At 35.1% G+C, this 72,089-nt stretch overlaps 2 protein-coding genes across 8 annotated transcripts; one reads left to right on the plus strand and one right to left on the minus strand.

The window, feature by feature from the left end:
* Nucleotides 1–14,878: 14,878 nt before the first annotated feature.
* On the plus strand, nucleotides 14,879–48,508 carry LOC105042729 (uncharacterized). Of its 4 annotated transcripts, none has more exons than XR_002164424.3 (9): nucleotides 14,879–15,116; nucleotides 18,405–18,451; nucleotides 40,840–40,996; nucleotides 41,161–41,359; nucleotides 45,352–45,481; nucleotides 46,317–46,493; nucleotides 46,888–47,100; nucleotides 47,208–47,335; nucleotides 48,267–48,508. XR_002164424.3 is itself a non-coding variant. In XM_010920029.2 (8 exons), the coding sequence occupies exons 1-7, from the start codon at nucleotides 14,915–14,917 to the stop codon at nucleotides 47,053–47,055; spliced, it is 1,080 nt and encodes a 359-aa protein (XP_010918331.1). In that variant the 5' UTR covers nucleotides 14,879–14,914; the 3' UTR covers nucleotides 47,056–47,100; nucleotides 47,208–47,463. The 4 variants fall into 4 exon arrangements, 1 of the variants encoding a protein (XP_010918331.1); XR_002164425.2 differs by lacking the exon at nucleotides 48,267–48,508 and adding an exon at nucleotides 47,516–47,928; XR_012141029.1 differs by lacking the exon at nucleotides 48,267–48,508 and adding an exon at nucleotides 47,569–47,928.
* Nucleotides 48,509–65,467: 16,959 nt separating this feature from the next.
* LOC105042728 (myb family transcription factor MOF1) lies at nucleotides 65,468–69,330 on the minus strand. 4 transcript variants are annotated; one of them, XM_073256752.1, is made up of 7 exons: nucleotides 68,900–69,327; nucleotides 68,649–68,805; nucleotides 68,437–68,513; nucleotides 68,275–68,311; nucleotides 67,318–67,465; nucleotides 66,929–67,169; nucleotides 65,469–65,833 (listed from the first exon to the last, which is right to left on the minus strand). In XM_073256752.1, the coding sequence occupies exons 2-7, from the start codon at nucleotides 68,773–68,775 to the stop codon at nucleotides 65,531–65,533; spliced, it is 933 nt and encodes a 310-aa protein (XP_073112853.1). In that variant the 5' UTR covers nucleotides 68,776–68,805; nucleotides 68,900–69,327; the 3' UTR covers nucleotides 65,469–65,530. The 4 variants fall into 4 exon arrangements, with proteins under 4 accessions (XP_010918329.2, XP_073112854.1, XP_073112853.1 ...); XM_010920027.4 differs by having other exon boundaries at nucleotides 65,468–65,833; nucleotides 67,318–67,459; nucleotides 68,649–69,330; XM_073256753.1 differs by having other exon boundaries at nucleotides 65,468–65,833; nucleotides 67,318–67,459; nucleotides 68,645–69,330.
* Nucleotides 69,331–72,089: the final 2,759 nt, after the last annotated feature.

Here is a 72,089-nt window from a genome sequence, read left to right on the forward strand (position 1 = left end):
CCAAGGGTTCACAGCCTCATACGGAGGATCTGAACTATTATAGGATTGTGAAGAAGATAGTTATCTTGGACTACTATTCTAAAGGGGAGATTGCATTGATGAAATACGATTAGTTTGACATCTTGTCTCAGTCAGAGATGAAGACTGATGAGTGCATTTTACTCTCATCAACATACAACGTTATCTCCGCATTGAAGAATTGTATATACTTGCTCCCAAGTTAGTCAAGTCTTCTACGTTAATGATTCCTTAGAGCCTCAATGGGATGTTGTTGTGAGGATGGTGCTTAGGTATATCTTTGATGATACCGAGATTGATGATGATGTTGGATCATGCATACAAAGTGTTCCTTTAGGACAACTTATCTGGTGTTGTTGAGGTCTCAAATACATTTGTCAGGAGTGATGGTGATGTCCATACTGTAGATGCCACTAGGCGATGAGTTCAACATCCTGATATAAATATTAGTATTTATTTATTAATATTCTACTAATATTATTATTCAACAACATATTATATTGGTTAATATTCATTAACATTGTAGGTCACGATGGCACCGAAATACCATCTAGCTTTCACCTCCGCCCCTCGACGGGCTATGCGAGCTCTGCATCTGAGCCGCTGTCAAAGTATACTCCATCCACCCCCGCATCGGCTTCAGCTTCGCAGGCACCACCGATATCTGAGCCTCCACCGACAGTCATATCTCCAGCACATACTCCACCCATCGATGAGGCTCCACCGATATCTACGTCGCACGATCTCAGTGAGAGTAGGTTTTCATTGTGTCAATCATTTATTTATTTATTTATTTTTGTATAGTTATTACATACTCTTATATATTCATAATATATTTTCATTGTAGGTGCATCATCCAGTAGGACATTTCACGGTCCTACATGCATGCCGCATATATAGAACCGCCAACATCAGGTTATGGTGGAGTACGATCAGGAGGGGAGGCTAGTAGGGGAGACTGCATGGGAGATGCATTTTTTTTTTGGAGTGCTTGTGAGGCGGTCCGACATCATTTTCGTACTGTCCGTAGATTAATGATTAATGGATGATGGTATCAAGGATCAAGTATGGAAGGAGATTTGGATAAGTATATCTTAATTATATATATGCATATGATATATTTACACTATGTTTGATTAGAATAATTTTGCAACTGATTTTTTATAACTTTGTGCTGAGAAGATATGACTTTTTAGATAATGAGAGAGCTCGAGATATCCTCATAAGGACACTGAGGAGGAGCTTGTTCCTTGGATCCAGGACTGTCCCCCGAGTCAGTAGGAGGGGATGGTCAGGCATTGAAGGAGCTAGAAGTTTCAGGTTTAATTTGTAACTTATGAATTTTTTATTACACTGATAATTATATTTGATTTTAACTTATATGATTTAAATACTTTTTAGACTGCCTCTCATCTAAACAAGGAGAACCAGACTGCTCAGGAGTACACACACTCTCAGTCGTGAGTCTATGGCCAATCATGTGCATAGAGAGCTAATGAATTCTGACCTTTAGTTTATAAGTTATTGAATTATTATTTTTTTACATATTTCTAACAAGCATATTGATTGTTATAACTGACGAAAGAGGGGGTGATACCCACCTGTAGCGTTATCTTTCGATTCAGTCATACAGACAAGAAGGGCAGGTCGATGAACACTGCGATCGAAAAGATTTTTGTAAGTAATAACTAGAGTATGATTAGTATTATAGTATTTTTTGTAATATTTTATTTGAATTTATAATTACAGGAGTAGTTAGACCCGCTTGCAAGCGAGAGCCCGAAACATCTGGCCCCTATGACCATCTGTCTCAGGTCTTGCGACATCAGCACTCTGAGAGAATTCATTGTAGATCCAGACATACGTCGATGAGCTATTGGTCTGAGGTGAGCGTCTCCTCATATACTTTCAAGGTTGTCAGCCAGGAGCAGCTTGATGAGGCCTTGGCGCAGGTAGCTCAGACTCAAGAGCGTGCATCTCAGGCTGAGGAAAACGCATCTTAACTACAGAGCATTATATCCACTATGGTGACATAGCTCTCCACTCATCTTGGAGCTGATTTTTTGAGCATCCAGAATATGTTGGCCAGTATTTTAGCTCCAGCCCCTCTAGCTCCTACACCAGCTCCTCCAGCTCCTGCTCCAGCCCCTTCCGGTGATGACAAGATGCTTGGAGAGAAAGATTTAGATTTAGCAAATTTTTGATATATTTTATTTTTATTTAAAAAATATTATAATATAATTTGATCAGTAATAAAATTTGAGTATTTAAGATATATTTCTGCATTATTATTGAGTTTTATGTGAAATTTTTGATTATTTCAAGTTTTAATTTGAGCAATTATATATTGAACTGTATTTATCAGGTAAAAAAGAGATAAAAAAGGGTAAATTTATTATTTTTTTACTGTCCAATAGTCTATAATAGCGATTGTGCAACCGCTGTCGTATCTGTATCAACTGCTGTCATATATCTGTGCCGACTGCTGTCACAATCTATGACAGTGGTTCAATAACCACTGCCATAATATATAGCAGCAGTTACAAAACCACTGTCGTAGAAGATATAGTGGCGATTTTCTAACTGCTGCTAGAGAAGCTATAGCAGCAGTTTACTAACCGCTGCTATAGAAGCTATAGCAGCGGTTAAGAACCACTGCTATAGAGACTATAGCAGTGATTTACCAACCACTTCTATATATCACTATGATAGATTCAATTTTAGCAGTGATTTAATAATCGCTGCTATACCCTTACACGGCAGCAGTTGCAGTAACCACTGCAACAACCGCTGTCATAGATCTACGACGATGGTGACAGTGGCAATAGTTGTGAAACCACTATCGTAGACTATGGCAATGATTTTTTGGACATGACAGTGGTTCCGAACCACTGCCGTAGCCCTATCCTGTAGTAGTGTTTGAATAGCTTATAAGAAGTTATTCATAAAGAAAAATATAAAGTGCTTAAATAAAGAGTTTCATATATTGTAATACATGGAAGGGAATATTTAATTTATAGGATATAACCATCATGATTCATGTATTAAAATTTTTTATTTAAGTAAAAGTTTTGACTTAAGTTGGTTTACGACCATATTATAGTTTTATTTATCACCTATTTGGTATCTTCATTGTGACACTTCAACCAAGTGGACGAATATTATACTCATCCCAAATATTAGAGACTTGATGTGGCCCACTTATAACCTCATCATTAAAAATAATTTAAGAAAATTAAGATGATAATGAATAATTAAAATTCTTTCGTGATAATGATAAACTCAAGTCAAAATAAGGACTCCACTATAGTTATGCTTTCCTGATATACAGAAGAAGTTATGTTAATCTAAAAGAGTCTCTAGTCTAGCCTATAAATATAGCCTGTGACTCTCTATCAACTATAGACATCGAGATCCTCTAGCATAGATTAGAAGTACTCTTTTGCAGTATTTCTTTGCAGGATAGAAACAGGCAGATTCATCTTTTGTAGTATTCTTTTACAAGATGGGAGCAAGGCAGATTCATCTTTTGATACTTCTTGCAACTTTCTTGATCATTATTTTGAATGGGCTTAAACAATAATGACTAGAGGTAAGATTATTTTCATATTCAGATTAATTTTTTTACAAAATAAATCAAGCCCAAGATGGGCGGGATTATCATAAAAGAAAAACTAGAAACTTGACTTAGGTTAAATATATCAAAGATTAAAATTAAATAGTATTAGTTAATGAGGATGTAATCAATGCAAGATGGAGAAGTTATTTTGATAAGATATTCAATAAAAATCATACGAATAATTTAGGACATCTTACTAGCTCTGTTGAGAATAGAAATATTAATTATACACATATAATTTGATATTTAAGGTAAAGATGATATGAGAAAGATAGAAATAGGGAAAAGATCGCATCTAATGGAATTTGTATTTGAGGTTTGGAAGTATTTAGGTGACATGGAAGTAATTTGGTTGGTTAATTTATTTAATAAAAGTTTAAAAATCAAGAAGATGCATATGAATGGAGGAAGAGCACTTTAGTATGAATATATAAAAATAAAGACGACACTTAAAATTATTCCTAAACTCATGAAGTATGCTATAAAACTTTAGAAGTGTGATAGAGCACAAACTCAGGTGTGACACAAAAATATCAGAGAACTAATTTGGTTTCATATCAAAAATATCCATAATGAAAGTTATTTTTCTCCTTTGCCTACTAATAGATAAGTGAAAAAAGAAATAAGGTTTTCATATAGTTTTTACTGATTTAAAGAAAACAAATGATAGAATGCCTAGAGAAGTCTTATGGTAGGTATTAGAAAAGAAAAGAGTTTTTATTAGATATATTATTATGATTAAGGGCACATCTGATGAAATAGTCACTTTCTTTTTGTCTATCTTCTTTCTATTATGGTATGTGAATTTTCTAGTTCTCTTAAATATTATCAATTTCTTTTCCGTTTCATTGTATGAGTGTGTATATGAGTTGAATTTTAGTTTTTTTAGGATCGAAATTTTGTTTGGGTCTTTAGTAATTGTCACCATTGTGCAAATATCTATATGTATTTTATATGTTTTAGTCTTCTATATTTTATTCCTTATCATTGTATTAGCTAGGGACTCGATCATGGATAGGTGTTGGATTCTTGCACCAAATATTTGAACAAATATAAGGATTGTGGTCCTCCATTCAATTTGAAAGAGATTATATGGGTTGAATATGATATTCATTGTTTGTGTTGAGATTGTTTAAATATGTATATTTGAAAGTAGGATAATATATATGATCATCTATTAATAAATGATATAATAGAGAGCCACTCTAGGTGGATGTGCCATGGAGAATCTAAGTTGAGAATTCATGATAGTATTAATGTAAACAATGATAATGACGAAGTTAACAGTGATGAAGTTATGATAGAAAATGAAGAGCTGTATAATATTAGAAGATGCATTTCATAGAAGTTTCATTAATACTTATCCAAGAGAGATATCTAATGTTCATAGTCCTAACAAAATGGCTGATGGAGAGTAGGAGATTTCAATAGATTGTTAAAGGATGCACAACGTAAACTATAGCCAGACTACAAAATGTTCTCAACATTTTCTCTTCTTGTGATATTGCTCTACTTGAAGGCTTACAATTATTTGAGAAATAAATCATTCAATATATCTCTAGAGTTGTTGAAGGAGGCTTTTCCTAATGGGGAGAATCTTCTAAAGTCACATTATGAAGGAAAAAAAATCTTGCTAGACCTTAGAGTGGAGCTCATGTTTATAAATATGATTGTGCATTATATTGGAAAGAGTTTCGAGATAGAAAATAGTATCTAAAATGTGGCAATTCTAGGTGAAAACTTAATGACGAAAAGTAAAAGCAAATTTCTTATAACATTCCATAGTGCTTTTCATTGAAATCTAGGTTTTAAGGATTTTTATATCAAGAAAAACTACTATAGATATAAGATGGCATGAAAAAAAGCATTATGTTGATGAGATTTTAATGAGACATTTAGTAAATTATAAAGCTTGTAAGGAATTTGATAAAGAGCATGAGTGGTTTGCTAGGACCCTTGTAATGTGAAGCTTGGCCTAGCAATAGAAGTTTTCAACCCCTTTGACAACATGAGCAACTCTTATTTCATATGGCTGGTAATCTGCAATATAATTTCTCATCTTAGTAATATGTGAAGCCTTGCTTCATGATATTATTGCTCACATTTGGACTTAAGGTACCTTGGAAGGACATTGATGTGTATATGCGACCATGATAGATGAATTGAAAAAGCTATGAGAGAATTGTGTGCCGATGTATGATGTTTCAATTGAATGAAGAATTTAGATGATGCGTTAGTTTTATGGACCATAAATGACCTTCTAATCGTATGCTATTTTTTTGGATAGAGCTGTAAAGGCTATATAATATACTTTATTTGCAATGAGGAAATATTTTTATGCAAGTTTTCAAGTAAGATATATTACATGGGCCATTATTGATCCCTACAGCACAATCACAGTTGACAAAAAGATAACAAACTTAATGAAAAATCAAAATATTAGTAAGAACTTAAGATATTATCGAGGATTATATTATAAAATAATTGGATAATCTTAAAAATATAAAACATAGAAAGCAAATGAACAATAGAAAGAAAAATAAGCAATTGAAAAGTTAGATTAAAAAAAAGCAATCTTTTGAACTGCCTTATTAGGAAAATCTCAAGCTATGATATAATCTTGATGTTATGCATATTAAGAAGGAAACATATGTGTATATATTGGAATATTATTGAACATTGATAGAAAAATGAAGAATGTATATATAGGATAAGATACAAACTTAACCATCCCTACTAGAGAATTTCTCGACGTAGATGACCACTATATTAGCTTGCTTAGATAAGTATGATCATATGTTTGTATCTATGTATTAGATGTATATCCTGAAAGTCAATCACACTGATACATTAGTTCTTTCTGAGACATAATTTCGTACTTGTTCCAATTAATTAGAATAGTTAATTTTCATTCATATAGTATATATGTCCATAAATTATCTAAAAAATTAATAAGATAATGACACATACTCTCAAGAATTAAAAATTTAAGGTATGTGTCATTGGTAGTTAATTTTTAAATTATTTTCAATCGATGGATCATCATGGAGATGATGATTGATCTAGTTAGATTGGTGTACAGATCGTTTCTCTTTGGATAGACGAGTCTCGAGTCTACAGTGTGGGGACACTGAAGTGAGAGTGTAGATATTTATTAGAAAATAAAAGTATCGAGCGTAACCAACACGAAAAGTCACTTGGATGTCTACTCACTCATTAGTGACTTTTTCAATACTGTAGTGGTGTACTAATTTTTTGACTTATAGTGTCTCGATTATTCACAATTAGATTGCTACAGTTTAACCGTATATATATTTAGTTCCTAGCCATTCGAATCCTTACGATACAGATTGGCTACAGTAGGTTCGTTATAGGAGTACGATGTGCACCTAGATGGGATCTATCAATTTTGATAGATAATGAGTAATCTTTTGTGATTTATGAGACTGAGTTCAAAAGATCTTGACCAGAGCAGAGTGAATGATGAAAAAATATTTTCATAATTTTTACATAAGAACTCAAGTCAAATAAATTTTACATATGACAGATGATAGAGTTTGATGAATTTTTTATAACCTCCATCTTATCAGGACTCATGATAGAAGAGATGTATTACATGGTAACTATATTTAGAGATTAATTCTTTGTGTTCTGTTGGGTTGCTACTACATGCTATTAGGTGTCACTGGTGGATTGTGAGATCATAAAAAATTATTTTGATGGTTAATAATTCTCAATTAGTGAGTTGAAATTATTCCAATCCATTGAAAGAAGTTTCAATTATATTTTGATGAAGATCAAAATATATCTCACTATCAGATAGAATAGAACCTATAGAATCACACACAAAAGAGATCTTGATTGATCGGATAGTTGAATCATGATTTCAAATCATAAAAGAATTTAATTATCAATATGATTGATGATTAGACTAATTTATAAAAGTTACATGGAGGACTTGCTAAGAGTTAGTGAGTTATAGGAGGACTTATTTATAATTGTTACTAGATTATTTGATTTGATCAAATAATAGGGTTGAGTCCTAATCAAATTAAATTCAGACTTAATTTGATTAGACTTGGTCTGATTTTGAATCAGATTGGGTTTCATTGGTCTAAAGGATTTAGACTAGATCAATTGTTGACTTATTGTGAAATCTAATTAGATTGGGATCTTATCTATAAAAGATGTTTTACTAACAGAAGGACTCTCTCCTTTAAGATGGTGCCTCATATCAGACTCATGCCTAAAGAGTTTTACCATGGATTTTCATATTTTGGCATGGAAGTGGAGCGCACAAAAGGGGGTGGCACCTCATGAGATGAGGCGTGGCTTATCTCCAAGAGTCCAAGTTCCCATGGACTCTACCTAAAACCCTAAAGGAGTTTGAGTTGGATTAGGATTTAAAAGGGAGATAAGATCAGCACCTCCTAATTCAATCTCAACATGAGATTAATGAAGAAAATAAAGGAGGGCGTGCATAAGGAAACAATGAAGAGGGAAATCAGATTGGTGTGAAGTTGGTTCATGCACAAAGAGAAGGGTGTGTGTAAGTTTTAAGATGGCACACAAAAGAAAGAAAAGAGAAGGGGGTGCTCCAAAAGTTGGATGCCTCTCCCTTCCTATAGTTTTCTTCTTGACATCCATGGGATGGATGCCTTGCTTTTCTCCACCTTTGGTCCAAGAGTTGGATGAATCTTCCTCTCCTTCTTCTCTAAATTCAATCCAAAAGCTGGACGAAAGAAAAGAAAAGAGATTTGATCTCTTATCTCCTTTTCTAGATCTTTTTCTTTCTCTTGAAAAGAGAAAAAGGACAAAGAAATCAGATTAGATTTGATTTCTTACTCCTCCTATAGATCTCTTTAATTTTTTTGAGAAGAGAATCAAAAGAAAGAAAAGATTTGATAGTTCAAAGAGCGATTTTTGTAAGAGAGCTAGTACCCCGGTGAGATCGAAATATCCTGATCAGATCAATCTTGGATGGATATCTGTAGAGGTCAGACACATGTACATCTTTAACAAATCTTAAAGACATCCATAGATCATTAGATCGCAGCTTCAATAGACCTTGAAGATATCCATAGATCATCAGATCGCGATGAAGATCTACATGCACAAAGATAAAAATCAAATTTTTATTTCTATGTAAATCTTAATCTTGTATATATAATAATTTCTGATTTTATGTTGAGATATAATCTTTATGCATGCTAGATTAGATTAAATCTAATTAAAAATTAATTTTAACATCATTCTGATATAAGATTGTCCTGGCATAATAGTGAAATATTATATTGTATGATTGTTCTAGAACGATGTGAAAAATAATTTTTAAAATTTTTTTCATTATATTTTAATTTTTAAAATTTCTACATGTATCACGAAAAGCCATGTGATAGATTTTTTAACACTATGGCTACTCATGCATTCTCTTCAAGTGCCCCTCCTAGTTCATCATAAGACTCAGGTAATATACTAATTTTAAACCATTATCTAATAGTAAATTCACCATTCTCCCTTTGGTAATTAAGGTATACTAATATATTCTTTGTCTAACTCCTCTAGTATGGACTGCTAACTCCTTTTTGATGATGAGGATAATTATGCTTGTTACATTATAATGATTGTGGGGCTTCTTGTAATTATGACTCAAAGTGTTATCTTTTTTACTTTTATTTATATGCATAGGATATTTTGTATGGAACATTATTTTCTTATTTATGCATGATAGTAATTAGGATTATTATGAATGCTATGACCTTGACACATATGGATGATGAATAATTTTTGAAATATTTTATATTTTTAAAATTGATATCTTAATGGTGGATGAGATATTGTGAATTGTATTGGTTATATTGTCAATTATATTTATAGAAAAAATTAGTCATGTGGGATTTTTTTCAAAAAAAATTATACCAAATTGATGATGAAATTATGTTTATCACAAATGCAATATTTTGGTGATGAAATTTGTTTGTCCAAAAATTTAATATTTGATGAAAAAGTTTGATTCATCTCAAAAGTGTCTTTATATTTATGGTAAAATATTTTCATCACCATATTTTTGTCAAAGATGCCACACTTTTGGTGATAAAATTTGACTTGTCATAACCATTATATTCAATGATAAATACTTTTATGACCCTACATTTGTCAAAAATGCAAAGATAAAATTTGTTCATCTATGATGCGACATTAGGTGATAGAATTTGACCTGTCATAAGTTTCGAAGATGAAATATTTTTGTTCCCAAATCTAAGCCATTTCATCATATAAGCTTTACACATGATGCATCAATAAATCATTTGATGATGAAGATCTATTCTTTATTGATGAATTTTTTTTATTTTTAATGATGAATAATATTATCATAAAAAAATAACATCCTTGGTGATGAGTTCATTTACATTGCTCAATATTAATATTTGATGATGAAAAATATATTATATCATGATGAAATTATTTATTTTTTGTGACAACAAAATATATTCACAAATATTTTACCTTTAGTGATGGATATATTTTCATCATTATAGGTATATATTTAGTCAGTAAATACCTGTTTTGTCATCGTATACCTTTAGCAACACAATATTTGTGATAAGCATTGTAATATTTTTTAAACATTAAAAATATTTTTGATAAAATTATTTTTTATGATAAATTTTATTATCATGAATAATTATTGCTATTATAGAGATCAACAAATTGCTATAGTATTGATCTTGTTGCTTTAACTCAAAATATCCATCACCAAGTCTTCAAGAATTGGATCTACCATAGTTGAGATAATTTCCTAAGAGTATAGTATTTCTACAAATGATACCACTCGTTTGGAACCTTCAAAAGATGAATCTTTGGATTTCAATAGATTTTTTAGAATATGACCTAGTATTACATCACTTTATTTTGGATTATCCTCCTGATCAAAGAGATGAAAAATAACAAGCTTACATCAAATTTAGATCATATCAATACATATTGCCAGAATATCTACTTTTTAAGCTAGTAAACCATCCTCATCAACTCTAGTCTTCATGATTTAAACTATTCTCAAGATGGATGGAATATTCTCTTTCTAAGGTATAGCCTTTTGCCTGCTATATTGCCTTTTCAATAACAATCCAACTATGTGTCCTAAATTAGTTGCATGTTGTTCAAGAACTTTAAAATTTGGAAGAAGGTTAACTATGGAAAGATCCTTATAGTCCATATGATACTTTTGAAAAAGCTTGCAAACATTTGATGAAGTTGTGAGGATTTATAAAAGTATGTTTTCAGTCCCACATCGACAACACACTTGCTATATCTTATCATATGGGGCTAAGAAACCTAAATAATATCTTTCGACTAATCTTTTTAGATAATATCCTAAGTTGTTATGCATGGTATTAAAATAGACCTAGCCTAAGACATATGTGAACTAGGAAACACTAAAACATGGATCTATTTAGGTTAATCACAAGCTGATTATAATGCATGTAATTAGACTTTTTATGGTACTTGTGATTAGATTTGAATAAATTTGGCCCTTAGTCTAACAAAAATGCTAGGCCTTAAATAGGGGGAGTATGTGAGGATCTGTATAGGCATTTATTCAGTCATATATCAGCTATTCATTGGGTAGATCTTGGATGTGTATATATACCAAGAAATCCAAATAATACTTTTTAGCTAAATATTTTACGTAAGGTTGTTGTTATCGAAGTAATCTCAGAATATTGAAGAGGTAATTCAAAAAAAAATTTCATCCAAATCACAAAGAATAGGTTGCATTACTTGCACATGAGAGGGTTATGAGACGTCATGTTCAAAGAATCATTATAATTTCATTGAGATGATAAAACTTTTGGCACCTTATAATGAGGAGGTCAATGAAGTTATTCTAAATAGTGCTCCTAGAAATACAAAATGTACATCTTCAAAAAAATGAAAGTAAATTTTGCATGTCTTCTCAAAAAGAATGCAAATGCAATCCATGAGAAAATTGATAATCCAAAATTTTGTATTATTGTTGATGAAGCTTAGGATGAGTTTAAAAGAGAGCAAATGGCTCTTGCTTTGAGTTTTATTGACAAAGATGGTTTTGTACATGAGTAAATTATCAGTCTTATTTATGTTTGAGAAACTATATCATTAACCATAAAAAACTCTAATATCTACATTCTTGCTATAATCTTATCTTTGAGAAAGGATATGATGGTGCTAGTAACACAAAGGTGAATATAAAGGATTGCAAGCTCTGCTTTTGAGCGAATGTCCGTATGCTTGTGGAATGGATTGCAAGCTCTATTTTTGAGCAAATGTCCCTATGCTTATTATATACGTTGTCTAGATATTAACTCGAACTTACACTAATTGCAATATCTAGAGAAGTCATCCTTGTTCATCATGTTCAGAATTTTCTATAGTCACAATTAGAATTGATGCTTCTTGTAAATGAATGAAGACTTATAAGTTGCTCAAGCTATTGAAATTGCATGTATCTGTGCAATTGATGAAATTGAGGCTGGCAAATGGCTAAGCCAGATTGGTACCTTATCATGAGTAGAAGTTGCATAGTATGCTTCACATTTTAATTCAATCATATTTTATTGAACATGTTCAATGCAACTTGTATTGTTTTGAAGAATATCATTAATGATAGATCAAGATAGATGCAAAGAGAGGATGTAGATGCTGCCTTTGATTGAAAAACCTCTTTTGAATTTGTTTTCATATTACATCTCATGAGAGAAATCATGAGCATCACTAGTAATCATTACCAACCCTTAAGCATCAATCTCAAGATATTTTTAGTGGTATAAACTTGGTCTTTATAATTAAAAAATATTTGAGTTGAGAGAAAATTATTGGACTTCTTTATATGAAAAGGTTCTTTCTACAAGAAGCATGCCGTAGACATTCCTGATTAAGGTTGCAAATGGATTAGGTTGACTCATGGCTCGACTTACTTAAATCTTATCTGACTCACTTTAAAGGATCCATGAGGCTAGGTTGGGTTCTAAATTGGATCCATTCTATTTTCTAGATCGGATTTGGATTTATTGAATTCTAACCTGATCCGACCCATATGATTTCTGATCAATTCTAAATCTTCTACTCTATGCCTCGATCCAACCGAAAGTTGATTATCATTAGGATTTAAAATCATTGAGCTTCTAGATTGTGATTTAAAACTTATATGAGAAATAATTTTAACATAAAGATAGATTTAAAATTATTTTTATATCCTAATTTATTTTGAAAGTAATATTGTTGATTATCTATTTTGTGAGATTAATAGTGGTTCACTTCATGGTAATTAAAATATTGTTAGCTACATTTGATCCAGACCTAACTAAGACTGATTCGGATTTGAATTCTTCAAGTTGGGACTAGATTACATATGGATCCGATCGGACTCGAATGACCCATTGGGCCAAAAATTTTGGTTGTGGAGCCGATCTGACTTGACTCGATCTTCTATTAGGTTAGGTCTAGATCCAACATCAGGACCTGATCAAAGAACCATGTTGGGTCGGGTTCACTCGTAACTTGATCTGACTCAATCCATTTATACTCCTATTCCTAGTATAAATGTTCACTACACTATTAGTCAAGATTAGATATAGAGTCAACAAGATCAAGTCACTCTAAAGAATCATTTTCAACTAGATATAGTTGCTACTATAGTTGACCGATGATTGCTATAATTAAATAATAAATTTAGTAGAAAAACACAATGGAACTTCTTATCTGAACTTGGCTTTTGATCCTATAGATGGTTACAGAATGTTTAAATTGATGATATTTATAGATTGGCAGAAAAATCTTTATCCTAAAGACTTCACTAAGTAAGAAAAAATTCATCAAAGATTTTCATTATAACACTGAACATAATGTGTCATAATATTTAGAATTGAAAAAAGTATCATCTATTAGTGAATTCGATCATGGATCAATAAAGTCAAAAGAATTAGAGATTTACTCACTCATATATCCTTTATATAGACTTATACTGACTCTTCCAATTTCAACATTAACTACAAAGCATGCATTGTTAATCATGACTACACAAAAACAAGTCGTTGAAATAAAATGGATATATCTCTTAAGTGTTTGATTATATATACAGAGAAGAAAATTGCTGAAACCTTTAGTATATAGTTTCTTATAAATGACTTTTTTTATTATACTGAAGAATATTGAGCACAGCTTAAATATTTCTTTCTTATCTACAAAATTTGTTATTTCTTTTAATTTTCAATAATATATTCGGTCTCCAATAAAAAATCTTAGTTTTGCACCTCTCTATAATGTTCTCTCTCTCAATCTTGTTGACATTGAAAATTCACTAAACACTTGGTGCGATCCCTAAAATTTTATTTCTAATTTTGTTCCCCCTCTTCACTTCGATACATCCTCTTTACATTCTTGTTTGATGGACCCCTCAATTAGGCTTCATCAAGGTGAATTTTGATGGTTCGATTTAGGACTATGAAGGGGGTGTAGGATTTACTATAAGAGAGCATAGAGTCCTTGTCCAAAACTCTTCTATAGAGCTTTGTGGAGCTTAGGAGGGAATCCTAATTATTGCGAACTACTTAGGAGCAACAAGGGTCTTAACTAAAAGACAATCATTTACTCTTATAATATAGGATGAGATGCAATAGATCATCCTTGCCTCTGTAGTATTGGAATAATTCTTCTCTCCTTTCACCATTCATATTTAAAGATTTATTTTTAAATGATATCAATATGTTGATGGATCGGCAAATTTGATAATTCATTTTTTTTTTTACTTGTTATTGGATATCTCTTACCTTTGATGCAGCTCTTTTTTGTACCATTAATATTTTATATTTTTTATTAAGATCGCAAAGGATTTACCATGCATACCCAAAAGAAATGCTCCTAACTGTGCAACAAATTTTATAATTTAATAATATTTAAGATCAAAATGAAAAATTAAGATTTACATAATTTTTTTTAGTGAACGATAAATAAGTAAACAAATATATTTGGAAATTGGAAGGCATCAATGCAAAAATTCACAATAGATAAGAAAAAAAAAAGGAAATTCTTTTGGGGGAAGCACGTGTATTGCACATGATAGAATATAAACCAATAACCATGGATGTTTTCCTTAAAATAATAATAATAATAATAATAATAATAATAATAATAATAATAATAATAATAATAATAATAATAATAATAATAATAATAATAATAAACAGGGGATGGTCTTGCCCCTCTAGGGTTTTACGCTTGAAGAAGTACGAGGGGGCAATGGCGGAAGAGAAGGAACAACGAGGCTTATGTCCATTAAAGGAGGAGGAGGAGGACGATAAAGGGCATAGAGAGAAGGGAGAGGGCCTGACGCCATGGGAGCAGCACTCGGCGGTGATCAGCCTCCCCCGCTACGACTACGCGGCCCCCTCTGCGCTTCTCGAGAGCTCCCATTCCGGGTTTCTCATCACCTGCCCCATCAGTTAAACCTCCCTCTTTATCTCTCTCTCGATTATCGTCTGGAAATCTATGGATGAAATGCTAAGGAGATCTCGTTTCTGCCCATGGATTATTCTACATTACTATGATTGTTTGAATTCGGAAATTTTGTATTTTCTACTTATTTACATGAACTGGGTTTTTTTTTGTTTTTTAATGGAATGTTCGTTGGACTGTAGAGCTCAGTGTAGTTTAATTATGCTGCTGTGGTAGTGAGTTGGTTATCCATAGTCATCTAAAATAACAAAAATTCGAAACCAAGACTTCCGGTCATATTAAAAATGAAAGATATAGGAAGATGATGAATGGAGATACATAGACGACAATCATAATATATTTTCTCTTGAGTTGCACTCTCTGCCTGTACAATCACATGACTACTTATGTTGATCTAATGACATTCTCCACCAAGACTTTGTCGATAAACTCTGGGTTTTGTTGGCCAAACATGACATCTAGAATTACTTTTGATTTTCTTGTCATGTTTGGTCAAGCCTATTCAGTTTTTTTGGGCTCATACAAGATCATTAGCCAAGTTGGAGAGCAGGATTGAGGTTTATGACCCAGAGCTGTCAAGCATATCTATTTTTAGGGGATAGATTTGGTTAAGATTGAGTAATGTTGGCCTTTTCTTAAAATATGGCTTAAAATATGATCATAGATATATGGCTTTCATGTAAATTTAGTGCATTAGATCTCTCACCTCTGAGATAAACGGGAACAAGCCTTAAGTTTAATTATTATACTAAAGAGCTGCCACTCTCTGGTCATCCTCTCCTAAACACATCAATGTCATCTATCCTCATCTCCTGTTTCTCCAACCCCTTCTACTCATCTTCAGTATTCTAAACTCTCCTATTGTTTCTTGCCATCCCCCTCATCCTTGGTATCCTCAACTACTCCTCTCCTCTCCCTATCCTCTCATTTTTCTTCCTCCAATCCTTTTTCTTCCCGCGTTATCTGTTCGGCATTGGGAGACCTCTTGCACCTAATCATCCAGTGGCTGTTGGCCATTGCTGCCCGGCCATCACAGCACATTCAACACACCTGGGAGCAACCATGCCCCTCCATGGAATACTTGGTTGGAGCCTCACTAATCGGATGGACCATAATTACTGCCACTTGACCATTGGGATGCCCTATCATTGGGTTGCACATTGACTGCATCAATAAGCTTTACCAACTCTTTCCCATTCAAGTTGTTCAATCCTCAATCATCTTTGGGGAAAAAGAAGTTAATTTTTTTGACCCTTCAACTAGTTTGCGTCAGTCTTGTCTGATCCACTTGCTGGTCAAGCTTGTGTTCAGGTCAAGATCTCTTTGACTTGATGCCAGAGCCTGACACAACTTGAACTTAACATGACCCAATCTGTTATTGCCCCTATTGTGGATTTATTTTGAGAGGAATTCAATGGTCTCAAATCACTTGTAAAAGTTATGTTAGCACGAAGACATGTATTTCTTTATCAGTTGCATGAATTTACACCTTTTCAGATTTTTGAGTCTTTCCATAATTCTACAAGGGAAAACACATTAAGTAGGAGGAATGAAGAAAGGACAAAAGTGGAAGGGCTGATTTTTTTTTTCCTTGTGCAAAAGGTGGGAATCTTGATTTGACATCAGGCATTGTCTTCCTTGAAAAATCCTTAATGGGAGATTATCTTCCATAAAGTGGCTGGCCTTTCTGTTTCTCCCCCTTTTCATATAATTTCCTTTTTGCTCCCTGAGAAACTATCTCAGCCATTGAACAAGATTTGAATATCTGCTTTTGTGACTTTCTTCCATCAAAGAGTTAAGGTGCTGCCATGTGCTAATTTATTAAATTTGCAAAATGCTCAACCAATATATTCATTATAATCAGGAACTCAGGTTACTTAAACGAATCTTGGTAGGTGGGAGCCTCGTGGGCTGCCTTTTTTAGAAAATCTAGAGAATTGTGTGATCCATCAAACTCTAGAAATGCTGAAGATGCACCTGTTGTCAGTCTGCTGTGATTAGGGCTGTGGACATTTCTTTCTATGCCTAGTGTAAGCATAAAGGGCCTCCTGATGATCATTGTATCCTTGTCTATTTGACAATGATGTGGAATGATGCTATGATTGCAAACTATTATGAATAGAGAGGCAATGTAACTTTGATAATCGAAGTTTATGAATTAATCTGGTCAAAATGATTAGGAGTAAAATCGTTGAATTTACAAATAAGCACATTGAGATATGCAAGATAAATGACAAATTTTGTTTTGGAAAATGGATGATTCTCGGCCTTGAGATATTCTTTTAATGCCAACGTCTGATTTAAAGGTTAGAGTTTTGGTATGTATTGCTATCACAAGGGAGATGATCACCTTTGGACTAGCTTGTGAATTGCTTGTATAGGGAAGATGAACAATTTATGCCAAACTTTGAAATTGAGGGTGGCTGCTTCCTCTTGGATGCATTTTTGTGAACAAAGAGGAGTTATGAAATCATCAATTTCTATGTTGCAGCTTCTCATGGGAGTTCTAGATTGATTGTACTTGTGATGTGGTTCTTGTTGTGTCATGCTAGTTCTTGAGTTTAGTAATATGATCATACAGGTTTTTGGTGTTGTTATAGTGGAGGAAAACTATGAAAGAACATGATTTAGTAAAATAACAGTATTTTGATTAATAATTTAGCAAAGACTAGAAAATTTGGAAACTTTCTTATATTTTGCAAATATCTTGAATTATTTTTAAAACTCACAAAAGTTTTAAAATTAATTTTTAGTTGGTCACATTAAGTCATGTAAATCTAAAGAAAAAAATTTAGGTAAAACTTTAAGAGTAATTTGTGAGGTTTGGGAATAAGTTATTAGTTCACTGCTGAAAGAATCTTGTTGCTAGATTTTGGGATTGCTAAAAGCTGGGCAATGGGAGGTTGTAGAACTGAGGATTAATGTTGTGTAGAATGACACCAATAGAATTTGTGGGTTAATTGTTCTCATAGGAAAAAATCAATTTCATAAGTCATAGTATGTCTTTATTGGATGTTGAACTCATGCTTTCTCTCCATTTTCATACATGTAAAATTAAGATGTTCTTTTTTTCGTAGATATGTGCCTGCAAATATGTATTGCAAACTCTTATTTATCCTTTGGGATTTTTGGCTTTTAATATGCTTGCATGCTTTTCTTATTTTAATCTCCCTGAGTTATGGGCCCCTTTTGATGAACAAATTATTCTATTGTTTATTATCACTTTTCTTCTGCTTAGTATTTTAAGAAGATAATCTATTTCTTTTCTTTCTAGAACGTGAGAAAAGTGCAACAAAGGAAGCTATCTCCCTTCTTGAAGAGGTTATAACTAAAACTCCTTACCTCTTTCATGCATTAGATTAGTGCATATGCTTGTTGTACAATGGATCAGTGATGGTATGCTATACATGCAGAAAATAAGCAAAGTGCCCAAATTGATAACTGATTTATAATATTTTGTGATCACTAGCATTTATTGATGAAAGGTTTAATTCTACAGTTAGAGCAAAATCTGCTGAAAAGTTAAAGGGATGTTTTGTGTTTACAAAATAAAGCTACTACCAAAATATATGAAGTTCATGATATTTTAATTTTGAATCAGATTGCCTATACAAAGGCTCCCTGGTAGCGTGACTGCTGTTACATTCATCCTTTGTTTGAACCATTGAATCTATTAATGTCATGTGAAGTAGTTTTTAGCTCACCAATCTATAGAGATTTCTAATGCATTTAGTTTATTATCAGGGATATCCTTTTGTAACATGTACTCAACTAATGTTTGTGAACCCTATCAATTGATAACCAAGTATAACAAATAAATCCTCTCATGTCCTGAATTTAATTCAAATATAGTAAACTTTCTCATGCTTAAGATGCAGATATTTGGCAAGAACATTTTCTATTGTTCACATCATGTTTCTTACAAAAGCCAATGAGATTATATTGCTTGAATCTTTTTTCTTGCTATCAAGGCATTATGTTTTTGAAATGAACAGAGAATGGACCATGCTCTTGCAATTAATAAATAAGAAAGTGAGGAGCAAAGAGGCAGAAAGGAGGTTGAACCTTGCAAAAGAATTTGCGTCAGATGCATATGAAATTGATAATACTGCACTTTACTTTAGATATGGTCCAATGCATGAGATTAATCCAAGATTCATATCTGGTCAAGGGTCAGAATTATTCTACTACGTGCTACCTCGGTTAAAATAAGAATTTGCACGGGTGATGGAGGTTCTGAACTGATTAATATCTTTTATGTTTTATGATGTAAGATCCTTTAACAATCTGAAGAAAAGATCATCATCATTCCAAGTATTACTGTTTGGAATAGTAACACTAAGAACCATGGTTGGGACCCTGTTGACCATAGATTTGGTTATATGTTAGCAATGTGGCAGCAAACATATTTTGCCTTTAGATAGCAAAAACACACTTGCTGTTCAGCAGTATCTAGCATAATCATCACCTTTTTTATAGAAAAATCTTTGTACCCTTTTTGGTTACTTAAGATATTTGGTCAATTGAAACAAATGCGATCTTAAAAGAATAATAGGGATTGCAAAAGTTATAATGTGAAAAATGGGTTAAGTTTTAAAGCAAAAGGTAAATGAGTTTGGGCATGAGGTGCTTCAAGTTTAGGATTTTGTTGAGAATAAGTTGGTGGATGTGGCTAAGTGGGAGAAAGGGGAGTGGCAATGGGGGTGGTTTTTTGGAAAGACAATTTTGGAACTATCATAATGTAGGTGAAGGCAAGTAGTAGAGAAGGTCGAGTATGTTGCATGTAATATTCGGTAAAGATTTCTAAATGAATTAGGAGTTTTAAGGATAAAGATGTTCATGGAAAATGGGCAATGACGAGAGTCATGTGGTGATTTGAGTTCTTGCTTGCAATAGGTCAATAGGCATTTTGTATTTGCTTTATGCATGGCACATTTTGCTTCCTTTAAAAGTGATCGTATTGCTTATCATGATGTGGAGTAAAGGTTCGAGAGATGAACTCAAGAAGGTTATTTTTTTTGTTTGTCAATGCCATCATTTTCTTCATCATCACACTTTGAGAAAAGCTCCTTTATTTGAAACACTTTTTTTTAATGCTTAAGGCTTAAACTTTTGCATGATAATGACTTAAGACAATACTCCTTGTAATTGTCTTTAGACATCAGGATGGTACTATTGGCATCACCCCTTGTTTTTGCTTTGCATGAAGGATTAATCTATTCAAGGAACATTTACTTTCCTCTTTGGTGTTTATTGGTTGATTCTTTAAAACTAGGTATCTGGGATTTCTAGGGGTGTGGGTTCTCTCAAATAAGATTGGAGGGTTGTGCACTAATATTCAATGAGCTCATATGACAAAGGAAACTTCTTAAAGAATTAATGACAAAAACTTTTTAAAAGCTATAGAAGGAAAGCGGTGGGAGCTAAAAAAAGATTTAATGGAAGGAATCATGAAATTATGCTGCTTATAGTTTAAAACAAGGTTTGAAATCTTGTGGGACAAAGGTGTCTTGGTATCTCTATGCAACAGAATGCCCCATTATCCTGTCCTATCTCGGCAGCTGTCCCGATCATGCATCCCGGTAGATATCCTCCATATCTCTTCTTTTTTTTTTTTCTTTTTTTTCTTTCTTTCTTTTGCTTTCCTTCTTTTCTTTCTTTTTCCTCGACCTTTCTTTCTTTCTTTTCTTTTTTCTTTCTTTTTCTTATCCTTTCCTTTTTTCTTTCTTTTTCTTATCCTTTCCTTTTTTCTTTTTTCCTTTTTCTTCTTCTTCTTCCTCTTTCCTTGCTTCCTTCTTTCCTTTCTTGCCTTTTCTTCTCAACTCCTCTCTCTTTCATTTTTATTCTTCTTCTTTCCTTTTATTTTTTACCTTTCATCTTCCTTTCTTGCTTTTCTTTTTCTTCTTTTCTCCCTACATAGATGGGTTTCAGAGTCTTGATCTTGTTTCGGTCTCATTTTTTCTCATAGGAATGGAATGGGACAATCGGGATGGCCCCTATCCCGTTGGGACGTAAAATCTTGGTTCCAAATGATCAGGAGTTCGGAGTGAGGGATAGAGCTTTGGTGTGACAATTTTACTCGATACTTCAATTTCTGAAAATTCTGGATGGCTGATCTCCAAGTAAATGTTGTGGGAAACTAGGACTAGTCTATTTAACAATCAATTATGAAGTTTATAAAAAAGACCATAATCAAGCATTATGGGTGAATCATTATATTGGCTGATTGCCTAGACTTATAAGAGTGTGGCTCTCCCTATTTTCTAACTAGGGACTTTAAAGAGATGAAGATAGAAAGGTAGCATTTAAAGGTTTGTTGAACCAGTGCAAGGGGTTGTACCAGTTGGCGACTAGTTCGGTATGGTACATTCATACCTAACTATGCTAGAGCTTATCGAAACGAGGAGAGGGAAGAGAGAGAGAGGAGAGGAAGAGGGAAAAGGGGGAGGGGAAGAAAGAGAGGGAGGGGGAGAGGGAGGGAGAGAAGAGGAGAGAGAGGGGGGAGAGAGATTAGCTGGATCCATCGATCGATAGTTTTGAGAGCTTTGGATCCGATGATATAGGGATGAGAGAGAGAGAGGGGACTCACTGAATCTTTCTTTGAATTGAGAAGATAGCTTTGATAGGACAAGGGCTTTGAACAAGGGAGAGAGAGATGCCACTTTTAATGCCATTCAATGGGGAGAAGGCTTATCGGCGAGGGCTTCGTGACATAAATGAGGGGGGAGCTACGGTTGTTTGATGAAGAGAGATATGGAGTGGGGGGAGGCTTACCTGTGAGGGTTTTTTGTTTAGAAGAGAGTGGGATCATCGGGCAGGAAGAGAGAGAGTGTGAAGGAGAGAGCCTCAAACTCTCTTGAATCATTGAACTGCAAGGGGGAGGGTTATTAAGCGAACCAAGTGAGAGTGTTGAATTTGCACCATTCTGACTTGGTGTCAGTTCAATTCATTATGGGCCCAAACTATCTAGTTTGGGTCGGTATGGCAATCACTTGGTAGAATGATTTGGTAAATGGTGAGAAAGATAAGTGTCAATACTAATAAGACTTTTTGTCTATCTCATCTTATCGCCTTGATAGGTTAGTCTTAGTCAAAACATAGATACTGTCTACCAACAACAAAATATAAAATGATGTTTAACTATTGTTAGGTCCCCGAAAGTGAGAGAATAATTTAAATTTCTCTTTCCCTCATGATATTTATTTGCAGTTTATCGCCTTCTTTTTTATCCCCAAATGGTCCTTAGGTTGATTAGTCAATGTATAAACCTTAGCCCCTATGATTTGCAGCCGTGAGGACACTAAATCACATGATGATACTATTACAAAAAAAAATTTTATATCCAAGGACTTTCACAAATGATTCATATATAATAAATGTGAGTATTGTATTTGAAAACATGATAAAATAAATTAATGATACCTAGATCCATGTTTTACACCTCTAATCATGTTTGTATCCTCATTCAGAAATGTCTCACGTGAATTCCTTGTAATGCAACCTAACCTTGATTGTAGTCAGTCTCTATGACCAAGCATGTTCCCGACTATGGTACTATGGGATATATAAGAGTTTAGTCCTGAAATATTTTCCTTTAATCGGCATTTCTCATTCTAATGATGGTTCTGTATGATGGATTCAAAATTTGACTAGTTAAACATGAAACATACCTATGTCTTGGTACAAAATCTCCACTAAAATGGTTGGAGAAATAACCATTTAAGTTTTAGCAGACACTCTACATTGTGGAAGCCATGTGAGTGCAATGCCCATGTTTACGTATGGCCGTGAATAAGTTTAACATGTTTGGAATAATGCCATCTTCTCATATGTTAAACCTAAAATGAACAATTGGATATTCTATAAGAGATATTTATGGATTCTATTCAAACTCAATGTCCAAAACTTATGAGCTTCTAAAAGAAGAAATGTTTCTGAAATATGTCATATAATCTTGTCCAAAAACATCATATAGCTTTATGGCATGCACAAACTTCAACGAGAGTGCCAACACTTATGGAAAGTTGGACATGGTGCAAAGTTTGTGGCGCTTTCCAACTTAGATAAGCCATAAGTATCAGCATTTAGCATGAATTTTTGGAGTGTCAGAGAATACCTTATTGCATGGGATGGACTATAGTTCCCAGTTGTTTTAAGGGTTATGCAATATCAATGTAAGCTGTCCAAACTCTTCTAGTGAAGTGCTACACCTTTTTTTTCATTTATGTTATAAATTATTGTGGCATGACTAGAGGCTTTTTTTTTTCTTTCGAAAATGTGCTGTTTGTTGACTTAGCTTAGTTGTGAATGTATTTTGAAATATTCTCACCTTTTGGCTGAACGCTAATCCCTTCAATCCTTTAAACTGTTATTAAAGCCAGATATGTGTGGCTGCACATCTGGGAATATGGATTTGTAGAACATTGTCTCTCAATTGGAAGTGAAAAAATGTCCACATCTAGTCTAGACCTTCATCAATAAGTGGTTTGATTCCTTGACTTACAATTGGTATAAACTAAGGCATAGGCCCTCCACTCCATCACTTAAAAATTGACTAATTCTAATGGACCATCCAAGGTCTTCAATGAGGATCCTCCACCTTAGACCCTCTAAAACAGGAAAAAAAAAAAAACTTACTGCCATTCTGAAAACAGCAATCTGACCTCAATCTTGTCTCCTGCCAATGTTGGATTATTGACCTCCTTCTCCTCTACTTGTGTAATTTTTTTCTGGTACAACACCACAAGGTTTGAGGCAATGTTGCATGGACACATGACGCAGTTCTCAAGTGTCCAAGTGTCATGGAAATCTCCTAAAATCAGACAATGAAACATGTGTATATTTTATATATGTGTAAATATATATTGGCGTATGAAAGGTTTTAAAAAAGCGATTCATATCAGCTCATATGGGACATATACTAATGACCCAGTATAGCACCATTTTTGTACAGGGCCTCAGTACACCCAACATACTGACATGATACAGTATGATGCTGACTCCAACAATGTGCATGTGTTGGTATGGGAGTGTGCTGTTATCATACCAATTCATACTGGTAAGGTATTGGTATAGGATTTGGTGCCAAGACTTAAAACATTGGATGCATGCATATAATGAATACCAAGCTAGACCTATGCACCTTCTTCTCATAAAATTTGACAAAATGGCTGCTAATTGTTATGTTAGAATTAGGCATTGCCCTAAAAGTAGGTGCATAATGGTGATGGCATCATATTTTTATAGTACAATGTCAAGCTGTGTCATTAAGCTTGTCTAGTGTCCAACATGTTAGAAAACCCAAACTTTGGAGTATCCATGTACCACTAGTCTAAGGGCCACTTTGATAATCTTGTCCTTTATAAAAGGCAAAGCTTTCATCCTTCTACTTTCTATCCTTGATGTTCTTTCATCCTGTTTTATCTAAATTACTACCTCTCATCTCTTCATCATAAAGAACTTCAAAGGTTCAATAACTTTAATGATGTTGAACTTGAATCTACCCTTCCAAAAGTCCTTTTTTATTTCTACAAGATTGTAAAGAACTAAAGATCCTTTCTGTAATGTCAATATCTTTAGCCCTTGATATGTTGTGGTGTGGTAGTTGGGGCTCTAATAGATTTGCGGTCGAGTTAGGCCTGCATGTTTAAAACTTGATGGGTTAAGGGGATGTTTAAGTTCAACTACATTCATATTTGCATGCATAAATTTGAGGTGGTGTTGTTGGGGTAAATATTGGGTAATCATGTACTTATTATCTAGGTTTTAAATTTCATTGGATGAAGGTGTCTCAGTTTCTCCATGGAATGGGATGCTGCATTATCTTGTCTCATCCCGACTGCAGTCCCGGTCATGCATCTCGGTAGATATCCTCTATTTTTCTTCCCTTCTTCTTTCCTTTTTTTTTCTTTTTTCTTTTTTCCTTTCTTCCTTTTTTCTTTCTTTTGCTCTACCTTCCTTTCTTTTCTTTTTTTTCTTTCTTTTTCCTTTCCCTTCCTTTCTTTTTCGATTCATTTTTTCCTTCTTTCTCCGTTCATTTTTTCCTTGCTTCATCCTTCCTTCCTTTCCTTTTTTTTTCTCTTTCTTCTCTCCCTACATGGATGGGTTTCGGAGTCCCGAACCCATCCTGGTCCTATTTTCTCACAAAAATGGGATGGGATAGATGGGACACCCTCCGTCCCATTGACATGTAAAACCTTGTTTGCTATCTTAAGCCTCTCCTTATATTTCTTATGGTATCTGTTCATAAAAATTATTTTGAACCAGACAAAACTATGGATAGTGAAACCAAAGATACCATAATGAGGATAGTATGATCCTAGAAACCAGCTCAGCTCAAATAGATTCACATACCTACTCTTCATATATCTTTATTTGTTTCGATAAAACTGTGAATAAGTATGTTTGCTGATACTTTGCTTTCTAATTCTAATGCAACTTTATAAAACCATGGGACCAAAAGATGAATAAAGATATCATACATTGAAGGTACACCACCAATATCTTATTAGAATCATTATAAGCATCATTAGATTATGGTTAGTGTTGGAAATACATGTAAGTAGATTATGTAGTCCTTTATTTTAAGCTCTAAGTTTTGCTTCTTGTAGGGTTACATGGGTTTTTATTCAAGGTAGGCTTATGGATTTGCCATCTGTGATAAAACACATTTGCAACATGATTCACTTGGTTCAGAAACAACAGATCTTATCAAACCAAAAAACTGCTTGAGATTAAATTTGCTAGAAGCAAAAGAATTGCTTAATTAAAAGACAAAGCCTAAACATTGGGATAAAACACCATATGAGTTTCCCATAACATTCACATAAACTTATCTAATTTTTATGCAATACATGATCTATGCTTACAACTATAACATTTGTCTTTTTTCTTTTTTTATCGGGAACAAACATATGTTTGCCACAAGTTTCAGAGTCTCTTTGGTTGGCATATTTTACTAAATGTGATTTATGATAAAGATAAACAAAAAATGAAACAAAATATTATTTAGTTGTCTTCCATGGAACCTATTTTACCTTCAGAACCTGAAAAATGAATCTAATGAAGACAGGTCTACTGTGTTTCATAAAACCTGTTCTATAGATAATTGTGTAAAAATGATTCTCTATTTTAGAGAAACTAACAAGCAACCAAACAGTCCCTTATCTTTATTAAAAACTTGCCTTATATGAGCTATAGGGTGTAGCAGTGTAGCTGGTGGTTATGTTGGTTAGGAGTGCCTTTGTATTGTTTATTGAAGCTAGTCTTGAGTCCATTATTTTTGTAGCCTAGGTTGTTTATTTGTTATCTGATGACTTAAGATTTACAATTTCTTCTTTCATGCAAACTGTATAATTGCATCTTAAATTCTAGGGGACAAAACTGCTATATAAATGAAAGTTGGACCTTTTGTAGTTGTTTTATGATTGTGGTATACAATTTGTCCATCTCCTCTCTTTTCATTTTTCTTCTTTTACGCCCAATGTGAGGCAATTGCTTCATGGATAACATGGTGTTGGGAATTTCCAGCCAAAAAATTGGCATTCTGAATAAAAGGTTGCTTCTTTTTTGTAAACTGCTTATGATGACAAAATTGAGAAAAAGATATATATGTACATGCATACACATATGTAGAAAAACAAGCAAGGTGAACTGCTAAAGATTTAAAAAATAAACAAGATGCCTAGCATAGGATCTAGGTTTCTTGTTCTTAGATCTAAGAGTTCTGTCACATGCTTTCATCTAGTTAATGCGCCAACTTGGCTCCCAAGGTACAACCACCTTTTATCTAGTGACTCCTCCAATAGGCATGTCCTAGTGGAGCAAAACATGATCCAAATGCTCCATCAAATATTAAGGAGAGGAAGTGACTCAAAATTTTTATCGAATGATCGCTGAAGAATGTCATCAAGGCTGGTAACTGAGAAAAGAGTAAACAAAAACAATAAGGGAGAATTGGCTTGATAATTAGTAGAGGTGGTGGAGAAGTTATTTTTCAATCCAAGCTTGCAGCCCTCATATACAGAGACTCCATGGACTCTGCAATGCACTTTGAGCTGCTTTTCATTTGGCTCCAATGGGCAATAGCCTAGTTGGCATCAACATGCCACAACTACTAGCTGCATGACACTGGAAACCATCATTACTTGGACATATTGCATGAGCATCAAAGTATCCAAGCGACCAGAAGAACCCAACACAAGAACCTTTTAGAAGCTAGACAAGAGAATGCATCCATATCTTATGTATTTATGTTTAATTATGTTTTAATGGATGCAATAATGAATGGTGAGTTCCATTGTTCCTTAAGTTTATAAAAAAATTATGCTTCATGACTCCATAAGCCATAATCAATGTTGTCAAATCGGGATTCGACTCGTGAATTGCCTATGCCTTAACTCGAATCGCGAATCGAATCATAAGATTCAATAACAAAAAGCACAATCAAAATGTATACCAATCTATTAGTCAATGAATACTCAAAAAGATGTCCAAAAAATATAGATAAGTTTAAAATACTAAGTTCAAAACATAAATTAAAAGTAAACATGAAGTATTACTAATTCACTATTCACTCAAAAAATTAAATAAAATCTTCAGTCATCATAATCATCCCCAAGGCTAATGTCGTCTCTCCTTTTTCTTGTCTTTTTTGTTGTCTCATCTCAAGTTGAATATTGTACTTGACAAACACCAAGGCATTCAATCTTTGTTGCTCCAAATGGTTCCTTTTTTGGAATAAATATGTTCAAATGTGCTCCAATTTCTTTCACATCCAGTGGCACTACAAGGAAGACTTAGTACTCGAATTGCTAGCCTTTGAAGTTCTTTGCACTGTTCTCCAAAACTCTCCCACCATAGAGCTGGACAAATAAAATAAGATAAATTAAATTTAAATTAGACAAGTAAAAATAAATTCATAAAATTAAAATTATAATTACTTAGTTTTTTATTTCTTGTTGGTACCGCCATGTCCATCCCAAATAAACCTTCGGCCTTCTTAAATTTTTCAAGTTGTGAATCAATGATGACTCTTGTTTCAACATCTGGATACATCTTCTCAATTGTCTTGAACAATCCAATTTTTACTTCAGCATCGGTATTAAAATTAGGATCATATTGAAACCTAAAGGTTAAGAATAAAAAAATAAATTTAAATTTAAAATAATAAAATTTATTAATGAAATAATATAAATTAAAAAAAGTGTGACTTGGGATTAAGATAATATGCTGTCACATGGAGTGGTCTATGGAGTTGCAAATCCCAACCAATGTCAATTATCTCCCAAATCTGATCATACCTCTTCTTAACATTGTTGAAATTTTTGCCAATTAGTTTCTTTGCTCTGTCCATTGCTTTATAAATATAACCCATAGCTGGTTTTGCATCTCCATTAACCAGTCTCAACACTTTTACCAAAGGAAGGACACATTTCAAACAATATTTTGCAGCTTTCTAAAATCTGTTATCACTCAATACAATTTTTTGAACTTTTCTAGCCTCCAATTTGCATGCATAAGTGCTCCTTGACCATTCCTCTGAAGCAAATATAGTCCTTAAAGCAATTTTCCTGTCTAGTATGCTTCTCAAAGTGAGATAGGATGTTGCAAATCTAGTAACCGCCGGTCTTGTCAATTCTTTGTTCTTAGAATATTTTCTAAACAAACTAAGAATCCAAGTATGGCGGTAAATATAAGTTGTAATTTGTCTTGCCTTGCCAAGTGTATTAAAAAAAATTGGAATGTTTTCAATGTCACTAAGTATTAAATCTAAACAATGGGTTGCACATGGAGACCAAAAAAGATGCTTTCTCTTTTCTTCTAAGAGTCTACCCGTGCCAACATAAGCAGAGGCACTATCTGTCACCACTTGAACTACATTTTCCTCTCCAATCTTCTTTACTAAGCTGTCAAGCAATTCAAACAACTTATTTGAATCCTTACTAATATCAGAGGTATCCAATGATTTGAGGAACACTGTCCCACTTAGACTATTCACAAAAAAATTAGTAATAGACCGATTTCTTCCATCAATCCAACCATCGAACATGATTGAATATTTCATTTTTTTCCACTCATCTTAATATTTTATCAAACATTTATTAACATTTTCTATCTCTTTCTTCAAAAAAGTAACTCTAGCTTCATGATAAGAAGGGAGTTTCAATCCTCTCCCATACTCTCCAACAAATTTCATCATTTGAGCAAATAAAGGGCTTTTGACCAAATTGAATGCTAATGCATGTCCATATAGAAATCTACAAATATCTCTAACCATTGATTCTCTTTTTTTTACCATTTCATCCATTGTCTGTTGTTTACATACATTTCTCTTCTCTTTCATCATAAATGAATCCATAGTTCCCTTCCTTATTTTTGCATTTGGCTCGTCCACTTCAAAGCACTCAACATCATCACCCAAATTTTTCTTTATTTCTTTCTCCCCCAACAAATTTTTAAAAAAATTCTGAATTTCTTCAGGAACTTAAGTACAAGGAGAAACATTGTTATGTGTACCCATAAGATGATTTTTCATTCTATTCACTCCTCTCCAAAAACTCGTTACACTAATTGCATACAAGATGTAATTGATTTCCATCGCCCCTTTGCTATCATCAAATTTTTTGCAATGATTCCAAGTGGGATCCACAATGTTAGATTTTTTTCTAGATGCTATTATTCAATAAAATAATAATACACAATTTCACTGTAAAGTATGTAAGTTAATCCCTGTTAAAAAAATAAAAATTGTTAAAAAAATTACTAAAAAAAAATTAATCTTACTGTCACTACTGTGTTTATTTATTTATTTTTTTGGATGGGGGTTTAAGTGAGAAAGTAACTATCTAGAGAAACTGAAAACATCCTTTTAAGTGGCTGTTGGCTGTTGCCTGTTGGTGGCAACGGAACCGGAACGGGACTAAGTCACTGGACCTCTCCAATTCCCCTCTCGGTTTCATCTCCAATTCCCCTCTCGGTTTTGAAGCTTCTAAAGAATGGCCAACTTAAAAAAAAGAGGGACCACAGCCCAGAGAGAGCTTCGGTCCGATCGGGGAAAAAAAAAGGGTTCGCAGGCGGCATCGGGGAAGAGAAACAGAGGGTTTTGGGCGGCTTCGGGGAAGAGAAACAAAGGGTTTCGGGCAGCTTCGAGGAAGAGAAACAGGGGAGAAACAGAGGGATTGGGAAGTAGGCTTCGGCTCCGATATTAAAAAAAAAAGCTTTGGGGTTTCGGGAGAAAAACAGAGAGATCGGGGAAGAAGGCTTCGGTTTGATCAAAAAAAAAACTTCCGGGAAAAGAAACAAAGAGACCGAGGATGAGAAATAAAGAAAGCAATGGGAAAGAGGAACCTATCGGACCTACGGCGAACTTGTGGCGATGCTTCGAAGGCTTCGAGGCTTCCTCTTCTCCACACGACCTCTTTTTCTTCTTGCCGTAGTCTTCGAAGGCTTGAAGCAGTCAGAGAAGACGGAGGTGAGAAATCTCTTTGATTTGCTTCTCCGAACCAATTTTGAAAGCAGATTTTGCCAAAATCTGACTTCTATTTTGATTCCCTAGCTCTTCGGCTTTCAAAAATGGTGAATAACTATCATCGAAACTTACTTTTTCCGACTCGACGGTATCGGATGATCTCTCGAGTCACACGACTTAGCCGACGGACTCGCGATTCAGGTGTGATTCTTCTCATTTCCCCATTCACCATTTCGGTTCGACTCGGTCGTGCTGTGAATCGTCGTGAATAGTACGAGTCAACTCGCGACTCGTACGATTCTAACAACGGAGTCCATAATCTTGTAAAACATTTGCTTATTATCATGTTAGAGTTGATAACTTTCGAATCCAACTCTAGATGTGTAATGATAATGACCTCATGATTTGATGGTCTAAAGTGTTGAGTGTTGGAAGTAATCCAAGTGTCAGTATCTAACAGGTACCAATGACAATGCTATTATTTGTTGGGAGCTAGGTCAATATTGTATTGATACACTACAAAACCAACATATGGTGTGTCGTATGGTCCAAATATTGTACTAGCACAGTTTTTCTTTTGTGTTGTTTTAGGGTTATATGGAGGTTAGGAATATTGTGAGGTCTAAAATGTTACTTGGAGTAGGGTTGAAACTAGATTGGCTACGGATCAGATACCACAATATCCATATCCATATTTGTTTGGTCTGACGAATACAAATATGGATACGGATATTATTCGGATATAAAAATTCGTATTTATATTTATTTTAAACAGATACGGATACAATTCGGATACTGAAAATATGGATATAATTACATATATTACTTAGATAATTAAACTTTATGGCTACGGAATCAAAAATATTATTAAATAGATGATAAATCAAGTAAAAATATACTTATATAGTTGTATATTTTTCTTAAAAATTAATAAGTACTATATAAAATTATATAGAATTACATATAGATTTAGATATTCGGATACGGATTGGATAGTTGTCTATCCATATCCATATCTATTTTTTTTTTTTACGGATATGAATACGGATACGGATATTAGTTAGATCTTTAAATTTCTATCTATATCCGGATTGATTTGGATACGAAAACGAATCCGGATGGATAATATTCATGCTACTTTCACCCCTAACTTGGAGTGTTTATAATTTTGGTGTCGGCACCAACTGCTTTTTTTGTTCATTTGATGTTTTTTTGTATTTTTTTCTAGTTTTAGGATTACCTTTTTCTTGTTTTTTTGGTGTTTTCTTGTTTTTGTACTGATTTTTTGTTATTTTATGCAAGGTTTGCAGTATCAATATTAGATTGCATATTAGTGGCTGATTGGTACAGTACTACATTGGTACCATGCCATTCTACACCGAGCTAAGCCACCCTTAGCTATTAAGGAAGAGGGGTTAATCAAAGCTCGAACCAGGCCCTTACTAGGCCAAACAACTTGGTTTTAAGCAGTTAACCTCGATAAGGATCAGAATCGAGCGATTTGGCCTAATGAGGTCTGGAACTAAGTGATTGGATCCCCATTTCATACCATGAACCAAGATCCGCTGTACCGATACCGGTACAGGCATCGGGCTGGTACGGTACGATACTATACCGACACATGGTATTCTCCAACATATCAGTTCGGTATCGGTACAAATTTTTTTTATTTTATTTTATTTTTTTTATCTCCAAGTTATTAATTCATAATTATAATCCTAAAATTACATTATATTGCATATTATTGATATAATTGGTTTTAATTTTTGAGTTCAGTAGTGGTACAGGGAATGTTGATCCAAAATTTTAAATATATATTTATTTATATTATATTACAACTCTATCATTCTAAAATTAAAAAGAAAATGTATAAATATGTATTAAAATGTATCTAAATTTTTAAAGTATGAAGCACAAAAAATGATATACTAACCTCGAGATCTGCTCTGTATTTAATATTTCGTCGAGTGTCTATGATGCTCGTAGATATCTGGATTATTGGCATAGTCTGGAGGAATATCAGTCCATCCCTCTAATCAAAAAACACTGTACTCCTGAATATTCATCCCATAAGGCATCCTCTCTGGATTGTAAGACATCTCATATCTCTCACTTAAATTTTAGCTCTAAGAAGTATCCTTGGAATGATGGTATGACTGTAAAAGAGTCCATCCAAATATATCAGTAGCAAAATCTGATCCGTAAGATGCTCCAGATTGCATAGGATAGTAACCATTAGAAGATGATGCCTCAGATGCACCATATCCATATGGATCATAAGATGGCTGCGGATAATAGGATCCATAATGCGAGGATGATTCAGATACATCCATGGATCCTACACGTGCAAGATCGTCTGCAGCTGCATCATGTGCTGAATGACCTCTAGGAGCCTGTCGTCTATATGAAATTGGCTCCCTACGATTTTTACTGACTCGTCCACCATGGTCTCTATCTTGTGTGGCATGTGTAAACTGAGACTCACCGATGAATCAAATATCACCCTACGGTTGTCTCATAAGTAGTGGTCTCTTGTCCTCCAATTTCTTCCTGATCATCAGATCCATGACATTACTACTAGTACCATCATTACTCTCTCTGATATCCGAATCTAAGCCTGATAGTTTTTGTACTCTCGAGAGTGGTGCACGTGCAACTGTCTTTTCTTTTCTCCTCTTGTGCCCCTCTGTGACTGAGTTTCTTATGATTGAGAGGATGGATATCTTGTTACTGACCGTCAACCTCGTCTAAATATTTATCGCTCAAACCTCTGCGAGGATATATCGGACATCGAGTTATGTGATGAATGAGTCCTCTGTGTCCCCTCAGGTTGTGGCCGATTAGCTGGAACCTTATGTGGAATTTTTTTTTTCTGTCCATTGTCCTGGATCCATCCTGATCTCCCTAGCTACCACACTGGCTGGTCGTGGAGGGGACCCCAGCTCATCAAGCTCTAACTTCTGCTGCTGACCTGCAAGCCATCCGATGATCAGATCATCATCCTCGTCAGTATAATCTAGTGTCGGATCAGTGTACTTCAGTTATACTTTCTCCTGAACGTATTTTAGCATCAATCTCAGGTTATAGTGAATATAGACAAGATCATTGAGATGTTTTTGTGTCAGACGATTTCTCTGTTTGTTGTGGATAAAGGCAAAAGTCAACCAATTACGGTTTACAGCCACTAGCAGAGACCGTCTGGGAAAGAATGCGGACAGCCACATCTCTCAAATATTCTGTGGATATTCCAAAATAAATCCACCATTCAGCTGCAAAAGCAAAATTACATATCAAATTTCATGATATTATTAGGCATATGATGTCAATCTATGCTGCTCATTATTGATATGTAATTTATTTGGATTCATCTGCTTTTTGCGTACGACAGCTGATGGGACTCCAAAACTGTCTGATCCCTCTTTAAACTGTTTCGTCTGTAAAAAAAATATATTTATTAAATTTAAAAATATATCGTTGAGTACAGATCGAATTCAGTTAAATAATCACATCTGTTTTAAACTAGCATATCTCTTGCAGACACAAAGATGCGATTTCGGGATAGGACACCATCTTATATATCACATTACGAAGAGCAGCAAGAAGTTCGTTATCTATATCTATCGTAAGAATGGTATACTGGAATTTCAGATTCAAATAATAAGCTGCAGATAAATTTCATAATTGATTAAGTACATTTTTACAAGTATAAGAAAAGAAATATTTTAAAGTATTTTTGAATCCGTGCTTACCGGTTAGATGCAAATCTTTACCCATCTGATAGTCCCAACGGTGCTCAATGATATTAATGATTCCTAAGCATGCTTCGGATCATTCTCACTGATCTGTTTTTTTTATCCTCTCCATCATGTAATACAAGAAGCCCATTTGGGGGTATCTTTCACTATTCACAATGCGAAGCACCTCGTATAATGGCTTAATAACTTTCATTATCTTCTCAGCCTACTGTCAGAATAACTGATTTGTCATCAAGTTTTCCACATGACTTCCATCAGTATCGGCCCTTGCATATCTGCTCTTTTGCCACTCGGTACTGACAAACATTTGACGTAAGGCTGCTTCTTTCTGAAGAAGACTATCAAGTATTATGTAGTTGGTAGCAAATCGTGTGACATCCGATCTCAAGATCTCTCTCCCAGTATACGTCCGCATCAATGAAAGGACCCGTGTAATTGTAGATGAATCTAGTAATAATTTGGGCAATCTCCACTACCTGCTGTATCCTACGAATCTTTTCAGTATCCATCAATATAAGATTAATGCAATGTGCAGCCCATGGAGTCCAGTATATCTGCGGTCGCCGTTCCATCAGCAACTCTCCGGCAGTCTTATATTGTGGCCCATTATCTGTGATGATTTGTACGACATATTGCTCACCACTGAATCAATCACCTCCATTAGACCAAGGATATATGCAGCATCGTGCATCTTATCTGAAGTATCAATTAATTTGTGAAAAAATATTTTTCCATCACAGTATGTCAAAAAATTAATGATGCTCCATCTAGTGGATCGGTCCAACCATTACACATCACTATTAGTCCGTATGTGGGTCATTTATTCTAGTAAGAAGCAATCCATCTTTGCAGATCCTTCTTGTTACTGTCAAGAAGCTGACTATAAATGTCTTTAGGTTTTGACGAATCTACACCTTGGCCGGCAGCCTCTATGGTTGAAATGGCAGATTGATAGTAAGGATTATCTGCTGCATTTGCTGGAATATGGCTGAAATGAAATCATGATCCAATAGCTCGTCACATATCTTTCTTATCTTTTTTTTACCATAATATCAATCCTCTGCTGCTTTGAATCTTTGCTGGGAAAAGCATGTGGATTTAAATCATGGATGGTGGCTCCTATTGGAATATCTCTGGAGGACCTCCTCCTACTGCCAAAAGCTCTCAATAAAGATGAAATACTATGTTTGCTTCCTCTACCATCAGGCTTTCTGACTGAGGTAGTCCTCCTGAACTTGAATTCTTTCCCACTAATCGTTGATCCAGACTTCGATTCGAAGTATGATGGTCCAAATCGCTTTCTATACTTGGCCATCTTCTTTTGTCGATATTGATTATCCAAGCTCGTCTGAATGGCAGTCTCAATCTGTGCCTTCTCATCATCTGAAGTGGAAGCTTCCTCTGACTCTCTAGAGTGATAGGAAGATGGCTCTGCAGCTCGACGATCCACTTTTGCCTTCTTTTGCTTTGCCTTTTCCTTCACTGCTTTCGAATCAGCAAAGTGTTTCTTCATCAACTGTCGGATTTTTTGTGGGCATTTCCGACACATGGACACATCAGGATAACCACCAATCAGGTGCTGTTTCAACCTAGTCACCCTTCCATGAACTCTGTGTTGCACCATTTGTATTTTCAATGATGTCGAGCTGAGAACATCTCGCCATGATCCCAATCAATGTTACGTTTTGAATTTTTCTTTTTACTCATTTTTGCAAGTATAATAAAACATGATAGTTTAATAATTATTAAAAAAATATTATATATAAATTCAAAAAAATTTCAATAATAATTTTAAAATTTATAAATTCAAAAAAATATGTTATATGCTTCAAATAATATTTCTGAATTAGCTAAAAAATAGTAGTAATTTTACATATTTTTTATTTGATTATATTTTTTTATTATTTAAATAATTATAAAAATATTTTTTAATTTTAAATTTTTTTTAAAAAATTTGAGGTTAGATTCAAGTAGTTTAAATCATTCTAAACATGATTCTAAATCTCTGATTTTATATTTTTTAAATTTATTTTTTTAATAATTTTTTTGAATAAATATATATATTTAAAAAATATATAATTAATGATATCAATTAATGTCATGCTCTAAATCTTTCTTCTTACTCATTTCTGCAAGTATAACAAAATACGACAGTTTAATAATTATTAAAAAAATATTATTTATAAATTCAAAAAAAATTTAATAATAATTTTAAAACTCATAAATTAAAAAAAATATTATATGCTTCAAATAATATTTTTGAATTAGCTAAAATATAGTACTAATTTTACATATTTTTTTATTTGATTATATTTTTTTATTATTTAAATAATTATAAAAATATTTTTTAATTTCAAAAATTTCAAAAAAATCCAAGGTTAGATTCAAGTAGCTTGAATCATTTTAAACATGATTTTGAATTTCTACTTTTATATTTTTTGAATTTATTTGTTTAATAATTTTTTTACAAATAAATATATATATATTTAAAAAAATATAATTAATGAAAATCAATAATTTTAGCGTCATCATATAGATCTTTCAAAGATCTATCACATATGATCAAATCATACCAAAATCATAAAATTTTGGCATGATTTTCTCTTATTTTCTTACGTCTTCGTTCTTATCCTTTTTTTAGCCATAAAAATATAAAAAATAAATATTTATTAAAAAAATAATACGTTACCTTACTCTTGGTCGAAAATCAGCATCTCCTCGAAGAAGTGCTGCAATTTGACAGAATTTTTTTTTTCTTCTAATTTTTTCGGCTCGTGTCGTCGAACGTCTGAGAGGTGAGAGCGCTCGGGAGTTCTCTGAGAGAGCTTTCGGGTTTCTCTCAAAGAAAGAATCTAGGCTGCCACTAAATGATAGCCCAGGTCCCACCACAGCCCCCCCACCCCCACATGTAATTGTCGGTACGGTTTGGTTCAATACCGAACCGTACCGAACCGAGCCATAATGCCCACATGGCTCCGAACCGTGCTGAACCGCCCAGTTCGGTGCGGTTCGGGTATTTTTTTGGAAAAAATGATCGAATCAGATCGGTTGGCCGCCGGTCCGGTTCGACCCGATATGGCATTTCTTGCCATGAACCATCCAATTCATGGTAAGTATGGTATGATATTGACCGAACTAGATGGTTCAATCCAATATCGTATACCATGTTTTTGTGGTTGCTATTAGGTCTAAGTTTAGTTTGGAATCTAAATTTTGTAGCAAATGAAATGAGCTCCTTGCTTCCATTTTTTCAAAAAATTGCTTCTATTTAATTTTTAGTAATTATTTATCCACATAGTAATCAATTAGAAAAAGATATACATTGAAAAAGATATACTACATTCTATATTGATGCGCAATATACAACATATCCAAAATTCATGTCAAAAAGAAAAACTTACTTTTGGAGAATTTTGGCCATTTCTACATGCAAATAAATGGATGAGGTGAGCACTTTGCCTTGACTTCGACATCTTGGAAGTGATTGGATCCACGTTGAATTGAGCAAATTGGAGCATCAAAGAGTGGAAGAGTTCTCTTTCTCCTGCACTCTCCTTTCACATTCTCAACGCCCAAGAAATAACAACAAAGCTTTTTTTTTTTACATTAAAAAAAAAACAAAGCTTTTTTTGATGCAGGACCTATTGCTAGTGTGTGGGACTAGCAAACATAGGTTGATGTCCTCTGACACTAGTACGTATTGAGCATTACAAAGTGGTATGCCCTGGTTCCATAGGTACCAAGGTATTGGGGATGTCCTAGGATCCAATTTCCTACTAGTTTGATCCAACATGCCCAGCATAAACCGGATTTTCAAACCTTGGTCCAGCAAAGTTAAAAGCCTAAAATTGGGGCATCTGTATGGTATTGGTGGTAGTGGATAGTCAGATCCAATTGAAGACAAGGAAGCAATTCCTTTAATCCTCTCGCAAAAGGAAGCAATTCTTAAGCAACTCAACTCGTACATCTTAAAGGAAATAAAAGAAAGCAAGAAAATTGCAAATGTGGGTTCATTTATTAATTCTATGATAGAATTGATTATAATACCTCCATTTGTGCTAATGAGGTTTGGTCTTATAAAATCCAAGTTGGATTCCTCTTCTAGTTGGAAGGGGTTATGGTTTTCTCAGAATAGCCATGACTCCTGGAAATACTTAAATGCTAAAACTCTATCTGGAACTTGATCTCGGTCACTATATCAATTTTATGTTCAATCACTTTGCCTAATTCTCCCAGATTATAAGTTATGCTTGGTTAAAGTTTTTCCAAAAATGAAAATTTTACTTTGACCAATCCTATTGAAGGCCTAAATATTGTTGTATGCCGTTGTCGCTACATATGTCAAACCCTTTAATAGATCTCGAAAAGTTACCAGTTTCAAATAAAGAGGATCTCAATCGGATGTCTTACAGGGAAGTTATGGCCTCCAGAAGTTTAGATGTGTAATTCAGCTTTTGATGTAACTTATCTTGCTTCCAAACTTTGTGTAAACATAAAGTGGCCAGAGTAGCACAATGAGTCTAGTGATCCTCTTGGATCACAGTCCATGGCTAAATGGGATGGTGGCTGGTAAGTATTTGCCATCCATCAATTGGCCACTGATAGAGCAATTGGAGGCAAAAAAAAAAAAAAAGGCTGCGTCCCAAAAATAAATAGAATAAAGTTAGCGCACACACATGCTAGGCCAAAAACTAGACCCATGCTTGTGCTGCGCATATGCAGGCATCATCAGCTGACTCAAGCCATGTGCGTAGAGGCAAGGTAAGGGTCCAGAAGGGAGCCCAAGAACCAAATTGTAAAGAAAAAGGGATGAAGGTTTGTGAAGCAACCTTATTGTCCTCTTCGGTCCAATGTGTGACCATAAAGTGAAATGCTTTATATTTGCAGCTCCTTTTCCTTCCCTTTGCACATGGTCTAGCATGCACCCAAGAAGAGAAACATCTAAACTAAACCAAAAAAGTAAAAATTCTAGAAAAATCATCTTAAATCCGGAGAAATCTAATTTATTCAAAATATGAGACATGCTACAGACAAAATATGTGACGTGAGCTTAATGATTTCCAACTGCTCCTTCTGTACTTTCCAAAAGGTTTTCTCATACTTCGCATTATGCAAATACTACATTATCTTTTCTTTTTCCCATTTCATGTAGGGGCTCCTCCATTTATTTCCCAATTTGCTGGCTAGTCTTGCAGCCTTTGATGTTAGGGTACTGACAATGTTGTCTCTTTATATAACGCAGACTTGGAGGAGGGAGTTCTGTCAGTTTGACTCCACCATGGGCTGCCTCTTTTCCTTTAGTTTTCTTCTTTTTTTTTTCCTTGCCGCTATACAGTGGATTTTCTTTACTTATGGAAGTGATTCACCAAACTCTTTTGTGGGCTCCAATGCAAGCTAAGCCTACTTTCCTTCATATTCTTGAAGCTGTCCAAACAAACCGGATGGTACAGATAGAAATCATCCATTTCAGAATTTTTTTTAATAAATCAACCACAGGGAATAAAATTGACCAGATGGGAACCACAGATTTATGTGCCTCTTGATTGCATCACATATGCAGAACTCTAGCATAGTTAGTGCATATCATTTGAGTAGATCAGTTAATCTTCTCCAATACTTCAACACATAAGAGTAATCTAGCCTATGTAACATCCTAAAATACTCCTCTATGGCATAAGAGGGTTGAATTAGGCTTCCTCAGAGTTGATTTCTCATTTTATAGGATGTCTTGGATACTGGAGTTCTTTATGCCTGTAGATTGTTGGTTTAAGGTTTCCCTAGAGAAAATCACATAAAGAAAACTCTGGCTTAGAATTATCCATAAAGTGGCCATGTCCATACATGGTATCCAGATATCCCACAGCACACCAAGCATACCCATAAATATGTTATTCTGACCTAGAACAATATAAAACAATATAAACAAAGACTGTTTCTAAAGTTAAGGTAACGAATAATTTACTTTGCATCACAAAGCAATAATATTCATCAATTTAGCATTGGTATGTGACAAAATCTTGATTAAGGACCAAGAAGAATGCACCATGGCAAGATTTGGCTGAGAAACATATAGGAGTTGTTGATTAAGTATCATGGTCTGCAAACGTGTCAGCAAAATGAATGTGAAGCCAATTTAGTCATTACATGAACTTCCACTAACAAAGAGATAATCTCCATTTATTTATCATGGGTTTAAGATACCAATCTGATGCAGCGAAAAGAAACATAGGATTACACCTGATGGAAGTGCAGAAGTAATAATTATCTAATAAAATTAACAATTATCAAAATTCACAGCTTATTCTTCTGATCCAATTTTTTGATTTTTACACCTTTACAGATGATCAATTAAAAGTTTAGCTCTTGGATTTCTTCCTTCTTTGTTATTTTATTTGCTTTTCCTGTTCTTGTGATCCAAGGCATTATATTGTTTTGCATTTTTAATTTTTATTACAATGACCTACAATCTTATCAATTTTGTGCAGTATGTCGGCTGTACATGTAGCAGAGACTGTGAAAGGTTAGAGCCCTGTGACACAAATGTTCCTGCAAAGAAGAGGAAAATATGTTCTTCAGAAATAGGTCCAAGAAATGTTGAAAACGCTGAGAGAAATGGGGATATCAATGTATTGGAAGTTTCTGGTAAGGGTTTATGGTAATTTAGTACAATCCCTCTTGACTAGATACTACATTTCTAGTAAACTGAACATCTGATAGCAAGAGGCAACCAACGATGACATCTTTTTTTTATTATTATTTTTCATCTTTTAGATGAGATAGCATGTCTTTTTATTCTTCTGAAACAGGTAAACTGGAAGAAGAGGCCAGGTTAGGATCTTCAGAGACAACTGAGAATGTAAAAAGGAGGCCTGATCTGTCTCTGGTTAAGCTAACAAGGAGCGGGTTACTTCTGTTTACTTTTCCTAGTAATAACTTCCATCATGTTGTTGATATATTGTCAGATATGTTTCTCTCTTTGGGATCTGGAAAGCTAAAGCTGCCTCTGTAAGTTGCATGTTTCTACTGCTCATACATAATAAGATTTTGGTTTTTTTCATATGATTTGCATTCCTTGTCAATTAACCTTAGTTATAAATACATCAATAAGGAATGCCCTTAAAATTCATGTGATTTCAACCTGCAGTTCACTGAGATTTATGATCTGAAAGTTGTTTCTGCCACTGTATTTTGCAGCAAATTTACGTTCCATCTCTAATTATTGGAGAGCAAAGCATGGCCAGATAGACACATGTAGGAGGTCATGGTTGACTCTATGATCTTCTATACTTGTTAACTTGGAATTAATGCTCTAGGCTTTCCAGGTTTACATTTGTCCAGTTCGACTTGTAATTTATTATAGATCCCCTAGTTATGTATAGAGAAATTAATTTTGAATTATGACTTCTAATCTAAACTCTTTATTTAAGACTAGTGAAAATAAACAATTGGAAACAAAAACAAGGACGAACATTATCCATGATTTCAAATACAATTTTTTTCCTATGGGGTTATTTTCTTTTTCCAAAATTTACCAAAACTTATTACTTTCTATGTTTATTCTCATTAGAAAAGCTGGAAAAATCTTTTGTTGAACAAGAAACAAGATCTCAATAATTGGAAGATTTTTGCTATTAGTGTTGTGAAAGAGGAAGGGCCATCAATATTTTGTAGAGATGGCAATGGGTCGGGTAGGCCATTATCTGTACCCTCCCCGTACTTGCCTCGGGGTGGGGTGGGGCGGGTGGAGTTAAATGAGACGGATTGGACGGATCGGATTGGGTAAGGCTACAAAAATCTTTATTTTTTTTCATACAAGTCATTTTTTTTTTGGCCTCAGGAAAGGATGTGTGAAGAGTCATATATCCAAGCCAGGTTTAGGCCAAGTTTTGCCATTGCCAGTATTGGCCCTGGATCTAATATGGATTTGGTAAAACCCACCCATTAGGGTCGGATACCTGATGGGGTGGAGTAAATTGCCACCCTTGATATTTTAGTGTTTTGTATATGTGTTAATGCTTGTAAAGTCTTGCAATATCTCTATTGCATTGCTATAATTTGCAGATCTTATGGATTATGAACAATAGAGTGACAAGGTGGTAGGCATCCTTATTGTCATTGTACTTCAAATTTGTTTAGGTTTTGCTGTTGTGGATATTCAAACTTCTTATCAAATTCTTTTGTGTTCTCTATATTGAAAGAGAAATGTTAATGAAGATGGAACATAGAGCTTTTTATAGAAACTTTTAATCAAAATCAGTACATGAACTATGTTTGAAGCCACAAATAGGACATTAGTACATAACTAAATTGGCAAGATAAGAATATATTATACTTTAATCATAATCCTCCACAATCTTAGCATTTATAGCAACATGTGCATTAAATCTTAAGCTTTTCTACAATTTTTGAATGTGCCTCATAAGAAAAATGGTTAAACACAGTAAGATGCATTAACCCTTATGCTTTTCTAAACCATTGTTCTTAAAAGTTGTTCTTGTATACAGCAGAAGAGACTGCATATACCTAGGTGTTAGCCACATGCTTAGGGAGTCCCTTAAGGATTTTGGTACTTTAAATGATACTTACAAAGAGGTAGGTGCAATACACTGTTCATAAAACAATGATAATAAAGTTAAGATCGAGGTTTGCCGAACCAATACTGGAGGTACCTACCAACAACTAGTTCGGTATGGCATGGATCCATACCATGCCATTCCTGGCCCTACTGGAAGTAGGAAGAGGGAGAGAAAGGGAGAGGAGGAGGGAAACCTAACCGTAACCCTAGCAGAGCAATAGAGAGGGAGAGGGAGGGACTTATCGGAAACCCTTAAATGCACGGGGTGTGGGGGGTGATGGAACAAGGGGACTTATCGTGTGGGTTAATAAGCATGAACTGGGGGGGAGGGGGGCCTCATTGTGAGGGAGGTTTAATAAGCATAAGCTGGAGGTGTTTAACCCTAAGCCAACCCCATCTCAAAAATATGGATTGAATCATGCCTGTCCCTTACTAGTTTGGTTCAATACGTCCTAGACTAGCCAGTTCAGCGGCTTCAGCTTATCCTTGGTTAAAATAAAACATTGTTTATTAAATTCTATTTGTTTTATCTTTTAGCTGAAATGAGTACGCAAATAGCAAATTTAGATAAATTGAAGATTAAAAAGATCAAATATAAAAATGGAAGTGAAGAAATAAACTAAAGTAGAATAAAAATTATAATGTAAAGATTAAAATAAGAAAAATATAATAGGAGTAAAAAATGGATTGCTTGTCAAATATAACAAGTAATTTAAAAATAAAGTATAACAAAATAAATAAACCATAAGGAAAAGGAAATGGAAATAAAAAAATCATTAAAAACAAAATCATAGTGAAACTAAAAGTGCAAAACAATCTGCAAATGAACAAATAAATAACACATCAAAGTAGAAGAATTCAAATGTAAAATGTACAAATAATATAATAAAATACAAATAAAACTAAACGAAAGATACAAAAATGGAAATAAGAATGAATGAAAATTAGAAAGAAATTAGTTAAATAGAAGTAAATGATAAAAAAACAAGAAATGCTAATTAATTTATACAATAATCAGATCAGAAGTTATGAAAAATATACTTAAAAGGAATTTGATAATTTGGAATTGTAAAACTAAATATACAGAATGCTAATAAAATGTATATCAGAATGTAAATTAAAAATTTATAAAAATAAAATGAAATAAAAATATATAAAATGGGTCGAATATAAAATATAACAAACATCTAAAATGAGAATAAAAATAAATATATTTAAATAAAAACACAAATTAGAAAAAAATAAATTTAAAAGCAAAATCAAAAGGTACAAACATTTTTAATAAAAGTAAAATATAAAATAAAATTTTCAAAATTAGAAATATATAGATACAATTTCAGAAAATAAAAACGCTTAATGAGATAATAAACCACAATAAGTATGGATGGAAAGAAACTAGATATATGGAAAAAAATTAAAAATGATATAGTACATTAAAAATAAAAATAATTTAAATAATAATTTTTTTAAAAAATATGTAAGGCTTCTCAAGGAGAGATGGGCATTACGGTAACTGCAATAATTCTCAAGCTATGGTCCAACTTTCTGGAGCTAGCATGTTAATTATTGTATCTGTTACAAGCTAGATATGAAATGGGTAAAAATGAAGTCTATTCGAACTTTGGAGTAATATACGTAAGCAACATCCTTGATAGAATACTATAAGTTATAGATTTGAATTATGTTTTTCTATTTTGGTACTTAATTTTTATTATGTTTAGAACTCAGTGATGAAAGAAAAATAAAATGGTTAATTGTTTATTGTTTACCAGAAAATAACTATACGAGTTGCATTGAGATAGTCAGTTACTTTGCTTGTGCATTCTTTTCTAGCACCTTACACTTGCAAACATGTTCCGACAAAATTAAAAACAATGTTTTTGCATTATCTATGTCCACTGTATTTTCAGTTTTATATCTGACATGTATTTGTCTTCTAAATATCTAATCTACTAATAAGTGATTTGTATATGTGAAATGGGCCAAGTTCCCTTCAGCTGTTGGGAAAATCTTATTATGTTTATTAAGAATTGCATCCTTTAAAAGGTCTGTAATTTTGGGACCAGATACCATATCGGTATGTCATCAATTTGGTAAAGTATGCACACCATACCGAGACAAAATGTAGACCTCTTTTCATTCACTTTTTCTATGGTTGTGTCTGCAATTGGGTGGTATGGGTCGGTATGGTATAGTGTGCACCTAGTTTCAGGAAATACCAAGTGGTACAGGGCAGTCGACTCATATACCGAACTGAACCTCAATACATCCCAATACCTTACCTGTACAGTTTGTATGGGTCGGTACGAGTTGGTATCATAGTTCTTGTATCAAACATACTGTCTACACCATGCTTTAATATGTCAGCTGATTTCATCTTTAAATAATATGTCATCAAAGTGCTAATCATTTCAATGAACAGCTGGTGCCATCGTATATTTCCTATTCAAGAAACTTGCCTTCTGACAGAGAAGAACGTTATAGTAGTTGTTTCAAAGCTTGTCCAAGAATATTTGGGCAATGAACAAGATAGACTTGATGGACCTATCAAGGTAATACTTTTATCTGTGTATGATTCATTATATAAACTTCTTGAAATTACCTCATAAGCATCTCTATTTTGTTTCTGTTTTGAGCCTTTTTTACCTTGGCTTTTTCGTATAGATAATTGTATAATGGAGATCATGTGTTCTTATTCACATCCTGAGATGAAGTTCCTTTATTGTTACGTCTCTTTCATGATGTTGGATTTTTTTCCTCTTGATTTATTTTCATTTTCCTTTTTGAGAGTATTGGTGGGAGCAATACTAGTTTGAATTACTTGGATCAAACACTTAAGGAAACAACATCCAAAGGTTTGTTGTTGCTCTTCCATGTGGAAGGTGTATGTATCTATTTTTGTTTAACTAGGAGCATACTTCTCTACAAAATATAGCCAGGGTTGGCCAATAGTCATATCGCAAAAAAAACAAAAATTCTAATTTTTAGAACCCAGATACTAAGCAGCTTTCTCATAGCTTCTCTTATCAAAAAAAAAAAAAAGGAAATAAATAAAGAAAGAAAAGAAACAAAGAAAGAAAGAATGCTCTGCCACAGCCCACTGCTTGAATTACAACCAGGGAAGCAGCTAACTTTATTGATTTATTGTGTGAATAAGTACCTGAATCTCATATTTTTCATTTTCTTGTTGGAATGTCTATCCATCTATTTTTCTCTTTATTGTATGTTCTACATATGAATGCATTGGGATGATCAATGTTACATCTTGTTCCTGTAAGCTTAAAGATGTTAATTTCCATATATTTTTCTTGGTAACCACCTGCTCATTATTGTTCACCAAATGCCACTTGCTCTACTGCAGTGTACTGATCTTAATCGCCTCTATAGTTTGCAGTTGGATATAACAGAAGGGGCATTGGTGAGACAGAGATGAAGATTCAGAAAGGCACTGTGGAAGACTCGGAGGGGTTGACTTTGTTGGATCGAGACACATGTTTCAAGGTTGTGGCTGGAGCAGTCAAAGCTGTTGCTAAAAATGCAGTTGTGGATCTTAAATCTCCTGAGGTAACTTTTATCTCATTTCTACATGTCTACTTTATTTGAAGCATGACAAGAAACAAATTATTAGACCAACTGCAGTATTCCATCTTTCATGGGTGGAAATACCCACCATACTATCCTTTGTGCATCTCAAACTGTTGCTTGATTGCTGCCCGAGGCTAAACCAGCACCAAAACTCCAGTGTTTTTTCTCTCTCTTGCAGAAAAAAAGGGAGATTTGCCACTTTAGTCTCTGGCGAGAAAGCTCTATTTAAGTAGTAAACCAGTTACTACCCGACAGGGTTCTAATTAATTTGAGCAATTGGTTCGCATATTTCCTGAGTATGCAGAATCACCACTTTAATATCTTCATCCTGATATCAATGCATGTGCTGATTAATTAAGTTAATTGTCCCCAGGTAGCCGTGCTTGTAGAGTTATTACCACTTTCAGGGGTACCGCATGGAATGCTAGTGGTCGGAGTATCTGTTCTTCCAGTAGAACTCGTGACTACAAAGCCACGGCTGTGTGTCAAGTCTCTGGTTGCTGATACAAAAGTGGCGAAAAAAAAGGAGCTAAGTGGGTGAGAGATCTTTGCAGCTCTTTGTGCTAATATTCTCCTTCTGTGCCAGGTCTGTAACTTACTCCTCATCAAGCACACTGATTTGGTGGTGGTATTTATTATTGCATGTGAAATAGAAAACAGATTATGTTTACCTGCTGTCCATTGTTTCCACAGTGAATAACTTAAACCTGCTGTCAGATTCAGAGCAGAGAGCAAAGAAGGCAAAATAATGATGATTATTCTCAACATTTCGTTCCAATTTAGGGATCAAAAAGAAATATTTCATTTGCGCTTGACACCAGGTAAATGTTGATCTTGTCGCTGTTCAGGACTTGTGCATCTTTGTCATTGGCATTTTGGATATGATGGTTTAACTTTACAGATGTTTGATAATTGAGAAAGTAAAGCTCATTTTTGAACTTTGTGATGCCTTTTGAACTCATTTACGGCACCAATTTTTTTTTTTTTTTAACATAAATTAGCAAAAGGGTGAGCAATGATTGTACTCAAAGCTGAAAATGTTTGTCTGTGAAAGTTGGTGCTTCGGTATGATTGGAATTGCCTCTACGGTTTCTATGATGCGGCCTTAGAAAATGTTGAGAGCTGATAGGTTCTCTCTTCCCTCCTGCACGTGCGTGTACGTGGCCTTACTTTCTTCAGTGACATGAAACACTGCTGGTGTTGCTCTCAACTTGTTTTGAGGATGACAAAAGCTTGAGGCCTGTCTTTCCAAATGAAATAGTAATATGGTACACTTCTCGGTCCTCCATATCTGTGGCCACAAGAATTTGTTGACTTGTATCTAAAGCATCATTTTCCATTATGACCATCATGTTTCCACGGCTGTTTGGAACTCCCGGAACAATATTTGTTTAATTAAATGCTTATTTGCTTCTTTAACCTCTCCAAAAATGAAATGTGCAAATTTATGCCGAAAACTTCATATGTGCTTCACCTAAATCTGTAAGTTTGCATGCATCCTCCAAAATTAAAAATTTTCAAAGAAAAAAAAGAATTGCAATTGAATTTGACCTCCAGCACGGAGGAGTTCAATCAAAAAAAAAGAAAAAGAAAAAGGGAGAAATGTTACTTAATCAAAGGTTTGATTAATGGTCACTTTGGATTTGATGACATCTTCCAATATAATAGGACGGTGGTATTTTAACCTGTTTATCTCTTTTAGGACTTAACCTGTTTATCTCTTTTAGGACTTAATGGATGTTGTTGTTGCAGATCTTGTTCTTGGGCTGGATTAGTTGGAGTGGAGCGTTTGGCTGAGGTGATGGTAATTGGATCTACAAAATAAGTCGTTGATCGAAATTTGCTTCAATGGAGATTCTTTAATGCTCAAGTCAGAAATCGATATGATAGATGGAAAGGAGCATTTAAAAGAGTTGCCTGTCTTAGGGTCCATCGGTTATCTCTATTTATAGATCAAGATGATAGTTGTGAGAGAGACGGAATTGGATGGTTATAGTTGCCATGACAATTTTCTTGAAGGCGTTTCGTTATCAAGATCAATATAGTCACGAGAAGGGTACCTTATTATCTTGACGATGATTTTATCGAAGGTATTTCTTCATTAAGATAAATATAGCCACCAAAAGGACATCTTGTCATTGAGACAAATATGCCATGATGATTTTCTTGAAGATGTTTCATCACCAAGATAAATCTAGCCATGAGAAGGATGTTTCATCACCTAGACGAATATGTTAGGATGATTTTTTTGAAGGTATTTCATCACCAAGACAAATATAACCATAAGAAGAACACTTTGTCACCAAGATAAATATAGCCATGAGGAGTTTTTTGAAGCACATCATCTTTGAACAGCTACAAGAATGCCTTACGACCTCAACGACCAAGAGGTAAGCTAGACTTCGAAACTTGAAACATAGCGAAAGATCCTTGGATCTCATAACCATGCCTGATTTAATGGACTTAAGACTACTCAACGAATGAAAGCTCACTCAGTGGTTGTCCTAATAATGTGGAGTCATACAGAATCAACAAACACAATATAATAATATAAAGCTCAAGTCTTTGAAGACAAAAGACTGAATAGATAAAGATAAAAATATATTTTATTAATCTCAAAAGTTGAAGTAACCGACCATGATGTTTACAAGCTAAGATGCGAAGACATAATTTACAAGGCTAAATTGGTGAACAAAAATACAAAATTATGATCAATCCTAGACTTCAGAAGCTAGGTCGTCCCTCGCTTGAGAAGGTCTCTCATTTTCACTCACTACACCAACCATGATGTGGGAAGCTTCGAATCATCGGGAGGGAACGCCTTAAGAAGATCAACATCAATTTTTGAAAAAAGTTGCATGGACAATGATTTACATCTCTTGAAACTTGATCTGGTAAGGTGTTAGAGATGACTTCAACACTCCGTGAATGACCCTGACCTGACTAGTGGCAAAATTTGCCTCCATCCGATTGATCCTGCCTTCAGGAACTTTGATCGCCACCCTGCTCTCAACCAATTCTAACCGAAGCTCCGCTATCGTTGATCTTTCTCCACTGATCAGATATTTCAATGTGATGGCTCTCTTTCGTGCCATCAAAGCTCGTTTCGAAGCCAAACCACCTTTTCAGCAGCATCCCATCTCGGTTCCTCGGCTGCTTTGCCTGAATTTATAAAGCATTCCAAAGAAGCGATCTTTTTCTGTGCTGTATGAAGTTCATTGCAGGTTCGAGTGGTTCTTTTAGCAGCGCCCCATCTCGCTTCCGTAGCAACCTTGTCCAATTTTGCGCAAGCCCTAGTTAGGCGCTTCTTCTCCAAAAAGTATAACTTCTCCATCTGTCTGATATTTTCTCGAAGGTGCTTTATTTCTACAAAGGTCTTGGTGTATGTTTTTTTCTCTCTCCGAAGCCTTTCAAATCGTCTTGGGGGAAGAATGTAGACTGCTCTGACTCCTTTGAATGTGTTGCCTCGAGATTTTCGATCTGATTTCTCAGAATTGAGCGGTTATAGTTGCCTTATCCAGCATATTGCCAGCTACTCCCAGAGATTGTATGATTTGAAGGGATTGTATGGGAGTTTTCCATCAATTTTTTTGAATATGATGATCAAAATAGGAATCGGAGGAGATGTAGGCTGATGACTTGCCACGTGTAATATTGAATATGGAGATCGGCAATAGATGCATGGGTTGGGCCAATGTGGGGGTCGGCACATAAGGGGTCGGGTGGATGTGAGGGTTGGCATATGAGACCTAGGTTGGTATTTGATGCCTGGAGGTTACTTTGATGATGAATCAACCGTCAATATGTAGATTAGGGACTTAATATGCGAGAAGATGGGGGTCGGCCACTGGTGTAAGGTTCGAAGGCCATCGATGTGATGGTCGGAAGCTTAAGTGTGGATTGATGATTTATGCATTGGAACATTGGCAATGAGGTTGGAAACTTGTGTATGGTTTGGCGGCCGATGTAGGGGTCAGCGGTCGATCCGAGGCCGATCGTGATCGAAGTCTAGTTGTATCTTTGGTTCGGACATCAAAATTCTACCCACAATAGGTGCTTAATTGCTTGTTCAATTATCGAAGATAAAAGCACATATATAATATTGATGTTGGCATGTAATTTCAAAAATCACCAAATTAAGCTTGGACCAGCAAAGTTTAACGCAACAAGAATAGAAGGATAACTGCAAGTTTCAAATCTTTGGATGGACACACATTCACTTATATTTTGAAGAGTAAATGTGTTAATAAGATGCTTTTCAAGTGCATAAAAGCAAAAGTTCCGATAAAAAAATTTTAACATCAAAAGGATTTTTGCATGCCACCTTAGATTTATTAAAAATAACCTCCTACAAGTATGGAGTGAAAATCCCTGAATGCAACTGTTATAGCCCAAATCCTTACAGCCCACAAAGCCCAAAACGGAAAAAAAAAAAAAAAAAAACAGGAAACAGAGGAATTCAGAACCGGGAAGAAGACTCCCGATAGGAGTCTCCTTCTCCGGCTAAATCCGAGCAAGAATCGAACTCCTAAGACCCCTCGGAGTCCTAGGAGTTCCTATAAGAAGACCCCCTCTCTTTAGAATCGATCCATCGACTCTTTTCTCCTCTTTTTCTCTCCGATTTTTTCGAAGAAGAGCCGCGGGCACAGTTGGGTTCTCGTCGTGTTTTCTCTCCGACGAGGTCCCAAGAGGCTGAGGTAAGTTCCTCTCTTCCTCCTCTCCTTCTTCTCCTTCCTCCCATGCTCCTGTGCATGGCTGCCGGCGACGAATGTCGCCGATCTACCGACGGGAAAGAGACTCTGTTTTTGAGTCTCTTTTCCTTGAAATCTCCGGCGCCGGCGATCGGGATTGACCGCCGGCCCTGTTTCTTCCGTGATCGGGGGAGATGGCCCGTCGGCCGCCGGCCTCCGCCGTGGCAGCCACGGCCCGAACGGCCGATTGAGGCCTGAGGATAAGAGTCCTCTATTCCGGCGCGGGAAGAAGAAGAAGAAAAAAAAAAAGAAAAGAAGAAAAAGAAGAAAAAGAAGAAAAAGAAAAGAAAAAGAAGAAAAAGAAAAGAAAAAAAAAAGGGGCTGAGAGAGAGAGACTTTCATCATAAATAATTCCAACAATTATTTCAATAAATAATTTCAATCACAAGTATGCATAAATTTATTTAATTCATAATATACCAGATAATTCAGTAAAAGTAAACACTACTTACCTCAAAAGAAAGTCCAAACTAAAAATTCTAGGGATCTCGAAAATCCTTCTCAGAATTGATTCAAGACCTTTAGTTTTGTTTTTAGTATTGGCTTTGTCAGACAGTTACTTTCTTTTGAACACTTAGTTTTGATTTGTTATTTCAACCAAGGTTTGATTATTGAATAAAAAAAAATTATTTAACTGTTTGTGAAGATATCACGATGAGATGCCTTGTATGCTTATGGAAAAAGTATTCTATAAGTATGTGGCGGTTGCCATGACCCTCGATTCACAATCTCGGATCGGGGGCGACCTCCGCCGTGGCAGCCACGGCCCGAACGGCCGATTGAGGCCTGAGGACAAGAGTCCTCTGTTCCGGCGTGGGAAGAAGAAGAAGAAAAAAAAAGAAGAAAAGAAGAAAAAGAAGAAAAAGAAAAGAAAAGAAAAAGAAGAAAAAGAAAAGAAAAGAAAAAAAAAGGGGCTGAGAGAGAGAAACTCTCTTTGCTCTCTCTCTCTCTCTCTTTCTCTCTCTAGATCATAGGATTTATGGAATTAATTTATTATTAAAAAAAAAATTAGCAATAAAAATAAAAAAAAAATTAGGGTGTCCATGGGTTAATTCGAAAATCGGGATGCTGTCGACGAATTGATCCTAGTGGAGACATTAGATTTTTAATAAATTAGTTATTTTTAATTCGATAAAATTTTGATTTAAAATATGATATTTGACGTATCAGGTTCTGAGAAGGATTTTCGAGATCCCTAAAATTTTTAGTTTGGACTTTCTTTTGAGGTAAGTAGTGTTTACTTTTACTGAATTTATCTGGTATATTATGAATTAAATAAATTTATGCATACTTGTGATTGAAATTATTTATTGAAATAATTGTTGGAATTATTTATGATGAAAGTTAATTATAGAAAATTATTTATTGAATGATGTTATTTGCTGAGCAATTATTATGATAATATATGATCTCAAAGAATATTATAATTGATTTGACTCGAATATCAATTAATTTTATTATTCTTGAAAATAATATATGAATTGGAAGACAATATGAAATTGACAACCGGACTGTGTTGAGGACCCCGCCAATGGGGGCATATACGTTGGCAATTGACTGTCCTGAGGATTTACGTCGCCAGTAAGACCAGCGACATGTCGTCAGATAGACCAGCGACAAAATCGCCAGTTAGACCAGCGGTTCCAAAGGACTTGGCTGCCAGATGATTCGCAGCCCACCGCAAGCAGATACGCGGTATTATGACCCTGCCACAGGGATAATGTGGTCATAGTCATGGTTGGTAAGAAGAATTTAAGAAATTGATGAAATTAAGAAGAAAAGCATAATTGAAAATTATGATGAATTGACTTCTAAATATGATTGACAGTATGAATATGATTTCATGAAATTACATATTGAATTGTTATGCATAGTATTATTTGCTTGATTATTCAGTTAAAGGTATACACTGCTTACTGGGCTATTTAGCTCATGATAAGTTTTATGTTTTTCTTACAGATCCAGAAAATTAGCATGATGCGGGATTTCGGTTGGGAGAGCGATTAGAGATGGAGTTAACTCATTGATTTAGGATTTTCTCAGAATTGATTCAAGACCTTTAGTTTTGCTTTTAGTATTGACATTGTCAGACAGTTACTTTCTTTTGAACACTTAGTTTTGATTTGTTATTTGAACCAAGGTTTGATTATTGAATGAAGAAAAATTTATTTAACTGTTTGTGAAGATATCATGATGAGATGCCTTGCATGCTTATGGAAAAAGTATTCTATAAGTATGCGGCGGTTGCCATGACCCTCGATTCAAATCTCGGGTCGGGGGCGTGACAATTAATATGGTATCAGAGCATAAGTAGATAGATAGAGACATGTAGAATAAAGTGAGTGATGGGTAGACATTAAGAAATTGAAAGGTTAAGTTATGAAAATTATGATTTGACTTGTCACAAGTTATAACCTTATTAAGGATAAGTTATTATCTCAAATCTAACATAGGTCAATATGCCTCCGCGACGAGCGAGGAATACTCAAGGAACGATAGGAGGGACATCAAATCCACTTGGCGATAAAACTCCCCAATTAAACAGCGATACAACTCAGCAGAAGGGAATCCATGATCCTACCAGAAATACTCCGACAGCACAGGAGCCGAACATGACTCAACTAATGCAAACTCTGATCGGAGTAGTTCAAACACAACAACAGTTACTTCAACAACAACATGCACAGCCACATCAGCATTTTCCACCGGCACCTGGACATGGAGAACATCCGATGCAAAGAAACAATATCGTCGAATTTAAGAAGCTAGTCCCTCCAGCCTTCAAAGGGACCATCGAGCCACAAGAAGCAGATAACTGGATTATGGAAATGGAGAAGGCCTTCGCCGTGCAAGAATGCCAAGATGAAGAGAAGATCCGTTATATAGCATATCTGTTACAAGGCAAGGCATACAACTGGTGGCGTATACTGGAACAAAAATATGAGCACGATGGGATACCACTCACTTGGGAGAGATTTTGAGATGAATTCTTTGACAAGTATTTTCTCCGAAGTGTTAGAATACAGAAAGAACAAGAGTTCATTCACCTGAGACAGGGTAACAGATCCGTTGCAGAATATGAAGTCAAATTCACGGAGTTAGCCAAATTTGTTCCGAGACTAGTTGAAATTAAGCAAGACAGAGTACATAAATTTGAAATGGGACTGAAGACAGAAATCAGGAGACAGGTTGTACCCTATGAGCTAAATACCTATGCCTCAGTTGTGAACAAAGCTCTAATAATTGAGAGAGAAGCTAATGAAGCTCATGCGGAGCGTGAACGGAATCAGAACAAGAGAAATAGATTTAGTGGAACTCAAGGACGAAACCAGAACAATAAGGTTCCAGCAAAGAAGCCAGCAACTGATAAGAATCATGAGAATGAGACAGCTAAATGTTTGAGATGTGGCCGAAGAGAGCATGAGACTTCTAATTGCCCATGGAATACTGGTTCGTATTTTAGATGTGGCCAGAAAGGACACAAGATTGCAGATTGCCCGCAGATGGACGAAAATAGATCAACACAAGCAAAGGACGGAGGTCAAAGGCCGAAAACTCAAGGAAGAATCTATGCCCTCACACAACAAGATGCTCAGGCCTCCAATGCTGTGGTGACAGGTACCATTTCTGTATCTGGTATTCATGCTTCAGTTTTGTTTGATTCTGGTGCTACACACTCCTTTATATCCACTACTTTTATTAGACAGCATGATATAGGTTGTGAACCCATGGAAACCAAATTATATGTTGAGACACCAGTAGGTGATATTTTGAGTACCGAAAGTGTGTGCAAGTCCTGTAGTATTAAGATAGGAGAAAGAGAATTACCGACAGATTTGGTGGTCCTGGATATGCAGGATTTCGATGTCATTCTAGGAATGGATTGGCTGGCTACATATCATGCCTCTGTGGATTGTCATGGAAAGAGAGTGAATTTTCACATACCGGGAGAATTAACTTTTAGTTTTGATGGAAGTACAGGAACCACCCCTCCACGTATTATTTCACCTGAACAAGCTAGACAGATGATAAGAAAGGGATGTAGAGGTTACCTAGTATCAATAAAGAATAAAGAATATGATGAATTGAAGTTACAGGATATTCCTATCGTAAATGAATTTTCGGATGTATTCATTGATGATTTAGTCGGACTACCCCCAGATAGAGAACTTGAATTTACTATTGAGTTGGCACCTAATATCAATCCGATTTTTAAAGCTCCTTACAGAATGGCCCCTATGGAATTAAAGGAGTTAAAAGATCAATTACAAGATTTATTGGATAAAGATTTTATAAGGCCTAGTGTATCTCCTTGGGGAGCTCCAGTCTTATTTGTGAAGAAGAAAGATGGTAGTATGAGACTCTGTATCGACTATAGAGAGTTGAATAAAAATACTATTAGAAATAAGTATCCTCTACCTCGAATTGATGATTTGTTTGATCAGCTGCAAGGTGCACAAGTCTTTTCTAAAATTGATCTTCGTTCAGGGTATCATCAGTTAAAAATTAAAACAGAGGACATACCAAAGACGGCATTTAGAACTCGTTATGGACATTATGAATTTTTAGTGATGCCTTTTGGGTTAACCAATGCTCCAGCAGCCTATATGGATTTAATGAACAGAATATTCAGATCTTATCTTGATAAATTTGTTGTCGTATTTATTGATGATATCTTGATATATTCAAGTAGTAAATTGGAGCATGAAGAACATTTACGGTGGGTACTACAAATATTGAGGAAAGAAAAATTTTATGCCAAATTTAAGAAATGTGAATTTTGGTTGGACAAAATAGCCTTTTTAGGACACATCGTATCTAAAGATTAAATTTCTGTGGATCTAGCAAAAATGGAAGCTGTGATGCAGTGGAACAGACCTACAAATATTTCTGAGATTCGAAGTTTTCTGAGAATGGCAGGATATTACAGACGATTTGTAGAAGGATTTTCTCGCATAGCTGCACCTTTGACTCGTCTTACTCAAAAAGGGGTTAAATTCGAGTGGTCTGAAGATTGTGAACAGAGTTTTCAAGAATTAAAGCAACGATTAGTGTCAGCCCCTATCCTTACTATACCAACAGGAGATGAAGGTTTTACAATATATAGTGATGCATCTAAAAAGGGACTCGGATGTGTATTGATGCAACATGGTAAGGTAGTAGCCTATGCCTCAAGACAACTGAAACCATATGAACAAAATTATCCGACACATGATTTGGAATTAGCTGCAGTGATTTTTGCCCTAAAAATTTGGAGGCATCACTTATACGGTGTGCAGTGTGAAGTGTTTACAGATCATAAGAGCTTGAAGTATATTTTTACACAGAAAGAATTAAACATGAGACAGAGAAGGTGGTTAGAACTATTAAAGGATTATGATTTAACAATCAATTATCATCCGAGAAAAGCTAATGTTGTTGCTGATGCCCTTAGTAGAAAATCTGTGGGAAATATGGCAGTTTTAATCACACACAAAAGTCAATTGTTAAAGGATATAAGAAAATTAGAATTAGACATCCGAATATATGACTCAACAGTACGGTTAGCCAACATGAGGGTTCAGCCAGCACTCATTGAAAGAATTTCAGTTGCCCAGAATGATGATCCACAACTAATAAAAATAAGAAATTCAGTGGAAGCTGGTGTTCAATCTGAATTCAAGATACATGAAGACGGTTCGTTAAGGTTCGAAAACAGGATTTGCATACCCAATGATTCAGCACTCAAGCATGAAATACTTCAGGAAGCACATCAGACCGGTTATACAGTTCATCCGGGAGGTACCAAGATGTATAGAGACTTAAAAGAAATATACTGGTGGAATAATATGAAGAGAGAGATCGCTCAATTCGTGGCTCAATGTTTGGTGTGTCAACAAGTTAAAGCTGAACATCAGAGACCTGCGGGACTACTTCAACCTCTTGATATTCCAGTTTGAAAGTGGGAACATATCACTATGGATTTTGTAACTGGACTACCAAAGACTCCCAGTAAAAATGATGCAGCCTGGGTGATTGTGGACCGATTGACAAAGTCTGCACACTTTCTTCCAATTAGAGTTGGATTTACCTTGGAACGACTAGTAAAGTTATATATGAAAGAAATTGTAAGATTACATGGAATTCCAGTGACCATCGTATCGGATAGAGACACCAGATTTGTATCACAGTTTTGGAAGAGCTTACACAAGGCATTAGGAACAAAATTGAACTTCAGTACAGCTTTTCATCCACAGACTGATGGTCAGTCAGAGAGAACTATTCAGATCTTAGAAGATATGTTGAGAACCTGTATTTTGGATATGAAAAGTTCATGGGATGAGCATCTACCTTTGATTGAGTTCGCTTACAATAACAGTTATCAGGCTAGCATTGGTATGGCACCTTACGAAGCTTTATATGATAGAAGATGTCGATCACCGATTCACTGGGATGATGTCGGTGAGCGAAGAATATTGGGTCCTGAACTTGTTCAACAAGCAGTCGAGAAGATTCAATTAATTAAAGAACGACTTCGGACAGCACAAAGCAGACAGAAAAGTTATGCAGACAACAGGAGACGAAAATTAGAATTTCAAGTCGGGACCATGTATTTCTCAAAGTATCTCCTTCAAAAGGAATCTCAAGATTTGGCATTCGTGGCAAATTGAATCCCAGATATGTGGGTCCGTTTGAGATTTTGGAAAAAATTGGTGAGGTGGCTTATCGACTTGCCTTACCCCCTTCACTTGCAGGAGTACATAATGTTTTTCATGTTTCTATGTTAAAGAAATATTTACCAGATCCAAGTCACATCGTGGAACTTGAACCAGTATAAGTCAGGAAGGATCTAACATATGAAGAATACCCGATACGGATCGTAGACCGTAAAGAACAGGTGCTGAGACGTCGCAACATTCCTTATGTCAAGGTACAGTGGAGTCGACATTCAGAAAGAGAAGCTACTTGAGAGCTAGAGGAAGAAATGAAGCAAAAATATCCCCAGCTCTTCGAGACTACATGTATGAAAAAATTTCGAGGACGAAATTTCTTTTTAGGGGTGAAGAATGTTATAGCCCAAATCCTTACAGCCCACAAAGCCCAAAACGGAAAAAAAAAAAAAAATAGGAAACAGAGGAATTCAGAACCGGAAAGAAGACTCCCGATAGGAGTCTCCTTCTCCGGCTAAATCCGAGCAAGAATCGAACTCCTAAGACCCCTCGGAGTCCTAGGAGTTCCTATAAGAAGACCCCCTCTCTTTAGAATCGATCCATCGACTCTTTTCCCCTCTTTTTCTCTCCGATTTTTCCGAAGAAGAGCCGCGGGCACAGTTGGGTTCTCGCCGTGTTTTCTCTCCGACGAGGTCCCAAGAGGCTGAGGTAAGTTCCTCTCTTCCTCCTCTCCTTCTTCTCCTTCCTCCCATGCTCCTATGCATGGCTGCCGGCGACGAATGTCGCCGATCTACCGACGGGAAAGAGATTCTGTTTTTGAGTCTCTTTTTTTTGAAATCTCCGGCGCCGGCGATCGGGATTGACCGCCGGCCCTGTTTCCTTCGTGATCGGGGGAGATGGCCCGTCGGCCGCCGGCCTCCGCCGTGGCAGCCACGGCCCGAATGGCCGATTGAGGCCTGAGGACAAGAGTCCTCTGTTCCGGCGCGGGAAGAAGAAGAAGAAAAAAAGAAGAAAAGAAGAAAAAGAAGAAAAAGAAAAGAAAAAGAAGAAAAAGAAAAGAAAAAGAAGAAAAAGAAAAGAAAAAAAAAGGGGCTGAGAGAGAGAAACTCTCTTTGCTCTCTCTCTCTCTCTCTTTCTCTCTCTAGATCATAGGATTTATGGAATTAATTTATTATTAAAAAAAAATTAGCAATAAAAATAAAAAAAAAATTAGGGTGTCCATGGGTTAATTCGAAAATCGGGATGCTGTCGACGAATTGATCCTAATGGAGACATTAGATTTTTAATAAATTAGTTATTTTTAATTTGATGAAATTTTGATTTAAAATATGATATTTGACGTATCAGGTTCTGAGAAAGATTTTCGAGATCCCTAGAATTTTTAGTTTGGACTTTCTTTTGAGGTAAGTAGTATTTACTTTTACTGAATTTATCTGATATATTATAAATTAAATAAATTTATGCATGCTTGTGATTGAAATTATTTATTGAAATAATTGTTGGAATTATTTATGATGAAAGTTAATTATAGAAAATTATTTATTGAATGATGTTATTTGCTGAGCAATTATTATGATAATATATGATCTCAAAGAATATTATAATTGATTTGACTCGAATATCAATTAATTTTATTATTCTTGAAAATAATATATGAATTGGAAGACAATATGAAATTGACAACCGGACTGTGTTGAGGACCCCGCCAATGGGGGCATATACGTTGGCAATTGACTGTCCTGAGGATTTACGTCGCCAGTAAGACCAGCGACATGTCGCCAGATAGACCAGCGACAAAACCGTCAGTTAGACCAGCGGTTCCAAAGGACTTGGCTGCCAGATGATTCGCAGCCCACCGCAAGCAGATACGCGGTATTATGACCCTGCCACAGGGATAATGTGGTCATAGTCATGGTTGGTAAGAAGAATTTAAGAAATTGATGAAATTAAGAAGAAAAGCATAATTGAAAATTATGATGAATTGACTTCTAAATATGATTGACAATATGAATATGATTTCATGAAATTACATATTGAATTGTTATGCATAGTATTATTTGCTTGATTATTCAGTTAAAGGTATACACTGCTTACTGGGCTATTTAGCTCATGATAAGTTTTATGTTTTTCTTACAGATCCAGAAAATTAGCATGATGCGGGATTTCGGTTGGGAGAGCGATTAGAGATGGAGTTAACTCATTGATTTAGGATTTTCTCAGAATTGATTCAAGACCTTTAGTTTTGCTTTTAGTATTGACATTGTCAGACAGTTACTTTCTTTTGAACACTTAGTTTTGATTTGTTATTTGAACCAATGTTTGATTATTGAATGAAGAAAAATTTATTTAACTGTTTGTGAAGATATCATGATGAGATGCCTTGCATGCTTATGGAAAAAGTATTCTATAAGTATGCGGCGGTTGCCATGACCCTCGATTCAAATCTCGGGTCGGGGGCGTGACAGCAACTTAAGTATTCACCTCCATCGCACCAACTGAATAATTATAGATACGAATATATTTTGAGTATATGAATGAATATCTTTTCTTAAATGTTTACCTTGCTAATTAAAAATGCTTTTGCAAATGGTCTCTATAATTCAAATTTAGATAGGGCCAACCTATCTTTCATACCATTTCCTGCAAAACTTGATTATACAAGTACCCTTCTAAATAAATTTAACAATCTACAGTTATAACTAATTAACAAAAAAAAAAAAATCAAAGCAATCTGATTTTTTTTTAAAAAAAAAAATCATCTCATGATTCATTAAAAATCCAAAACACAACTTTCAATCAAAGAGTAACCACAAGAATGAGAGCGTTTTGTCCTGCACACAAAAACACCATGTTGTTAGTACAATATAATTTGAGATAGGGATAGAAAAGGTTCATCCAAATGAAAAAAAAAAAAAAAGCACATATCCCATCTTATCTCGGAATAAAATATACCTAATAGGGATAATAATGATTGATCTTGATATTGGCTATCCAATTTCCAAACTAGGCCTAAGACATCAGCTCCCTTGCAAATTGAGCATCTAAAGAAATCAAATTACCTCCACCCGAGCAACACAAGTTTATAAGTTGTTATTCGTTTGTTTGGCCAATTTATCTCCTCTCCTTGAACCTCACATTTAATGGCAGTTATCACATAAAAGGTCCATCCTAAGGTACTGGAAATCTAGTGATATGGAAAGGTAAAATGCAAGGACTGGTTGCTAGATAAGTGCTGAAGCTGAGTATAAAATAATGGCATGCAATGAGATTATGTGGCTATAGATTTTGATCTAGGAATTGAGAGTGTGTTTGGTTAGAGGAAGTTAGGTTATGGAATGGGAATGATGAGCGGCTCCCATTCTAGCTGTTTGATTAGAGGTATTCCCATTACCATTCTGACTCTAGGAAGAAATAGGAACGTTCCAATCCCCTAAAATTCAATACCAACTCACACTTGGTATTCAAAGCTTATCCTAATTTTGATTCCAATTCAAGCCAAACATGTAGAGGGATATATCTATTTCAATTCCCATTCCTATCCATTCTTATCCCACCGTGAATCAGACATTAAATTTTGTCTACTAGTTTAACGAAGATGTATTGTAATAACTAAGTAGCAATTCATATTACAGATTATCTTGTATAAGAGAATACAACACATTAAAATTAATATATGATTATTTTATCAAAGAAAAGTTGGAGGACAAGCAAATAGTTACGATATTTATTAAGACAAGCAATCAGTTTGCCGGTATTCATGAAAAGTCTCTAGGATGCTAAGCATGACATGCACTATTTGTTCCAAGCTGGGACATGGGAGGTATATATGCTTTAGCTTGAGAGGAGAATGTTAAATACTACGTATTATTAGTTAGACTTTTAGTTTTGATCTGTATCATTGTAGTTCTCATATATGGATCTTAGTCATATAGAATTGCTTGTATTTTATTGGATTATTTTTAGAATGCTCCAAAGTGGACTCTTCTAACATCAATAAAAGTAAGGGTAAATTATAGAAATACTTTCTTAATTTTAATTCAGTTTCACTTACACTTTTTCAACTTTAAAAGTATCAAGTTTTTCAAATTTTCAAGATATTCTAAAATAATCCTATCGTTTATCTCTGTTAATGGAATGATATCCGTGACCATCACATAATATATATCATCATTTTATAAAATTATCAAACTATTCTTTTCTCATCTCCTTCTTCCTCTCTGATTGCTCCCCTCATCCTCCATCGCCACCGGTAGTCCTCCTCTTTCCTCTTCTCCTTCTGCCCTTCTCTCCTTCCTCCTCACCTCCTTCTCCTCCTTATCATCGTCTTCCTCCAAGTCTACCCATGAGCCCTTCTTCTCTATCTATTCCTTACTGGTGATCTCTCCTTTCCCATCCTCTTTTTTTTCTTCACCCACTTCTCCTCCTCCAAGCCCATTCGTAAGCTCTCTCCTTGCCTGGTGGCCCCCTCCACCTTTGCCCCTTTCTCACCAATGACCTCTCCTTCCTCCTTCTCACGATAGCGATCCCATTTTGGCTATCAAATGCCACCTAAAGTGCTAATAGTCGTAGTTATTAAATTTTCACTTTTTGAGCTTTTTTTGTAATATTCACATCTTATGTTTTCTCCATGTTAAATGAATTACATTTTACTTATATGAAATCAGATGTCATAATTTTTCCTCCAAATTCTTAATTTACAAACATAGAATCAAAAGATCCAACAAAGAACCCAATTATAGGATAGTTTTAATATGATATAGTCAATAATCTTAGATTCTCATAGTATACCAAATAGGTTACTCATGGATACCATAAATATTTAATCTTTGAAGTATAGCATACCAAATATGGTAATCTTAAATCATCAAAGATCAGATAACTTAGGATTAGGATCACCAATAATCTAAGATCACCATTTGGCTAACAAATGCCATAGAGTGCCAATAGTCATAGTTGTTAAATTTTTACTATTTGAGCTATTTTGTGATATTCACATCTTATGTTTTCTGTATGTCAAATGAATTACATTTTGCTCATGTGCAATCAGATGTTATAAATTTTTTTCAGATTCTTAGTTTACAAACATCGAATTAAAAGATCTGACGAAGAACCCAATTATGGGGCTTCTAGAGAAGATTTTTGTTACGAGGAACCCACAAAGTCTTACACCAAGGATACGGAGTTGAGCATTTCAACACCTAACCAACTAATATCTGACTTCTGACTTCTGGAGAATGAACGTCCTTAAAGTCTTCTAAATAATAAATCACTGTTTCCGCCATCAATTTGTCCTTGAAAGTTCAAAGCCTCATCCATAAAATTAACTTTTCACCATCAATTCTAAAATCAATGATGCTCAATAGATGCATGCAACCCACCACTCAAATCATTGTTTGGATTGTTATAGTAAAGATGATCCTTCAAACTGGATAACCTTCTGCTAGGTTAGGATTAATTTGGCCTCTTAGCAACTATGTACTGCCATTTTGGTGTATGATGGTTTATTGATTTGCCATTACTAAGCACAACAATGAAGATAGGCTGCTGCCCTTGAATGTAAAGAAGCTGCACTCCAAGGTCTTTTTTCACTCTCTTTTGCATGCATGTCCTTCCACAGACCAATAGGTTGTTAGGAGCTGCCTGGCAACTTTTATTAACTTCAGCTGCAAGTTCTAAAATACAATCAAAGTTGATAACCATCAGATTAAAAATAATTAAGATTTAAACTTCTATGCTAGCAGCCGCATTAAGGCAAAGGATGTAAGGATTATCCTAAATAATTGGGCGTACAGCGTCTGTAGGTAGTTTTTTAAGTCGTAGTCCATGGTCGGTGCAAGGCCAGAAATTGGAACACATTGACTCCATAGGTGTCTGTACGTGCTTGCAGAGTGAGGATCCGGCTGATCCGAGGGTTTTGGTTCTCAATTTTCGTTGCAGCATTTCTTGTTGGCTTGAATTATTCCACAAGTAATCAATTGGTCCAGGTATAAGGCTTGGCACAAGTCTCCTAACTGCAACATAGCCGGTATAAGCAACTAGTTGTTTCAATGGTCAAAGTAGCTCATCAGGCATAATTATTCCACAGAAACGTTGTCATAAGTAATTTGTGGCATAAGGTCAATTATTTCTGCCTCCTTTTTCTTTTATAATGGACTAAATATTCTCAGCCAAAAATTATTTCAGAAACTGTAGCCCACCAAAAATGAAGGTAAGTTGTGGCATAACTATTCCAACATGCACATTTTTTCCAATTCCATTTTTTATTCCTTGACAAAATGCATATTGTTATTTTTTTTTAAAAATTTTGGTGAAGGCATATTATTATTTTTGGATAATTCAACTAAGCCAATTGTTTTATACATGTGATTTTCGGATTAGAATTTATCGTCTATATTGATTATCACAATAATATCCGTAACAATTCATGTGTTATAGTTTGGCAAATGTATAGATCATGATGTCACATATGAACATAGTGAGACATAATGTTTTGAAATGTCCAAATTAACACCTTATTTCTTATCTATGGCCTTAATGTAAGAATTGATAACTCCACTCCTAAAGACTACCCATGATGATATTATTTGGATTTTTTGATCCTATATACATACCCAAAATCCCACCAATATATGATCAATATGGGACTAAACCCATACATATCCTCACACACTTCCCCTTTGTATATCCTGACATCCTGGCCAAGTAAAGGGCCCAAATTAAGCCTATCACAAATGCCTTGATTAGCTCGTAGTAAGCTATAGAAGAATCTGATGTCTCCAAGTCCACATGGGCTATGGATCGGATCCACTCTAATATTATAGCAAATCAGGACCTCATCTAAAAAAAAAACTCACAAAGAGTTATTTGGTCTCTTGATCTTGCATAAATATCTAAGATCTCTAGAGCATATAAAAGATTTCAGGCTAAATACATATCCACGTGGATCCTCAATCAATACTGGGTACCTTCTAAATGGAGGGGACCGGCTGAAAGGAGTAGGTAGCCCAATGGTGTAACAAGATTGATTTTTTCGCTGGTCAAAAATTAAGTTGTTTCTAAACAAAATTCTATATTGCAAGGTCGGCTTAAACCAAGGTTTCTTGACTTCAAACTCAAAAGGAAAACTATATAAAAATAAATCTAGACCAAAAATCAAATATTTTGGTGAAGCAATGTTTTAAATATTTGTCCTTTTGGAAGACAGGAACTCCTTATAGTGCATAATGACCGAGGGGATCCGCTTCATTCACGGTATACCGTTTATAATACCGACCAGCACCAACAGCTGGAAATACATGAGTAACAGTGGCAATGCATGCAGTACTTCACAGCACTAGGCAAGGCTTTTTTTTTTTTTTTTTGCCACCTCCATACAAGACTAGGCATGACAAGTATTTTACTTGATAACACTAAATTAATAGCTCTTACTAATGCATCCATTATACCAAGTACATATGAAGTGTCATGGAGGTAGTAGGTAGGATGATAAGATACCAAGGCCAACAAAAAATGAAACACTGGCTATAACTCAATTTCCCCCCTCCCCGCCCCCAACCCCCAAAAACAACAAAAGAAAAAGGAAAAAAAGGAAAGAGAAGAGATTTACAAGTCCAACCTAAGAACCACTGAAGGACATGGAGAGATCCAAATTGATTCTTGGTCCTTCAGAGTAACCTGAACACTCACTGAAGTGTCTCGAAGAGATTGCCCCACTGCTTTCACTTGCTGAGGATGTATTACTCCTCTGTGTTGGGTGCAATGACAGGGAGAGTGATAGTGAGCAGTCATCAACCTCGTCCCTCTCCTCCGAACGCTCCTTGAATGAAAGGGATACATATGATCGACATCCATTCTTGTAGCTTCCCTCAGACTTGAGCTTCCCTGCAGAGACAAGATTCTGGTCGCTTGGTTTGCCGGTCTGCAGTCAATAAAAAGAGAAGATGAGTTTGATGTCTCATTTTAGAAGAACATTCTGCAGGTCATGCAACCAAGAATATAAATTAAGCATTGAATTGTTATATATGCCAGATCTCAAAGGCTTTTCTTAAGTAAAGCCACAGTACAAGTTCTTTAATCAAAAGGTTCAAAAATTACTCATTCAAATTAATCTAATCAACGCATTAGTCAAGAGTCTAGTAGAGGGACCTTAGTAGGGTCTTCCAAATTCCACCATTTCCTCTCTACTTAATCATCAGTTAGGATTGCAACAATAAACAAATGTAAACAATTATCTGTTAACAAGTGGACATAAGTTTGAACTCATTAATTCGTGATGCCAAGAAAATAGAATCATAAGAAATCTCATATTATAATTATCAAATTATGCATAGAGTCTTACCCATTATTTTAGTGACACCAACCTAACTGTCGAGAAGATAGTATTTGATCAACCAGTCATCTTAAAAATATATTCAAATAGCCGGTATAATTCCAATATCTTCTGAGTATAGATCACAGATCTGAATATAGGGTTGCCCATTGCAGCCCTTCTTTGTCAGCAATATATGCCAAATTAATAAACTTCTGTAGCTGTACTATTTATTCCTCTGCGGCTACATGGCTGCATCTCATTGATCCAGAGAGATACATGGGAATGTGTGGAGAAAGGGTGCAATACAATGTTTAAGAAGCTGGTCAAGCATTCAAATTAATAAAATAAGGATGAAAAAAGGAGGACATATTCTAGTCATGAAACATGGAACATAAATACTGCAAAATTTCCCTTTTTTCTGATATAGTACAAGTGGACTATTAGATGCACATGCATGGGGCATGCTCTCAAAGTTAGAAAGGCCAAGGTCCATGCAATCTTTCAATATCAAACCTAATCCTAGAGACCCTTAAAAAAAAAAAAAAAAAGTTGGTCAAAGGAGAAGATTGGAAGAGTGAAAGAAGAAAAGAACACAAGGCACCTAAAAGGTGCTGAGGACACTCAAGAGGGAGAGAGAAAAGCTGGAAAGGGAGAAGAAGAACAAGGTGCAAGGGTGGTTTCTTTTATCACTTTTTGCTGTACCTTTAAAGGGCCAGATTCTTCCACCATATATCCCAACACTTTGAGCTTGGAAGGGTGGTGATCTGCCAATAAGCCAGTCTCCACAGCATCTTTCTGCCACCTGAGTCCCTCCTCCTTTATTCCCCTCCCCACAGCCATGGCTTGCATGTAATCATCAAAGCAGTACGGGAAGGTGACTGTCTCACTGATTCCTTGGCTGCATTGCAAGTTTTTGGAGGTGGCTTGTGTCTCCATTCGAGCCCTGATAATAAAATAAGCAAAAGAAGTGGGGAGAGATTAGCGAAAGGTAAGGAAAAAGTGAGGGAGAAAAGAAGATGGGGGGTCATCTTTTTATGTTCCTAATGTGACTGATATTATTTGAAGTGGATAAAGGTAGCTAGCTAGCCAACCTTTTCAGAGGAGGGTGTGGAAAGTACACGAACTGGGACTGGAATTCCTTGGTGGGCTTTGTAGGAGGGGAGGAGCTACCATCATCTTGCTCATCAGCACCACCATCATTGGCTTCACATGAGTGCTTTCTTGCTTGCGATTCTGATGCTAAACAAGAAGATTGAGGCATGGAACAAGCCTTTTCTTAGATTCAACTCTATGTTATGGAAGCATGAGAATAGAAACTGCATGTGTGTTAGAGACGACAGAAGGTTGAGGTTTTCTGAGGTGATTTATCATTAAAAATTGAATTTATTATGAAAAAAAAGGGTCAAAAAGAAAGAAAGAAGATGCGAGCTACTCAACAAGTATTGCATGTAAAAGATATGAGTTTTTTGAACTTCACACCCTTTTCTTTTTGCTATTTTATTGATAGCTCGGAGTTCATGCATTCTGAAAGGCACCAGAACCAATTAAATAAATAAAAATGTCAACTTATAGTTGGAGGAGAATTACTGTAAATGGTGCAGCTCAACAAAAGTCTGGCTCCTTATTCTGTACTATTTTCGGCTAAGAAACAGTCTTAATAGAAAGGAGGAATAAATAAAATTCGAAAACAAGCTCTACTATCAAAGCTGATCCACAAAAAAAAAAAAAAAAAAAAAAATGATGCTGCATCAACTTCATAAGTAACATCACATAAGTCACATGAAGGAGCAGCAGTGGTAAAAAAATAAGCCACAAATTTTAGAAAAAAAGAATAAAAAATAATTAAAAAAAAGGAACCTCCACCAACAAGGCTTGTCAAATGGCAAAAGATGAATACTGCATCAACTTGGAGGGTAATTGACGGAGATAGTTTTCTTAACATCAGATAAATAATCTTAAAAAATGGACATGGATTTCTGTTTGAAGGAAAGCAACATTTTGGCAGAAATAAATTTTGGTGGACAGAAGAGCAGGGAGAAAGACCATACCTTGCCTGCCCATGTCATTCCTCATGCTTCTGTACATCTGATTAATACCATACCATCCATTTGTCAGCCAAACTTTCAACAAAAAAAACAAAAAAGAAGAAAGGGGGACAAAATATGACCATGGATGTATCTGAACCAAGTTTCAAAACAGCATAGCCATACCTGGAGATGACTTTTAACATGGGATATGGTCAGTCCTCTAACATTCATCAGCTGAAGGACAAGCTTAGGTGTAGCCTCTAGAATAATATAGAGAACAAGAAATAAGATTACCAACAAAAGTAACAACTATAAGAAGTAACACACAGAGGAAAGACATAAAAAAAACAAAATAAAGGCAAAGCACAAAGGTTTCCAATGGAAAAGGTACCAACTTTCCTGTCCTCCAAGTTTCTCAATGGCATGAACAAAGCAGTGGTGAAGATCAGGAGTCCATCTCAAGCGAGGCACCTTGGATCTGATGTACTGCCTCACACCTCCATTTCTTCCACAGTTTCCCATCTATCTTTCTCCTCCTCCTCCTCTCCCCTTCTTCAAATGGGCTTTATTCTCTTCAGCAACTATAAATATATCTAGTAAAGTAGATGAACTAGGACGAAGGAGGGAGGAAAGGAACCAAACCAACCTGTTTGGAAGTCCTAATAGCTAGAATCTATCCAGTTCCTTCTCCCAAAGAACCTTCCTTTCTCTTCTCTTTCACGCGTCTTCTCAAAGTGAAAGAGACTCCCACCGGTCCCGGGGACTTATCTATAGCTATCTTTGTCGCAAGACCTCATCTTTTCCTCCTCTAAAACCCTTTCAAAACCCAGCCTTCCAACGCGTTGCTTGTCACAAAGAAGAAACGAAGAAAGAAGCTGTGACCTTTGCGTTGCTGTTACATGGGGTCCTCTAAATATCGTTGGAACTGTCTAGGATTAACGCAACACTTGGAGGCCACGGATCACGAGAGGAAGTCATCATTAAGAGAAGTTAATGACTGGAGAAAGAGAGGAACTGGGCAGAGATAAGAGAGAGAAAGAGGACTATAGACAATGGAGCGATGACAAATTCCTCTGCTGAGCTTTTCTGATATACCCCTCAAAAATCAACTACAAAAAAAAAAAAAAAAAAAAATCAAAATATCATATATCATCACCTTCTTGACATAATTATAATTATTGCAGTGGGGCGGAGCTTTTGACTCACCGCAAAAAAAATAGAGAGAGAAAATATGAGTTGTAAGACGGAGAGAGATTTGGGCAGCCAACGCTAGAGGTATGATCACAAGAAAACGGCTATAGAATCTCTGAGCACACGATTTCTTACTCCCCTTCTGCCACACTTTATTAACTTAAATAACTACTATTACTATATTACTCTTTACAACTTACTACGCTAAAATAATTGATAGAATATATGAAGAGAGACCTTTATGTCTTTCCTAACTTTCGGATAAGTAATAATAGGCCTCTTATCTCTCTAACAAGTTTTGAATGGCATCCAAACTATATTATTGTTTAAAGCTGCATGGGTCAAAACATATACGTCTCCCATCTCATCCCTCTGTATTCTTTCTTGTCACAATGTCAACTTTATGGGCAGGCAATGAGGTTTCAACTGCAAGTCCTCATGATCCTACAAACAAGGCTTGGGTTTGGCACATAATACATATATAATTCATGTGGTGTTTTCTAGGGGAGTTGGCCTTTTCAAATCAATCAAAGGCGGTGCCTGCCTTTGAAAAAATCCAAGAGACCATAAGAATTAAGATAGGGATGTGTGGTAGAGAAAAGGGGTCCAAGTAAAGGAGAGAGGAGGAGAACACATATTTTGGGTGTATTTGAAAACTTCAGATGGGAAGCCAGTCAGCTGGCTGGCTGCCTCTGAAAATTCCTGCTGCCTCATGTACCCAAAAAAAAAAAAAAAAAGAAAAAAGAAAAACTTCTGCCTCCATGCAGAATTGGGCAGACCTAATATAGGGTGTGTGTCATGGCATTTGTAAATGCCTTGGACTTTGCAGGTAGAGAGAGAAAGAAGGCTACCCTCCCTTTGGTTAACCATCCTTCTATTAGTTTTGCTTACTAGGGAAGCAAAGGAGACTCAGTCCTACTTAGTTTAGATGTCCCAGAGACTTTAAACATGCTTTCCCACTGCAGCTTTGCCCTTTTCCCCCTTTCCTCTCCTCTCCTCATACGTCGTGGTATCTTTATCTAGTTTAAAGTTCATATTACTTGTAAGTAATTGACTGGGAAAGAGGATAGGTCCTCAAGTTCAAACTTGAATCATGGTTGTGGATGTAGGGGGCAAGAGAGAGCTCCAGCGAGTTATCAAGTCTTTTGCAAAACCGTATAAATTTTATTACTTTATCCAGAAAGTAGAAAGAAAACGGTGGACGGACGCCAAGACAAAGCACCAACACCGTACAGTACGCAAATTGTAACGTTAATTTATTACGTGATTTGAAAGCTTATTAATTAATTGACAATTGAGAAACTTGAAGGATCTCCTCGGTTTGTGAACAAAAACTGGAATAGGGAAGAGCTATTATAGATTTTGTCCAATTAAGTTTTTAAAAATATTAAATAATTATTTGAAAAAATAAAAAAGAATTAAATGACAGTTTTTTTTTAAAATAATTTATGATAATATCCGTTTGAAATAATCTCCTTTAGCAGTAAAAAAAATTGATCGGCCTACCTGCTTCTTGTTTATACCTTTTCTGTAAAAAAAATATTTATTATTGCATACAATAGGTGCAAAGCATGGATTAAATTATATATATATATATATATATAATAATTTTTGAAAAAAAAGTGCAGCTCAAAAATAGTTATGAGAAAGTTATTATAAATAATTTATTGATATGCATGCATTATTTTATTAAAAATAATTCACAATAATAATTATTTTGAAAACTTTAGTTGATTAGAAGCTAGACTAATTCTTGCCAAAATAAACAAAAAATATTCACATTATAACTATTTTTATTTACATAATCTATTTATTTATTTATTTTCATGATTGAACCAAATGAAATGTACGACTATGTGATAGGGTTTAAGCCCTATACAACTGTTAAGCCTTTGTTATTGTTCCATCTAAATGAAGCTCTAATTACCTCATGAATATTCATTCATTAATTCATTTATTTATTTATACTGCTTTTGGGTTGGCGTGGTTCCCCAGGTCTTGACACCCGAATTTTAGTGTCAAAATGATGGGAGTAAATCTTCAAGAAAAAGCTTAAAAAGATGATATCAAAAGGATACAACATTGGCAGCAGGAAGGTAAAGAAGGAAGTAACTGCGAATTTTCTTGTCCTGTTTCCAATGGCCCAAAAGGGAGGTAGGGTAGGGTCAATAGAGTGAATGAAGTGAACCCCCCCTTGAAGCCCTCTCTTTCAAAAAAAAAAAGTAGGTACGTGCACCCACCCTAGCACTATGTGCTACCTCATAGACGTGGTGGTGACTTGGACGTCACCCCCGGCTTTTAACTATGAGTTCGTATCCCATAACCACCCCGGTAAGAAAGTGAAGAAGACATAGCCCCACCCGGCACCAACGGGCACAATGCAGGGTAGCAATTAGGTTGGCTCGGATCAAATTTAGATCTGCTCAAATAGAAAACAGATCAAATTCCATCAATCCTAACTCCATTTGCTTATTAAACAAATTAAAAATTCAGATCCGAACCTGACCATTTTATCAAATAGGTTAATCCAATCTGATCACTAACATTTTGAATTAAGTTAAACAGATTAAACGGTTAAACATTGCCACCTTTAATCATGAGTTCATCTTTGTCACATCCTAACCAACATCTTCGATATGCCTCCT

The sequence above is a fragment of the Elaeis guineensis genome, chromosome 4 (assembly GCF_000442705.2).
Source record: "Elaeis guineensis isolate ETL-2024a chromosome 4, EG11, whole genome shotgun sequence".
Lineage (NCBI taxonomy): Eukaryota > Viridiplantae > Streptophyta > Magnoliopsida > Arecales > Arecaceae > Elaeis > Elaeis guineensis.

Bases quoted from the DNA above. Each gene is read 5' to 3' on its own strand.
- LOC105042729 (XM_010920029.2), top strand. From the start codon at position 14,915: ATGGCGGAAGAGAAGGAACAACGAGGCTTATGTCCATTAAAGGAGGAG. The intron at 41,360-45,351 runs GTAAGTTGCATG...TTCAATGAACAG, and splicing joins GGAAAGCTAAAGCTGCCTCT to CTGGTGCCATCGTATATTTC. The intron at 45,482-46,316 runs GTAATACTTTTA...TCGCCTCTATAG, and splicing joins GACTTGATGGACCTATCAAG to TTTGCAGTTGGATATAACAG.
- LOC105042728 (XM_073256752.1), bottom strand. From the start codon at position 68,775: ATGGGAAACTGTGGAAGAAATGGAGGTGTGAGGCAGTACATCAGATCC. The intron at 68,514-68,648 runs GTTGGTACCTTT...ATATTATTCTAG, and splicing joins GAAACTTGGAGGACAGGAAA to AGGCTACACCTAAGCTTGTC. The intron at 65,834-66,928 runs GTACAGCAAAAA...TATTGACTGCAG, and splicing joins AAGAATCTGGCCCTTTAAAG to ACCGGCAAACCAAGCGACCA.